General features: G+C 46.3%; 2 protein-coding genes and 1 pseudogene across 2 annotated transcripts; 1 reads left to right on the forward strand and 2 right to left on the reverse strand.

Annotated features, from left to right (window-relative positions):
* Nucleotides 1-18529: 18529 nt before the first annotated feature.
* LOC140516472 (adenosine deaminase domain-containing protein 1-like) lies at nucleotides 18530-29372 on the forward strand. The gene is made up of 5 exons (XM_072627447.1): nucleotides 18530-19032; nucleotides 20744-20931; nucleotides 23306-23482; nucleotides 28379-28545; nucleotides 29040-29372. Exons 1-4 carry the CDS (start codon nucleotides 19013-19015, stop codon nucleotides 28534-28536), a joined length of 543 nt encoding a protein of 180 aa, XP_072483548.1. The 5' UTR covers nucleotides 18530-19012; the 3' UTR covers nucleotides 28537-28545; nucleotides 29040-29372.
* A 3079-nt stretch (nucleotides 29373-32451) lies between these two features.
* On the reverse strand, nucleotides 32452-33030 carry LOC140515813 (ras-like protein; annotated as a pseudogene).
* Nucleotides 33031-43365: 10335 nt separating this feature from the next.
* Nucleotides 43366-54210, reverse strand: LOC140516452 (adenosine deaminase domain-containing protein 1-like). The gene is made up of 5 exons (XM_072627434.1): nucleotides 53708-54210; nucleotides 51809-51996; nucleotides 49258-49434; nucleotides 44193-44359; nucleotides 43366-43698 (listed from the first exon to the last, which is right to left on the reverse strand). Exons 1-4 carry the CDS (start codon nucleotides 53725-53727, stop codon nucleotides 44202-44204), a joined length of 543 nt encoding a protein of 180 aa, XP_072483535.1. The 5' UTR covers nucleotides 53728-54210; the 3' UTR covers nucleotides 43366-43698; nucleotides 44193-44201.
* Nucleotides 54211-71195: the final 16985 nt, after the last annotated feature.

Here is a 71195-nt window from a genome sequence, read left to right on the forward strand (position 1 = left end):
TAAAGAAAATCGCTTTGGTAGCGGTGTGGACAGGAACCGGGAGAGACCTCAGGCAGGGAAGCCAATTAAGAGGCTGTGGCAATAGCATTGGTGAAAGGAGATGAGGTCGCAGGCTTCCCACCTCTGACCCACAACCAGATTTGGCAACTGATCAGCTCTGTGGAGTGAGGAAGAGTGGGGTGACGCCAACGTGACTGCCCTAAGACACTGGAAGGATGGTGCAGCCTTCAGCAGAAACGGGAACATTGGAAAGGGGAAAGACAGGATGAGTGTTAGATGTCTCTGGAACATCCCATCAGAAATGAGCAATACGTGACTGGTCTGACACTCAGGAAGGAGCCTGGGCCTGGATCATATTGACTCGCCATCATCCTCTCTGTAGGGATCATTAAATTCAGGGCACTTGGTGACGTGAGCAGAAAAGAGAGGGAAGGTATAAGAAAAGAGAAACCCAGACCAGGTGTCCTTGGCCTTTCTAGATATGCAGCACCAGCACTGTACGTAGTCACTACCTGAGATCTGATCTGACCTGGGCAGAAGAGAGCACCTGACAACATAAATCTGACTGGTACAGCTACAGACAGAACTTGATATTCAAATTGAAATTGATAGTACGCAGCGTGTCCTGCATCCAACAACCCGTCTGCCAGAACAGGACACGTGCTGGAGAAGGTGAGGAGATGTCAGTGGGGAGCAAGATAGTGCTTAATCTCCTTCTTTCCTGCCTTCACACTTTAATCAAATGAAAGATGGGGAGGTGGGGGTAGCACAAATTTAAGTTTTATGTTTTAAACACAACTTAAATGTTACTGATTCTGATCTTTCAAATTTCTATACAATGGTGTGCAACATTTTATAGCAACTTGAATTCATGTAGCAATTTAAGTGGTTGTTGTGAATAGTCCCCTCCTTGGTTCTTTTAATAATTCCATTACTTCTGAAAAGGATTTGAATGAATGCGGTCAGCTTGATTTATCTTTACTTGTTAGAATGGATTGGATGATGTTGCACACAGGAACGCCATCCTCACCATCATGGGATTTGACTGTTCAGTTGTGGTCTTCAAACTTTTTTAAAAATTAATTTATTTTTAGTTTTCAACATTCACTTCCATAAGGTTTTGAGTTCTAAATTTTCTCCTCCTCTTCCTCCTCACCCGCTCCAAGACAGAGAGGAGTATACTTTGAGACTTTGATCTGTATTCAGAGGACATAGTTGTTTCTCCGAATATAGATAGCATTTCCCATCTGAGTCTTCTGTCTTAGATCATTGCATTGCTGAGAAAAGCTGAGTTTATAAAAGGTAGTCATTGTGCAATGCTGCTGTTGCTCAGTTCTTCTGATTCTTCTCACTTCACCCCGCATCATTTCATGTCTTTCCAGGTTTTTCTGAAATCCATCTGCTCATCATTTCTTATGGAAAAATGCTATTGCATTACATTCGTATATCACAAATTGTTCAGCCATTCCACAACTGGTGAGCATCCCCTTAGTTTCCGGCTCTTGGTTACCACAAAAAGAGCTGCTCTAAATATTTTTGCACATGTGGGACCATGTAATGCTCCAGTAGTGGTGCTGCTGGGTCAAAGGGTATGCACATTTTTATAGCCCTTTGGGCTTAGTTCCAAATTCCTCTCCAGAATGGTTGGATCACTTCAGTGCGTTAGTCTTCCAATTTTCCCACATTTCTTCACCACCCATCAATTTCCTGTTATGTCATGTTAGCCAATCTGATCCGTGTTGTGGTACCTTAGAATTGCTTTGATTTGCATTTCTCTAATCAACAGTGATGTACAGCTTTTTTTCCGTATGACTATATTTAGATTTGATTACTTCATCTGAAAACTGTTCATATCCTTTGACCATTTATCAACTGGGGAAAGATGTGGTCTTGAATCTTACTCAAGAAGGACTGAGAAAAGACCTTCAGATTTGACTGCTAAGAAATTGTTGAAAGAGAAATGTCTGTGGAGTGATGGGGTCAGAAGCCAGACCCCAAAGGTCCAAGAAATGAGTGAGAGGAAAAGAAGTGGGTAGTCCTTTTCCGAAACTGTGACTGTGAAGGATAGGGAAGATCTGGACCAAGACTGCTTCCCCTTATGTTGAAGCAAGGGTTTTCAAAGATGGTAGAAATGTCAGCATGTTTGTAAGCAAAAGGGAATGCTCCGGTAGGTGAAAAAAATCAACTGTGGAGGAATCAAAGGATGACCTTGTTGCAGAGAGGGCCAAGCAGAGGTGAAATAACATAAATCACACCATTCAATCATATCAAAGTGTAGTGCTTCAGCCAGGCGTTAGGTAACTTCCTTTAGTGGTATATGAGTGGTAGCAGACAAGAAAGCTGGAGACAATAATCCAAATTGGGGTTTGACGGTGTGGGTAATAAGAGAACAGGGGCCAAAGGAGTCAGGAGTGGAAAACATTAAACGGTGCCACATGACGCTGGTTAGTTAGTACTTCAGCTGCAGATTGTGAAGGAAGGAGAGAGCAGTTAGGTCAGGACTTTGGGCCTCTGAGAGTATGCTGTGCTGCAGTGACAGCTGGGAGCTGACCTCATGGGGAGCTAAGCCTCTGTGAGAGATGGAGTGACAGAAGATGAGGGTGAGCTAAGGAATTCCACCCTTGTTAATAATGAAAGTGGAATGCTGGTGGATTATCACCAGCTGGGGAGTGCGACCATCCCACTGTGTGTAGCTGAGATGTGAAGGGAGGGAATAGGCTGGGGCTGAATAGATGAAGACCTGAGAGGCTGGGGGATCTGAGGGAAGGTCAGTGTGTGCATTAAAACCTGAGAGCATAAGGGCAGGTGTTGGGGCAGGGAGAAAGGCTTTGAGCTGGATGCTAACCTCCTTCTGAAAGGGGAGGGGGGGAGGATGCCCCAGGAGCTCCAAGATGGTTGTCATCAGGTTCTGGATTAGAGGACATAGCTTGATATGATGAGCCTCAGAAAAGAGGTTGCCCAGTGAAGGTGGCAGAGAGAGAGTGTGGAGGTTGCAATGGGCAACAATGAGTATGCCAGCTCTTGTGGGATTGGGATGGGGTGGCATGAGAAAAGGTGTCACGCAGGAGTGGGGAAGCTGGAGCCTCGAGGCCACATGTGGCCCCAGTGGATGGGCATCCCCTTGATTTCCAGTTTTTGGCCACCACAAAGAGAGCTGCTATAAATATTTTTGTACGTGTGAGACCCTTTCCCATTTCTAGGACCTCTTTGGGATACAATCCCAGAAGTGATATTGCTGGGTCAAAGGGTACACACATTTTGGTAGCCCTTTGGGCATGATTCCAAATTGCTCTCCAGAATGGTTGGATCAACTCACAAGTTCTACCAGCAATGAACTGGTGCTCCAACTCTCCCATACCTTCTCCAACATTTATCGTCTTCCTGTTTTGTCATGTTAGCCAGTCTGGTAGGTGTGATGTGGTTACCTCAGAGCTATTTAGATTTGCATCTCTCTAATCAATACTGATTTAGAGCATTTTTTTCATAGGACTACAGATAGCTTTAATTTCTTCCTCTGAAAACTGCCTGCTCATATCCTTTGACCATTTATCAATTGGGGAATGACTTGTATTCTTGTACATTGGACACACTTCTCTATATATTTTAGAAATGAGGCCTTCATCACAGATACTAGTTGCAAAAATTCTTTCTCAGTTTTCTGCTTCCCTCCTAATCTTGGTTACATTGGGTTTGTTTGTGCAAAAGCTTTTCAATTGAGTGTTATCAAAATGATCCATTTTGCACTTCATAATGTTCTCCATCTCTTGTTTGTTCAAACATTTCTCCATTCTCCATCAATCTGACAAGTGCATGATTCCTTGCTGCCCTGATTTGGTCATAGTATCAATCTTTATACCTAGGTCATGTATCCATTTGGACTTTATTCTTGTGTACGATGTCAGGCATTGGTCTATGCCCCCAAAATGTTTTCAACTTTCTTGTTTTAAGATTCACTCTCAAGAACATCTCCTCCTTTTAATAAGTCCAGCAAAGCAGCCAACCAGCAAGGCATCTCCTAGGAGACCCTGGTTTTCTTAGCCAGCAACCTCAAACAATTTAATGTTCAAATGAACATGAGCAGTGTCGTGAGGAACAGAGCTTAAGTCAGTCATATGTTCAAGCATCTTTACTAAAAGCTTTTTGGTAAGACCAGACGTTAGGTGGCGCCATATGCATACAGCACTGACCTGGGAACCAGAAAGACACCTCCTGAGTTCAAATCTAGCCTCAGATCCTTAGTAGCTGTGGGGCTCTGGGCAAATCACTTAACCTTGTTTGCCTTAGTTTCCTCATCTGTAAAATGAACTGGAGAAGGAAATGGCAAACCACTCCAATATCCTTGCTAAGAACGCCCCAAATGGGGTCACAGAGAGTCAGACACAACCGAACAACAACAGCTTTTGTAGATTGGGAGTGGTATCAAAATGTTGCTTACTGCATCCCTTTCTATGAAGTTGGCTTGTCTGCTAAGGATTCCTATGATGCTTTAGGAGTACAACTCAACCAACAGATAAACTATGTAAAAAGTTTAATCCTGATCTGGGGGGTGCATCTGCTGATATCATAATTCAAGGCCAAAGGGGAGTGGGGGGTTGAGGAGAAGGGAGCAGGCATTGGCTAAAGCAGCTGGGAATGTTTAGCCCAGGCATGAGAAGACTCAAGGGGACAGGGCAGCCTTCTTCAAGGATGTGGAGAAGGGTGACACTTGCTCTTTTTCCCTCAGAAGGCAATTGCAAAAAAGCACCTTTAGGCTTGATAGGAGGGAAAGCTTCTGAAAATTGAGAACCCTCTCAGAATAGAAGGGGCTGCCTCAGAGGCAGGGGTCCTGTCCTCAGGACTCTTCAAGCAGAGGCTGATCAGTCCTCTGTACTATGGTAGTATGCATCCCTCTCAGTTTTCCATTGGATTAGCGGCTGCCCAAGTCCCTTCCTGCTTCCAGATTCTGGGACTGGTTGGACTTAGTGGCTGCTGGGGTCCAGTCCAATTCTCCACTTCATCCGTTCTGTAAATATTAAAAAATAGGATATTTACCATCAATGTTAGTATCCATAATTAATTATTGTATTTTATAGAACATATTTCTACATCAGTATATACTTATAATCACACAATTATATAAACATATTGCTTATATAATGCATTATGTTGTTAATAGAATATGTTTATATTATACATCAATATAAAATATACAACATAAATAATGTGTTGTGCTACAGCATTTCTATATTTATTGTATTTTACATAATCATTACTATTATTGCTATCAACGTGAACACTAAGGTAGGATGCCTTCTATCTGGATAGCAGAAAAGCTTCATTTTGTTGCTATAGCATCACAGCCTGTAGCTTGTAGTTGTTTTTTAAGGCACTGTGGCACACAGTTAACCTTGGCAAAGTTAATCTGCTTTAAACTTCCATTTTCATAATTCAAGACATCAAAAGGCATCCATTTCCATTAGGGACCATTTCCTTTTTCTTTTTCCAGATGGACCACCAGTGGTTTGGAAGGTCAGGGTTGTCTGTCAGGAGGAAGTGAAACATCGACTTCAGGCCACATTCGTTAAGCCTTTCCAAGGTTTTTGAAAGTCCTTTCCTAAAAAAAAAGTGTCAGTTTTGTTCATTAAAGAAGTAAAGAGTTAGATACATGTACCTGTGTAGATAAGATTTTTCATTCTACCTGAGCAAGAAATCTGAAAAGGAATTGGCTAAAAGTTTTTATTGTTTCAAAAAGAGATCCATAATCAAATATTTACACACCCCAGTTTGCACATTTTTAAATAGCTTTGTCATTTCTGTCACCATTTTTCTACACTGCCCTTTGATCATTGAGAAGCACCTCGTGGCACAGTGGATAGAGAGCTGGCCTGGGGTCTTAAGATTTGAGTTCAAATGTGACTTCAGACACTTACTGGCTGTGGGACCCTGGGCAAGTCACTTAACCCCCTTTGCCTCATTTCCCTCTTCTCTAAAGTAAGGATATGACAATTACCTCCCAGGTTTGTTGTGAAGATCAAAGGAGATAATAATTGTAAAGCACCTAGCAGTCCTTCAATGCGTGCTAGCCACTGTTATTGTCATTTTCATAATCATTTATTATCATTCTTACCATTTGACCCTTCAGTGAACTGATGGTGTCATCCGTTTGCTGTGGTCTCTACTGGTCCTGGGCACACAGCCGTCCCACGTTATTTCTGTCCCTATTCTTCCACATATACTCCATCGAGAATAGACTCAGTGAACTGGAGGCCTTCCGTAGGGCTGTCCTGGTGAAGTCCCAAGCATCTGTGATCCCATGAGCCTGCCATTCGTCAGGCTACCCACTTCTTGTGTGTGTGTGTGTGTGTGTGTGTGTGTGTGCGCACGCGCGCGCACGCGCATGTGTGTTGTATATGCACATCCTGGATGATGTTTTGTTGTGGTTTATTTTTCAGTACCTCTTCTTGTGTGCATATCACTCATGGTTATATGGTTGTATGTCTCCTTAGACCCCTGACTGTCCTTTGGGGCCCCCTTTGCAGTCAGGGTGCTTCATGATTCACAGCCATATCTCACCACTGGGAGAATATTGGCCTCAAAAGAATGAGTTTTTGCAGTGGTGAACAACTGGGAACCATTGAAAATACCGTGAAGTTTCCCAGTGGCAACCCAGCCTCAATCAGTGCTATCAGAACTGTGTGTCCATCTCTGGTAGGTGAATAAAGGATGGCATTGCCATCTGCCTTTCTCCAAAGCCCTCTTCTCCCTTTGCTTGCACCTGTTTCCTAGACCTCATGACTTGGCATCTTTTGCCCTAAACACCTGCTGGCAGTGGAGGGTGGCAGTCGAGCTTCCCACGTACCCCACCATGTTCAGTTTCAGCTAGACACTGAGCAGCAGTCTTGCTGCTGCTGCTGCTCCATCTCTATGAAATGATGCTCAGAGGAGAGGGTGCTTCTGAGTTAATGGCTAGTCATTCTCTGGCAGTACCAAAGACTGCTCATCACTGCCACTGGTCGGGAGTTTTGAAGGTTCCATCAGGATGCTACATATCCTGATTTCAGGTTCCGTTCCTAGAAGATGGAATGCGATTTGGAGGCTCTATGAGCCTACATGGAAATCGGATGACACTCGCTTGTTTCTTTTCTTTTCTAGGTAAACAACTAAAATGTATTTTAAAAATCACTTCAACAAAGCAGCAGGGTTAATACACACAAAGTATCAGCAATTTTCTATATTACAAATGTTACTTATCACGATTTCAAAAGAAGGTAAATTAAAGTGAAGAGTAAAAGATACCTTCTAGGATGTGAACCTGGGTGTGTGGAAGAATGGTGGCGTTCTCTACAGAAATGGCAAGTTAGGAAGAAGGGTGAGTTTAGGAGGAAAAATAATGAGTTTTGGTTTAGACATATTTCATTTAAGATTTTTGAGCCATCTGAGGCAGCTAGAGATGCAGGACTGGAGCTCAGGAGGCACATGAAACTTGGATATATACATCGACATATACACTCATACGCTTATATGTGTATGTGTACATATACATGCATACACACGCTGCTACTCTCATCAGGTATGTGTATGTATATATGTACACATATATGTGCATATAACCCCTAGTTTTTTCAAACGTTCTCATGAACAGACTTTAAGCACTGTTACTGTATTTTCAAGTGGCAATGAAATCTTGGATGGGGCTGTCATTCTTTTCTGTGTGGAGACTGAGAATTTGTCACTGAAGAGAGTGAGTGGCTAAAAAAGTCAAACAAAAAGAACTAAGGGAACTTATTTCCTGAGAGAATTGCATTTAACCTATATCTTGCACAGAAATGGGAAGAGAATTACTTGAGAATTTAATGAACATTAGGAGGGAAGTGTTGCCCAAATGGAGAAATCAGCAGGTCTGAGAAAAGGACCTGGGGTCTCTCTTGTTCTGTATGTGCATATACATATATACAAATGTGTGTGTACAGAAGGTGTCTCAAGGTGCAGGGGATGACCTTGGCATCTTGGGTGGCTAGCCAAGCTCTAAGCACTCCACAGCACTTGCTTGAGCTGCCTTCATGTCCAGAGGAAAAAATTGTTCTCATCCTCCCATTCCACCAGGGGAAGTCTTCATGTGAGTGGGGTAGACACCCCCCTAAATCACCAATGGGTTTGAGACCCCTCGGTTTATCTTCAACCCAGTCTAGCCTGTCTGCCGAAATAGATTAATGAGGTGTGGCAGTGATTAGTATAATTAATAACCTTATCAATATAAGTACTTATTAATAGTGATAATAAAATGATAATTAATTCCTCAGTTCCTGATCCCAAGTAACTGAGTGATTTCCTTAGTGATTATTCAATTAAAGTTAGTGACATAAAATAATAAATATAATTGAGTGAAAATTTATCAAGAAACTAATATTAATCATTAAATTAACAACTGAAATAGGGAAAGCACTGGAATTAAGACGGCTTAGGGTAGACTAAACAAAAATAACAGCCACTCTTCTAAAATGGCCAATCATGTAAACAAGTTGCTCTCCTTGACCTGGTGATTTTGAAATTGGGCTACAACATTCCTTGGCCTTTTCGGTTTGGGATCTCTTTCAGAAGGTGAGGGGTGGATTTTTTCAATGACTATTTGACCCTCTGCTTCAAGGACCTCAGGGCAGTTTTCTTTGATGATTTCTTGAAAGATACTGTCCAGGTGGTTTTTGTCTGCTCGTGACTTTCAGGTAGACCAGTACATCTTAAATTATCTCTCCTGGATCTGTTTTCCAGCTTAGCAGGTTTACTCATTCTTTTTTCTATTATTTCATTCTCTTGATTTTCTTTGACTGATTCTTGATGCTTCATAGAGTCATTAGCTTCCATTAGTCCAATTCTAATTTATAACTCATTGTTTTCTCCAGCTAGCTTTTGTACCTCCTGTGGCCAACTGTGGCCAATTCTCCTTCTCCAGGACTTGTTTTCTGCAGTGTACTTCCCCACCCCACCCCCATTTCCTCAACTGTATTTTTAAAGGAATTGTACAATTTCTCTTCTACCTCTCTAATTTGACTTTTAAAATACTCTTTGAGGTCTTCCAAGAAGGCTTTTTGGGCTTGAGACCAGTTCCTATTCCCTTTTCAGGTTTCATATGTGGATATATTAACAATGCTGTCCTCTTCTGAATTTGGACTTTGATCTTCCCTGTCCCCATAGTAAGACTCTATGGTCTTTGTTTTTCTATGCTGCTTCTTGCTCATGGTGTTTGCCATTTTCCTGGCTTTTAAAGCTGATCTCTGCTTCTGGGGCACATGGGGCATTGTCCCTTTTCCTAGGGCAGTATTTTCTGGGTTTTTCAAGGTCAATAAGGGAGGGTGAGAGTGATTTACTGTTTACTCCATCGTCTTGATTCCCTGAAGGAAACAAGCAGCGCAGAAAGGAAGAAACCCAAGCTATCAGTAGACCTATGGGAGAAAAAAGTGCTTCAAAATACAAATAATTTAAGAAATACAAGTTGATGCAAATCAAATGCTCTTCTTAGAGCCATCAGTTTGGTAAGAATGACAAGAAATGAAAATTACAATTGTTAGAAGAACTTCAGGGAAAAGCATTCTAATGCACTGCTGGTGTAGGTGTGAATTACCCCAGTCATTCCAAAAAGCAGATTAAAGCTGTCCCTCAAAAGTTACTAAACTAGGTACAGCTAAGTGGTATAATGGAGACAGCAGCAGCTCTGCTGAGTCAGGAGCACCTCAGTCAAAATCCAGCCTCAGACCTTTGGTAGTTGTGTGATCCTGGACAAGGCATCTAACCCCAATTGTTTCCAGAAAAGTTACCAACATGCATCCCCTTTGACCCAGCAATATCTCTTCTAGGACTGTATCCCCAAAAGATCATAAAAATGGGAAAGGGTCCCACGTGTACAAAAATATTTATGGCCGCACTCTTTGTGGTGGCCAAAAACTGGAAATCAAGGGGATGCCCACGCATTGGGGATTGACTGAAGAAATTATGGTATGTGAATGTCATGGAATACTATTGTGCTATGAGAACTGATGAACAAGAAGACTTCAGAGAGGCCTGGAAAGACTTGTATGATCTGATGCTGAGTGAAAGGAGCAGAACCAGGAGAACTTTGTGCACAGCAACTACCACAGTGTGTGAGAGTTTTTTCTGGTGGACTTGGAACTTCATTGCAATGCAGGGACTTAAAAAAATTGCCAATGATCTTTTAAGGCAAAATGCCTTCCACCATCCAAAGAAAGAACTATGGAATTCAGCTGCAGAATGCAGCAGATCATTTGTGTGTGTGTGTGTGTGTGTGTGTGTGTGTGTGTGTATTATCTTTTGATTTGTTATATGATTTCTGCCGTTCATTTTAATTCTTCTACACAGCATGACTATAGTGAAAATGTATTTAATAAGAATGTATGTGAAGAACCTATATAAAATTATATGCTGTCTCCGGGAGAGAGGGGGGAGGGAGGGGAAAAAAATCTAAGTTATATGGTAGTGATTGTAGAACACTGAAAATAAATAAAATTAATTTAAAAAAAGAAAAGAAGTTACTAACTATAAATATCCTACGAACTACCATTACCATTTGCAGGCCTATTTTACAAAAAAAACGTGGAACAAAGAAGGGACAAGACCTGTGTGTACCATCGTATGTACAGAGGTCTGTTTTTTGTTTTTTGTCTTTTCCTTTTGGAGAGTCAGAAAACCAAAAAGTAAGTAATGCCCATCAGTTGGGGAATGGCTGAACAAATTACGGTTCAGGGACATAATGGAGTCTTATTGAACCAAAAGAAATGGTGAAAAGAAAACTTTCCCAGAGTGCTCCCAGAGCATTTGTGTGAACTGCTGCATAGTGAAGGGAGCAGTGCCCAGAGAACAATTTACATCATAAGAGCACTATGCTAAAGAAAAACACGACTCTGAAAGACTTAAGAACTTTGATGAAGTCAAGGAGCATTCAGGGTGCCACAATTCCAGAGGTCCAGCAATAAAATGTTCAATCCACCCCCAACAGCAGATGAGTTGAAAGACCTCAGAAATTTTTCATTTGGAAGATTTCGAATAGATTGGAACATTGCCTCTAAGTTTTCTAAGAGTGCAGAAATGAAAGTTTTTCATTACACCATCTCTGACAAAAAAGTCACCTAATGTTGGAAAGATTTTCAAAGTGCATTAGGGAAGGTGACGACAGGTGAATAAAGTGGTGGGGTTGTATTGGAGGCAAGCCCCATGATTGGACAAATTTAGGAGAATGGGATGTGTCCTGCGGCGGGCTGATCGGTGCATAATAACCAGCTCTGTGGGAGAAAATGTACCCAGGACACACTTCTAAGTTTTAATTTGCATTATAGCCTTTTGGTTTGTTTGGTTTTTTGGTGTTTTTATGAGGCATTTGCAGGTAAATGGCTTGCCCAGAGTCCCACCTAGTAAGTGTTAAGTGTCTGAAGCCAGATTTCAACTCAGGTCTTGCTGACTCCAAGGCCAGCACTCTATCCACTGTGCCTCCTAGCTGCTCCAGCATTTATTCCAACACTTTCATAAATCGAAATGTCAATAACACAGCACACCAAGCTCTGATCAGGTTGATTTCTGAAGTGTAATGGTCACACTTAAAATTTGACAATGGGCTCTCTCAAGCCAGGATAGGCTCACTCCAGCATACCACTGGATATGACCCACAGTCCCACCCACCCACAGTCCATCGCATGAACCATAGGATTATTGCCTCCCTCCTTCCTCTGGTGACCATGAGTTAAGGTGATACTTTTTCATTGTGTTCTCTAGTGGGAATTCCCTCTGGAAGGACCTGTTCCATTTTGGAAGGTTAGTCGTTCCCAGGTTACTAGAGCTTTATCCTAGGGCAACTAGGTGGCACAGTGGAGAGAGCACCAGGCCTGGACTCAGGAATTCTCATCTTCCTGAGTTCAAATATGGCCTCAGATATTTCCTGGCTGTGTGGCATTGGTCACATCACTGAACCCTGTTTACCTCACTTTCCTCATCTGTAAAAATGAGCTAGGGAAGGAAATAGCAAACCACTCCAGCATCTCTGCTAAGAAAACCCCAAATGGGGTCAAGAAGAGAATAACAACAAATGCTTTATCCTAATTTGCAATGCTGAGTAGCCTTTTAACAGAACTAGATACTTACAACTGGAAGGATTAGCCTCCATCAAGTGACAGAATGATGTAGGTAGATTAAGTTGGCCCCCTTTTCTCTAGAGGGATGGAGGATAGGGCAAATAGGACAGAGACAGGTAGAATGACTCTCTTGGGACATGCCCTGGCACCCAAAGCTTGAAAATGAAATTTAGATTATATCATATGATATTGTATATTTGGGGCCAAACAGGGATGGGGATAGACATTTGCTGGTGATAAGATCTTTGGTTTTTCTTGAACAACATCAGGTACGGAAGAATTGGAAGGAGGAATTGATATTTCAGAGCAGCATTCAGGTTTTGCCAAAGCTTAGGAGTACATTGCTCACTTCATTTTTCCTATAGGAAAGAGCCCGTTCAATTTCCATGCGAATTTTAAGTCATCCTCTCCGGTCACTTGAAGTTGGAAAGGAGATTGGGATCCTTTGGAAATAGGAGTATGAGTAAAATTGGTGATGATTTGTGCTGGGATGAAACCAATTCCTCGCAGCGTTAGCCCTGGAAAACATGAGGAAAAACTCACAAAAACTGGCATTTCGCATGGGCAAGATGGCTCAACCACTGAGTGCCATCTATTGGCTCAGTTGGACATAGCAACCCAGTGGGATCACGCTTTCATTTCCACAAATGTGCAGAGTGAGCCAGAAAAACCTGAGCCGAAAAAGGTCATCATGAGCTTTTGACGTGCCCAGATGTGGCTCTGCGAAGTCCACCCTGAGCCCCAGCTCTTCCTCTTCTGACTAGATGCACTGGTCCTGCCTGTGTCAAAATGAAGCAAGGTGTTTTTCTTTGAAAGAGTTCAATCTGGGGTGGGTTGGGGGTGGGGGGGAACAAGCGCAAGATCAAGAACAAGAAAGAGAATGTTGATTGTCCAGACAATGACTTGCAGTTTGTCAGGCCATGGAGTTGCCCACTGATGCACAGACATCATAGGTTGGATGGACAGCATGCATGGACAATGAGCTCGGTCCAGAAAACAGGGGGAGGGGAGGGGCTAGATTACCTTTGGGAAGTTGTCTAGTGCTTTCACCCGTCCCAAGTTTCTCCTGAAAGCAAAGACGGTATTCTTCCAGTGTTGCTCTATGATTGCTAAGTCACATAATGCCACAGTCTCTGAAAGACATTCTTCTTCATCTGGACCTCATGCCCTGCAGAAACTCATCAATCTGCAAGATGAAATCCACTCTGCAACTCCCTGCTCCTCTGCAGCCCCTGCTCCTGGGGCCCTTCCCTTCTTCTGTGTGGAGAGAGTATGGAGTGGACATCTGGGAGCTAGTCCCTGATCCTCCACCACTGAAAGAGAACACCCAGGGAATTCACCATATCATTCACCGTGGGTGCTGTCTTGGACTTTATCATGTCTAGAAATTCATTATTCTGCAAGATGAAATGAACTTTGAAACTTTTACCTCCTCAGATCATTTCCCACACTTTGCCATGCTGCTGTCTTGTTCCCTCATCAGATTAGGAACTCCTTGAAAGGAGAGGCTGCCTTATGCTTTTCTTTCTATCCCTAGGGCTGTGTGCAATGTTGGCACACAGTAGTTGCTTAATAAATGTTTTGTTGTTGTTGTTGTCGTTGTTGTTGTTGGCTATAGTTCAGTGTGAGGATTGGAAGTTCAATTCCGTGTGGACGGTCTCGGGCGGGTAAAAGTGGGACTTCTAAATCTTAGAGTCTTACGAGGCCCTCCATGAACAGTGGGGATTCGAGAAGGTCAGACTGAGCTAGCTCGGCTAGCTCGGGTATTTCCGCCTCTCCCCGGGAGATACGTGATGGGTGGAGTCTCCCTGCCCTCGAGGTCGTCCCGGATTGGGCCAACTGTTGTCTCCTAACAGGCTCGATATTGATATGTAAACTACGGGCAAAGGGCTTAAGTAGGTTCAGGAAAGCCTGAAAAAGCCTCTTGGGCGAAGGACCACGTGTGAGCTTACTAGGCTCCTCACTTTCCTCTCTCTTTCTCCCCCCTCCCCCTCTCTCCCCACTTACACTTTTATTCCTAAGCCCTTATTGTAGATCTTTGCCTCTTTGGGAGATATCTCTCTCCTTCCCCCTATCCCCTGCACTTGTAACTGAATCCCTGAAATAAAGCTCAACCCTTGTTCGACTCTGGAACGTCCTTTCTCTCATATGAGCATCCGGTTTTGGCCAGCCGAAGACCTCGGGAGCTGAGGTAAGAAGACTCGGGTAGCCCACAGGCCGCTAGGCTTGGCAGTTCAGTAGCGTCAGTCATGTCGGACTCTCCATGACCCCATTTGGGGTTTTCCTGGCAAAGATACTGGACCGGTTTGCCATTTCCTTCCCCAGCTCATTTTATAGATGAGGAAACTGAGGCAAACAGGGGGAAGTGACTTGCCCAAGGTCACACAGCTGGTAAGTGTCTGAGGCCAGATTTTAACTCAGGAAAATGAGTCTTCCTGACTCCAGGGCTGGCCCTACCATGTGCCAAGTGAATTGTCCAATCCTGTAAGTGGGGGAGGGGGGGTGTATGAATGAGAAGCCGCGTTTCCAAAGATAGAAATGAGGATGTAGAGCAGAGATGTCCAGTTTACGCAATCTGACCTTAATCCAGGTTACACGTGTCCACCTGCAGAAGCAGCGTATGTTGAATAGAGAGCTTCACCTTGGGGATTAGAAGGTCTAATAGGTTCAGTCCTGCCTCTGACTGAATGACTGCTGGGCTCTAGGCAGATCTCTGTAGCAGTAAGCACCCTGGAGTACACAGGTTCTTAGATCTGCTTTTCTAAAAGGAAAGAAACTTTTCAGGAGGTCAGCAATCTCCTTTCCTTACATTCACCAAAAGAGAAAATACAAGCAGAGAAATAAAGACCAACAGACATGGTTTCCCACTGTCTGACCATAGGCAATACATACGTCACAGATCAACAGACGGATCCAACTGTCTGACCGTTACATACGTGTACAGTTACCAGAGAGACAATCACTGGGTTGTCAAAGCGGGGGGGGGGGGGGGAGGTGGGGAATTGCAGGGGGGAACCCTTAGCAGCTATCCAGAGTCTTCTCTGGCCAAACACACCCCAATGGGTAAGCCACAAAGCAAACCCTCACCTCAGTAGAAATTAACAAAAGGTATTGAGGCCTACTAACGTGGGGGTAAGATCCTTACCTCTTCCACCCACCCACCACGAACCTTAGATTAACATTACAATCTCTTTCCCTCTCAGTGTCTTAGGAAAATATCTGAGACTGTAAATTGCAGAAAAGTGTCAACTTGGCTTTGGTAGGGTTTCTTCATTTGGGAGTTTCCTATTCTAATGCAGTAATAGGTTCAGTTCCTCCCCTGATCTTATGATTGGGATACCCCAAATCCTAGTATATTCCCTGTGTCAGACACCACCCCCAACAGAAAGGTACATCTTGGGGACCTCTTATGCTGACTACCCCCTCCCACATGACCTGGGAAGTCAGCGTCTGACACTCCTCAACAGTAGGTACCTTGTGAGCTCACAAAGATCAAAAGTTTTCTTTATAACAAATGGACATAGGAAGAACTCACATTCCACTTCCCAGAGTCAAGAACATGCTCACATCTACCCCAGAGTGGGTATCCCTCTTCCGAGAAAGAGAAACAATCTCCACTGGGGATGGACGGTAGGGCGTGTTTATGGTACTTCTTGGGCAGGGTCCCACTGAAAGGCAAGATCAAGGGTTTCTTCTCATCTCCCTTTGTCTGTGGTGTGATTCCCTTCCTGGCAGGTCTCACTTTGCGCCAATGGTTACTCTTCGCCATTACCCTTTTCTCTCTGGCCCCAGTAGCTCTCTTCAGCTCCCAGGACCTGGTCATCCCCACACGTTGTCTTCTGTCATTTGGCCTCTTGGAACTTGGCTCTTAGTTCCAAAGACTTTCATAACTCAGTCTCCTATCCATCACTTAGCTCTGTTCCTTGGGTTATTTAGCAGGACATGGAGGTTGTCACCTTGCAAAGGGACCAGTCACATGACCTTTCCAGAAACTCTGTATCGCTCACTACCACACCTCTCTATCAGAATGCTTGTGTTCTTTGGAGACCTTTTGTGCCCCCAAATTTTACAGACCCTCCTCTCTCCTACCAGGGAGCTCACAGCATCAGATAGCAACTTTCCTTCTTGGACCACTCAGACAAGTTTCCGTTTTCAACTCCATTCCTGCTTCTCAGGTCAGTCTATCCCCATCACCCAGATGAGTTCCCTCTGGTTTGTATCAGCACCTGCTACTGAGTCCTGGGTTTGGAGGGAGCCCTCTTGTTATTCCCCTCTTTGTCTTTTCATCTCCCATCTTCCTTTGGTACCGTTGGTCCAGGTTATCCAATTACACGGGGGCTGCTTTGAGAAAGAAAGGGAAGAAGGGAAGGGCAGTGTAGAACTGGATGCTTTGGGTATGGGTACCTGTACCATGAGAAGAGACTGGAAAGTAATGATTCCATAAAGGACTGAAGAATTCCGAGAACGACAGGAATGCTGAAGCAAAAGCATTTAATTGAGAGTGAGGAATGATGATTCTTGGAGCTCCTGAAGCGAAATCATAGACGGTTAGCTGTTGATACACCATGGCTACGGTTTGAAAAGCCCTTTCCCTCAGGAATAACAACAGTGAGAAACGGATTACTTGCAGACCGTGCATATGAGAGTTAGCAGTTTAGCAGGAGGGGATGCTGGAAAGCCAGAGCCCAGAACATAGAGACTTCATGGGCAATTCCAATATGCAGGAAGGAGGGGTGCTGTCTGTGTTTGTTACAGGTTGTGTGGGTGCTAGTGATGCACAGTTTCCAGACCCATGGCAGCCCAGTCTGGCTCTCATCCCCATTTTCTGCAGTCTAGAGTGCCCTGGCTGTTCTTTGCGCATGATGCTCCATCTCTGACCTACAGGCATTTTCCCTGGCTGTGCTCCCTGCCTGGCACACTCTCCCTCCTCATCTCTGCCCCCTGGATTCCCTGGCTCCTTTCAAGTCTCACTTAAAACCTCACTTTCTGCAAGAAGACTTTCCCAATTTCCATGAATCTTAGTGCCTTTCCTGTCTCCAGGTTATGCTCTATATAGCTTGTTTGTACCAACACTAACTGTTTTCATGTGGCCTCCATTAGGTGTCAGCTCTCAGAGGTCCAGGGAGTGCTTGCACAGTCGCAGCTGCAGAACAGACCTTGACCCACTGCTCACGCCCAAATCCTCCCTCTGGAAAAGTCCTCCCTCTGGATGCTGACGCTTGGCTTGGGGCTTTGCAGAGGATCTCAGTCCCCTTCATTCTGGCGGGTTCCTTCCGTTGATGACCTCCAATGTGTTCTGCATCTGGTTTGTTCTCTATATGGCTTGCGTGTGGGGATCTCATTAGCGTGTTGTTTCACGTCTCCATCCCCACCCAGACTGGGAGCCCCCTGCAGGCAGGGGCTGTCTTCTTCCTTTCTTTGTAGACCCAGTTGATGAGGGCTGGAAGGAGGGTGTGAGACCCCCCACAGGAACCACGGTACCAGGGGCAGAGGCACCTGGAGAAGAATTCACGAACTCAAGCATTGTTGAGGTCAAGGTAAAGATTTATTACGCTTTTCGGGGGGCAAGAGTTCTTAGGGAACCTGCTACCTTAGAAGGGTACAGGTAAAGTTGACATGGGATGTTCCATGGTGAAATACGGGCCAAATATGCTAAGGAGGTGTTTTGGGGTGAAATTGGGGAGTGGCTAAGGAGTGGTTAGTTCTTAAAGGAAAATGCACTTTTGGCATCTGTTGCACAGGTATTTTACCCAGAGTTCTTTGGGAAATAGCCCAGAGGGGCTAGCTGGAAGTGTGGTTTTAGGCCTGAAACGTCACTACGTCAACCAAAGGTCAGGGCTGGCTCAGAAATACCAGGCTGCTCTCATCAATGTCTTGTTAGACAAGATACGTGTAAGGGAGCGTACGTAAGTCTAAGTCTAGGATACGCATGGCGGGTCAGCGAGTAGCAAGTGTCTGTGATGACCCAGTGCACAGCCCATAAAGCCAGTATGCAGCTGGCTAAGCCTAATGAGTTCTATAGGTGCAGCTGGCTACTGTAGCAGGAAGGAGATGACGGTTGTTGCTGGGGCAGGCTGTGTCCTTGGGCTGCCTGAGATAGTATTCTGAGGCTAGGGAGAAATGTGATTTTTAAAGAGAAAAGGGATTTTAGAATTGGGGCCCAAGTACATGTGCCCAAGGACCCCATCACAGTGTCTTCATAACTATCGATTGATCGTCTCCTCCAACAGACGGGGAGCTGGGGGAGAGCAGGGTTTTGCCTCTTTCTTTAGTACGACTAGCCACTGGCACAGAGTAGGCGTTTAATCCACGTTTAAGAGGCACCTTCTGTCCCAAGCAAGAGCTTTGCCTGGAGCCCAGTGGGAAGCCCAGGGCGCTCCCCCCCCCCAGACACGTGAGCGTGCTCCCCCCAGACACGTGAGCATGCTCCCCCCAGGGACCTGTGCACGCCCCTGGAGGGACGTGAACATGCTCCTCCCCCAGACACGTGTGTGCCCCCCCCGACACGTGAGCGTGCTCCCCCCCAGGGACCTGTGCATGCCCCTGGAGGGACATGAGCATGCTTCTCCCCCAGACGTGTGTGTGCCCCCCCCAGGCACGTGAGCGTGCTCCCCTCAGGGACCTGTGCATGCCCCTGGAGGGACGTGAGCGTGCTCCTCCCAGGCACGTGAGTGTGCTTCCCCCGCCCACCTGGGCCCCTTCCCAGCCCTCTTGGGCCGTCTGCACTGGGGGGAGGGCGGCCCGTGCTGCAGAGCTTGAAGCCTGATTGGCTGGAAGCCAGGCACCTGACGGTTAGTGATTGGCTGAGCCCGAGGCCCAGCCTCTTTGAAAGACTGCGCATCGCCACGGGAGCTTCCTTCCTCTCACCTAGCATCGTGGTCCTAGGACCTGTGGTGGCAGCCATGGGGAAGCAAGCTCGCAGGCAAGTAGAGGCTGCCTGGCAGGGCCTGGGGGTCGGGGGAGGCCCGGGAAGCGGGGGTCAGGGTGGAGTTGGGGCCGGGGAGTGGGGGGAGTGGGGTGGAGGGCCGGGGGGCGGGGGCAGTGGTGTGGAGGGCCGGGGGGCCGGGGATGGGGGAGGGGCGGCCGCCAGGCTGTGGGCTGCGGGGCGTCACCGGTCTCCGTGGGAAAAGCCCGGTTCCAGGTGCGGCTGGACCAAACCGGGACCTCCCAGGAGAGGAAACTCCCTCCCCCCATGCAAGTGGCCGCGACTCCTGGCCTTTGGGGAGTGGAAGGGAGAGCATTTACGAAGCGTCCGCTGTGTGCTGAGAGACTTCGGGAGGGGAAGGCCCCGGTCTGGGGTCACTGAGTGGGGACGCAGAGTTGGAGGTCAGACTTTCAGCTTTTTAGCTAAAAGCTTTTTAGCTTTTTTTTTTTTCAGCTTTTTAGCGCTGGCTCTCTCCTTTTCCGCTTCAGGGCTCCCAAATGCAAGGTCAGAGGTCGGGACCAGACCCCAGGTTTCAGGGACAGAGCGAGACCCTCCCCTCCCCCCTCGGGATTCGAAGTTTTAGGTAGAGAAAACATTAATGAAGCGCTTTGCCTGCTGGGCACTCAGAAACCCGACTTGAACTCAGGTCCGAAGCCCCGGTCTTTGTCCCCCCACCGTGCCCTCTCCTGCACGAGGGCCCCCATCAGTGTGAAAAGGGTGGCGGAGCAGCACAGCGGGGAGACAGGTACAACCGGGAAGACCCAGCTTTGGGGCAGATTCCCTGCGTGTTCCTGCACAAATGGCTCGACTTCTCTCAATGGGCAGTTTCCCTCCTCTAGAAAAGGCCTAGTTAAGAGGATTTGGGTGAGAGCCAGCAGGAAGGAGCGGTCGCGACTGAGTTGCAATCAGGACTGGTGGGTGCACTGGGTAGAGCATGGGAGTGATGATGGCTGCAGGGATATCGGTGTCTTTGTAAAGCCCGTTGTAGGACCTGGAATGCCCCAGGCTGGGGACTTCCGCACCTTCCCAAGGGCTGAAGTCCCTGTGCCCTGGGGTATTCTTGGCTTCCTCCGTCTGGGCAGTTGGTTTGACTGATGAGAAGAAGTAGTAGCTTAATCAGTGGGATGACTTACACCAAAGGGGGGGGGGGGGTCTGGAGCGGCTCCCAGAGGAGAACAGCCCCAGTAGTGGATCGATTCCCACCAGAGACCCAGGAAAGCCCAGGGGTCATTGCAGAAATCAGACCAAGGGAGGAGGGCATCGCTACTGATTGGGGGATGTTTCGGGTTTCTGCTTGGTAATGAGCTGGTTTCTGAGCTTGGACATTGAGCCAATGTCCTTGGGTAAAATAGCCAAACACAGACCAGCCACTGTGTCCTGTTAGGGATGTGTCCTGGTCGCATTATCTGAGTCTGAGTGAGGATTTTGATAGGTCACCGTGTCTGGGCTTCCACCCTTCACAGAGTTGAAGTTAGAGCTTTCACTTCTTACTGTGTTTTATGGCTTTTGCCCAACAGGGACCCCATCCCACACCCGCAAACTTTCAGGTGCTCTTTAAATGTTACCGACTTTTAAGTCTGTGGTTTTGTAAGGCATAGTGCCTGCTGCCTAGTCAGAGCTTAATAGATGCTTGTTGAGTTGTTCTTGTCTAGTTGGTAATTTTTTTTCCTTTTTCTTTTTTTAATTCTAATTTTCTCATGACTTGTAGGCCCAGGAAAAGGTCTGATAACACACCTGGCCTTCGGAAGTCTGGGGCTCGTCGCTCTGCCCGGAAGACAAACGAGAACATGCCAGTTCAGCCTTCTTCAGCCGCAGAGGATCCTTTTCTACAATGTTTATTAGCATTGGACCACATGGTGACCAGGAGTTTAGTTTCTAAGATCACACAGATCACAGGTACATGCTTTCTGTGATGCCTGGTTCAGGGGAACCTTCGGGCCTTGAGGCTACACGTGGCCTTTGGGGTCCTTGGGTTCAGCCATTTGACCGAGTCCAAGTTGTCCAGAACAGGTCTTTTCATTGAGGGGATTTGTTCTGTGAAGTTTGGATTCAGTCCAAGGGCGGCACTTGAGGACCTCGAAGGCCCCAAGTAGCCTGGAGGCCTCAGGTTCCCCACCCCTGACCTGGTTCTTTCAGATTTGCTAATAATGTTTGTTATATTCCTTTGAAAGGGCTTCTCTTCCTCTGCACCCTGCTGCCACCCCCATGGTCCAGGCCCTTCTCTCTTCTCTTAGACCTGTGGGTCCAGAATGATGAGTAATGAAACAGAAATTTACCTTGCCCTAACATAGTAAGCCCCAGCTGGCTTCTGTGGCCAAATGCCAGCCACATGGTTGCAGCCCCGCCCCCTCCTGAATTTTCTGTCACAAACTGATTCTTGGTGCCTTCATTCTTCTCCCCTTCCTTTCCATGGTGTGTAGACACTGCACTCAGCTGCCTAATGGAGCTTCCTTTTTAAAAGCTCCACTCTCACCTGGTCATTTCCTTGTTCAAAAGGCTTCAGTGACTACCTATGGCCTCTGGGTTTCTGGAAACCTGAAGTCTTCTGCTGGCTTGGAAGGCCCTTCCCAGTCAGGTCAGACCCCGGGATGGCTCACTCACCAGCGTGAAACCTTGGCTCCCCTTAGGCGGTCTTGCTGGGCAAACTCCAGCCATAGCATGGCATGGCAGAAAGAGCCCTAGCTTCAGAGGACCTGGATTCCCATCCCGCCCCAGATGCTTCCTACTTGTGTGAGCTTGAGCAAATCGCTTAACCTCCTGGGCCTCAGTTTCCTCATTTGTGAAATGAGTTTAGGCTAGGTAACCTTCCAGTCCTAGCTCTGTGATCCTATGATATGATACTCCTAGGACTTAGAAAAAGAAGCTGCTGTCACTGAAAGCCAGCATCGCTTCATCCAGAAGAGGTGTGTCAGGGGCACTTGACTTCCTCTTTTCACCAGAGCAGGACTTTGGCCACCCTCTACCCACTCCCTTCCCTGACCACAGGATCGTGCACCCCTGGGAGAGTCACACATCCCATCTTGTGGCTCCCCTAGGCTGTGCTAGTATCTCAAGCGACCCTGGTATGGAGGACGGATCCCAGGCATCCCCACATCAAACTGGAACGATCACCTGTCTGTCAGACTGCTGAGGCACAGTGGGCTTGCAGTCCACTAAGATGGACTAGGATTCTTCATGACAATGAATTTTTGATAACCACAACTCCCCCGACTTGTACTTGTCTTAAACAAAAAAAACCCAACCAAACAAACAAAATAAAACACCCAGGGATAGGAATATAAGTGTGTGTATGTACATAAACACATACGTATAAAAATTTCATCTTGTTAGACTCAGCCCAACCTTCTAACCTGTTGAGAATTTTCCAGATACTGAATCTGTCATCCAGGCTAGAGGTGTCAGACTCACAGCTTTCAAAAGAGTCTGTGGTCTGAAGCCGTTTAAAAGTCAGAGGGGCCACCTTTCATGTGGCAGATGTGGTCTTGAAGCAGAGGCTGGGTCAGGAGTGGTTGGTGCAGTTGTAGAAGAGGTCCTTGGTCACTTCCAGGCTGGAGTGCAGGCCCTAGGACTGTAGAAATTGAGTTGGAAGGGACCAAGCCCATACATTTACAGATGAGTAAACTGAGGCTTAGGGATGTGAAGTGACCTCCCCAAGTTTGTGCCAGGTCCAAGGCCTCTTAACTCCCGAGCCAGGGCTACCCACTGGAATGCAGAGCTCACGAGACTCTGGACCGCCTGAGATTCTCTGATTCCCTCACATACCCAGAGGATGGAATCGGGGCAAAGGAGAGAGAGATGAAAGTTTGCAGAGGGGGTAGAAGTGATACTTGTATTGTATTTTAAAGTACGTGCCTTGAAGTAGAAGTACCATTTCCATTTTGTGGGTGAAATCGCTGAGCTCCAGTTTCCACATCTGGAAAATGTGGTACGTGGACCAGAGCCCCAGATCTCTTCCAGCCCTCAAATTCTGTAAGGCTGTTAATTGAATGAGGTAATTATTTATCATTACCTTTCTTGCAATTCAATGCTTTCATAGATTGTGCTGAGCGTGCCAGAACAGTTTACCAGCAGGCACCCCCTTGCCTAAATTGGCAGAGCATATGTGATGATATGAATTGTATGTATCTAGATCTCATGCCAGCATTGGTTTCCGGACTGGATGAAAAGAAATCTTGAGGGGAGGGCATTAGACTTTTTATTCTGCTTCTTCATCTTTTTGAGACTGACTTGAAACTGTTGTTTGTTTGGGGTTTATTTGGTAACTTTCCAGAATCGCTGTTCTCCAGACTGGGCTGGCCTTATCCAAAACCTTCACGTAGTTCAAAGAATATTCCCAAGAAGTTCATCATGAAGTACAAATGTGGAGAGATAGATCCGGTGTCAGCCCTCTATCAATATGCACAAATAGAGCGTGTGCAGCTTCACTTTCAGGAGACTGTAGCAACAGGCAAGTGTTTGCGAAAGTTACCTTTACTTGTCCCAGAAAGTAAAATGAATGAATGAGGTAGCATTTAGGAGCTGTTTTCCTAGTGCTGAGCACTGTGCTAGGCACAGGAAGTGGAGCCAGACAAGCTGCTCCTCTTGTAATGGGGAGATGGGGAAACGTGAACCATAGGGGAGTTTTTCGCTGCAAGGTGGAGGGAAAGGCCCCAGGGTTCTTGGGGATGGGCAGAGGAAAGCCTCTTCTTAGGGTCCTTTCCACCGATGGACCCATTGACAGGGCCGAGGACTTTGGGGACCAGATCTCTCTTTGTTGAGACATCAGGAGCTGTGGTGACTGGGAGTAGGCTGAGGGCTAGCTTACAGCACCTTCCAAGGCAGCTGCCAAGTAGCAATTTCTTGGGTTCCTTCCCTGGGTAATGGCTTTAAAGGCAAGACTCCCATTGACCCTAAATTGAATGCAATGGCCCTGTTGCTGTGCCTACCCCATAGCTAGGGTTAGGCAGAAAGTTTGGCTACATTACATTAAACAGCTTTGACATCGTTTTTTAAGAGGATTGCCATTCTTTTAAAAAATATTTTATTTCTTCCAATTCCGTGTAAAAACAGATTTTAACATTCATTTTTTAAAATTGTGAGTTTGCATTTCTCTCCTTCTCTCCTCCTACTCCTCCCCCCCCCCCTTTGTGAAGGCAAGCAGTTAGGTATAGGCTATACATGTGCAGTCCAGCAAAACATATTTCCATGTTAGTTATGTTGTGGAAGAAAACACGACCTAACAAAAAATAAACCCAGGAAAAATAAAGTCAAAACAAAACAAAACAACACAAAACGCGATGCTTCTATCTGCAGTCAGACTCCATCGGTTTTTATTTTTTATTTTTCCCCCTGGGGATGCGGATAGCACTTTTCATCATGAGTCCTTTGGAAGTGTCTTGGATCATGGTGTTGCTCTCAGAGCTGCTAAGTTTGACATCTTTGGTTTCAGTTCTGGTTTTAAGCCTTCTCAGTTTCTGAAGGGGAATCTGGTGTTAAATTCCACAATTTGTGGACAGCTCGACCAAAGTGCTTGTTTTCTGGGTACAAAGTCTCTGTACTTGTACAGGAGAAGTCTGTGCGTCTTAGATAGTCTAAGATACTATCCTTAGTATCTGGACCATTATTGTAGTGCAGGAAACATCACATGAAAACAGGTATAGGTTTGGCATGGAGCTAAATTATGGTCACTTGCTTCATCAACATCTGGGAACTTCATTAAAAAGCAGCATTGGAGTTATCTGTACCTTCTAAGGAAGGCACATGGCACGGTAACGCTTGTCAGTTCTTTAATTTCATTTTCCCTTTGTCATTCATCCAACGAGTTTTTCTTAAGCACCCACTGTCTTCCTGTTATATGCACTGGGCATATAACAAAGGGGAAACCCAGCAAAGCCCCTTCCCACAAGGCGCTTATATTCAACTGGAGAAAACAATATATATGCCTTGTTAACCTGAAAGTTTGGTTAAAGGAAAGGCAACAGGCTAAATGCATGCGTTTTTATTATTCTTATTCTAAATTCCCTCTAAAGGAACGGTACGTGGATTCCATGGAGCCAGTCATTATGATCTGGCTAACGCCATACAGGAATGGTGAGACTTAAAATATATTTTACCATGAGAAAGGAACTCTCTTAGTTGAACAAATTGTAGATTTAGTGAGACAAGACAATTAATAAAGTCGCATCAGTTGGAATTTATGATTCCAGGCTGTGTGAATAGCATATGTCTCTGTGGCACAAGATAAAGAGAAAATCCCACCACTCTGGTTGCAGGCATCCTGTCATAAACAGGTCCTTGAAATTGCTGGCACAGGAAAGGGACAACAGAGTTGGGAAAGTTTCCACTGAAATTACGACCCAGGATATCTGTGTTTTCTTTACCATTAACATGCCGTAACATGGTATATGTCCATAAAATATTAAGATATGGCAAACGTCCCATTATTCAGAAAACGTGTCTTAGGTTAAAGGTCTCTTAAGGAATGTGAAGTCAGCCCTATCTGGCTTTTGTTGACACAGGAAGAGGCATTCTCTGAGTTTGCTTCAGAGAGAACAGAGAGACTGTTAGTTAGCTCCAGGCTCTTCTTAATTCGAGCTTTGGCTCTTCTTAAAGTCCAAAATTTATTAAATGATTATTAGCTTATAAGGAAATAGAAAGTAATTTGGGCGTCAGGGAGGGCAGAAATAATTGGAGGGGTGGGTAGGTTGAATTTACAAAGCCAGGGACAGAGAGGGCTGGCCCCTGGGGTCAGCTTCTCCTGTACCACAGAAAAGCCATGAAGATGGCCCTCAGCCAAGGTGAGCAAGTGGGCGGCAGAAGGTTGCAAGGGCCCTTCAGCAGCCGGACCACCTTAAGTGGTGCTGGGCCAAGGAGTGCTTTATTGCACCAGACCTGAAAGAGCCATCTGCTCTGGGGGGTCCAAAGGCCCTGAGGTTTGGTGGGATGCTAGGGAAAAGAAAGACATCCCTTGAATTGTGGATTCTGTTGGGGAAATCCCAGTCGTGGGACCAGGAAGCATGTCCTATTGAGACCGAAGATGTAACCAAGTCATGCAAGAAAGAATGCCTTACTCTTCAGATATCTGGATCTGTGATTGACGATTATCACAGAGATTCTCACATAATGAGGAGGGCTCTCAGTGAAGATTGGTATGAGCCCCCACCTCTTGGTAGGGGTTCTCCTCTCCCACCCTGTCTCAGAAAAGTGCCCCTGGGTGACAGCGGGGAGAAGGATCCTGTCTATGTGGCCTTCTGCTTGTGTGCCCCAGTTCTGTGAGAGATGTTCCTTTCTTTTACCTTCCTAGTGTGTTTATTCCCCCTCTCTTTCTTTACTTTTAATATCATCAAAACCCAACAAAACCGCTCCCCAAATCCCTCACTAGGATTTAGGTATCTGAGGAGTGGCTTCTTCTTTCTTGAAGCCTCCCATCTTTCCCTGCTTCTTTGTTAGCTTCTTTAGCTCTCTTTTTCTCCCAGGTGATGACCCTATGACATTAGGATTCAGAAGGCTGTCTTGTACCGATTCCCCCGTTAGAATAGAAGCCCTTCACCTTTGTTGAGGCCTCGCCTTAGAGTAGTGCCTAGGATGTCATGAGTGATTCCCCACAGAGGCTTTTGGACTTACTTAACCCTTTTCTTTCTGGCTGCTTGGGGTTTTTTGAGGAGACAGATGGATTCCCTCTTCATTTTGCCTTCTGATAGATTTGGGTACTTTTCTTTACATGATTTCTTCCAATATGTGCAGGCTTTTTTTCCTCCCTTTCTTTTCATCATGGCTTTCAGGGAGCCCAATGATTCTTTAATCATCTTTCCTTGATTTTTTTTTTTCAAGTCACTTGGTTTTGATATGACATCTGACATTTTCTTCTGTTTTTTTTTTTTCAGTTTTAAAATAATTTTTTTTGAGTAAGAAAGGGGCTAGATGGTAGGGGTGACTCTGGCCTTGACAAAACACAAGCAGTAATAATACAAGGCACCTGTATTTTGAAAGTAGAGGAACCTGTATCCAGTTGAGTGATCTCATCTCTCTCTCCCCGCTGCCCAGACACCCAATTCACCTCTCTATTGAACTTTCCTATTTCTGTTGATATCGTCTAGTCACCCAGTGTGACAGGGAAAAGGGGAAACGACTGAGGAAACAGGGACTCGCTCTTCTGAGCATATTGATTTATTTAAGCAATGCGTGGCAATTATTGCCCAACCAACCAGGACCAGATCTCCTTAGCTTAGGCCTGGACCACAAATACAGAAGGAGACAGATTTTTATATACTCAAAGCAATGAAATGAGACCAATTGATTAAAAGGAAAAAATACAGCATTTGGTAATCTGATTTTTAATTGGATGAAAGATTAGGCTCTTTCCAAGTTGGGAGAGTGGAGTGAACAGGTACATGTCCCTGAAGTCAGAAGAAGAGGGGTCCTACTGTCCTCCAGTGTCTGTGACCGATCAAAGGAACATGGAAATAATAACTGATCGTAGGGGGGCAGCTGTTAGACAAAGGAGTTGTTTGAGATGGACAGTTGTGAGAAAGCTCCTGGTGTAAGTCTTTGGATCTGACTGGGTCCTGGTCAGCATAACTAAGGTCCTCTGTTAAGGGGCTCCAGCAGCGGGTAGAGCTGGTCCAGCTTCCCAACCATGCAGGGCTTGGTTCAAACAATACAGGAGGGTTTCGTCTCAATCCCCACAAGCGAATAAAGTTTTCTCACAAGGTAGAAGTTGAACTAGACCCCTAATTGAGTAGAAAGGGAACGAAGCTAGCTCCAGAATTAAGTCACGAGATGGAGTCAGTGTGGGTCACTCAATTCCCACAATCAACCATTTGTTCCCTCACCAGGTTTGTAACCTTGATGTTACGCTTGACTTTTCCCTCCCTCACCCCACATATTAAATCATTTGCTAGACTGATGGATGTATCCAGACATCAACAGACTTTCTGTGTGACTTTAATCGTGAACGTATTCGGAAGGGGAAGGGCAGATGGTGTTGGTCATGTCCAGTGATGCCGCATCCAAGGAACCAAAACCAGGGTTGGAGATGTATGGGAAGTATCTTTTGAAATCTGAACACCCAGACTTTTACCTTTTGGCCGACACAGTAACGCACTCTGAGAGTCTAGGATTCCCAGTAAAGGAAGATAAAATGATCCCTCCAGTGTTACTGACGTAGCTATTTCAATTATTTTAAAAGAGCCATGTTGACTTAATGCTGTACTTCTTTTAGAAGAATTTTCCTAAACAGGGGAAATAAATTGCTGATTATTTTCATGTCAATTTTCATGTTTCTTTCTTTTGACCCATTTGACCAGATTCCGATAATTGTAGTCACAGTGAAATTCATACCGGTGTCCCTGGATGTTTCTTTCAGGTAATGTTACGGCTCCTCCTTTTGCCATTTGTGCTGTGGTGGATGGCACTCAATATAAAACCGGCCTGGGACAAACTATACCAGAGTCTCAATACAATGCAGCCAAGCTTGCCCTGGATGAGATTTTCCAGTTGGATGATCCTGAAGGAGAAGTGTAGGAACCTCAGGTGAGTGCTCGGGTCATGTCTGCCTCCCTCCCTTCCTCCCTCTCTCCTCCCCTCTTTCCCATTCTTTCTTCCTTCCTCTCTCCTCCCTCCATACCTCCTCTCCTCCAACTTCCCATAGATAAATATATAAATAGGAACTGGGCCTGTTAGTTTCATTAGCCTCTAGTGAGGAACTTTTTGACCAAGACTATGCCTAGTCTGTCGTTGGTTCAGGGTACTCTTTTGTATGCAGGCTTGGTTAAAGCTCCTTTGCTTTTTGCATGTAAGAAAATATTTGAGCTAATCATAGAGTTTCCTGTATAGCTCTGTTGGTTTCTTCAGAGGACGCTTTGGGATTGTAAAGTCAGGGTTTCTTCCTTCCCTCTCCCTGCTTTAAGAAATTAATCTTCTGGCCAGGCATCCCTTGAGCGTATATATGTGAGATTATATTGTAGGTCAGAGTAGCAGGTACTGTATTACCCTGGTTACTTCCTCTCTCTTTCTTTTAATTGTAGCTCTCTAGGCTTGACCACCCCAATGAAGCCTCCTAGACAGACCTCCTCAAATGGCTAATTTTCTTCTGCACGAATGATTCCCTGTGGTGGCCCATATTGATCTGATTCTCCAAAATGGTGACGTCAAGAGCTGTGAGGAACAACAGTGGACAACTAGAAATTATAGAGAAGCTTTGGCTGTAAGATGCACCAGAAACCGTGAAAAAAAAAGTTTTAGTTAGTTGCAATGCAGGCCCAACTGTTGTCTCACGAAAGACTTGTTGTAATAGATGAATATACACTTGCACTACTACTTCTGCATGTGGTTAATAAACTGCAAATTAGAAAAAAAAACATCTTTGGTTGTCTGTTCTTGGTCAAATACTATTTCTCTCATAGAAAATGCTTTTTGCTGTGATAGTATATACACTACCACATTTCAAAAAACATGAAGCGGGCGCCTTTGAAATTTTACGGGCCTTCTATTTCCTGACTGCTTTGTTTCCTCTCATCCCTGCTGAGTCTGTCATTTCAGCTTAATTGAATTATTTTTCCAAGGCGCATTACCTTAGGAAAGTCCTTATATTCTTTGTTTGGTACCAGCTGTGCCACCTAAAGTAATAATAAATGTACAAATTGGCTTCAGAGATATGTGTTTTTGTTGAGTCAAGGATCTGCTGAGAAAGATGTTCTTGCTCTGATTTGGTAGATGGAAGACCTTTCCAAGGTTTGATGTGACCAAAATTTCTTCTCCTTGTGGCCAACCAGATGATGAACCATCTCACCCTTAGTGAGTCGGTCCTTGAACGGCAGCCATGGTAGTCTATTAGTGGACCAGGCTAGAAGGCTTTCCTGCCCGAGAGAAGATTCCAAAACTTGGTCTCTACTGGCATTGCCTTGGGGTTCTTTAAGGATGCTCTTTGGAAGTATACTATTTTCTAACTCATTGTTTTTCCAAGGTGAATTTAGTTGTATGCCATCTCAATTCATTGATCTGCCTTCTCTGTCTGTCCCAGAGGGTCTGAGGGAAGCTTCCTGGGATGGAAGGGGGTGGGGTGCCGCCCCAGGACTGATCTTCACCTGGCCTCTCCATCCTGTGTGGAGTCCAGAAGGGGTCCTTTGTTTGGGACAGGGCGAGCCTGACTCGGGCTACTCAGGAGGGTCCCAGTAGATCAGGACCCCGAGGAACCCCGCCCAACAGCTGACAACCCAAACTCCGGCTCCCCCCATTTCTGAGCCACCTACATCCAGTTCCCCTGTCCCCTTCGGTGGGCACCTGCCCCTCCCGACCCTATCTCCAGCGTTGGTGTATTCCGAGACTCCTAGACTTAGGCGGCTTCAAGCCTTCAAACCCGTCCCACCGACTGAGGAAAAGGACCCGGGGCCCCGACCCCTCATCCCTTAGGAGCCACGCCCACACAGCCTAAGCCAGACTCGGCAGCCGCCCCACCCAGGTCTGCTCGAACCCCCGCCCAGGTAAGTGAGGTCAGACTCTTCTCGGGCGCCCTGATTTCTGGTCCAGGCCAGAGGGGGTGGGGGAGGGAAGAGGGGACTCCCCCCTCTCTTCACATCTTCCCCCAGGACTTTGCCTTCAAAGGCTTCCATGATTAAGGAGCAGACCTCAGAATGGAAAGGCAGGGGGCCTTTCCAAAAAGCAGCCATCCATTGGGAATCCCTGCTCATCAACTGCTTAGGATGCAAGAATGCCCATGTTTGAAACTTGGATTCTTTGAAAGAAGAAATGAGGCTTGTTCACCTTGCACACTTCTATAACAGATTCTAGATGGAATGGGCTAGCTGGGTGCTACAGTGTATAATGCAATAGGCCTGAAGCAAGATCTGACTTGAAATCCACTCTGACACTTACTAGCTGTGTGACCCTGGTCAAGTCACTTCACCCTGTTTGCCCCAGTTTCCTCATCTATAAAGAGTTGAAGGAATGGTTTCCCAGAACTCTGGCCTGTCCCCGATCCTTCCCTCCTTTGAAGATGCTGGATTTAACCAGGCCTATGGGGTTTACACTGAGCTGGCTCTAGATTCAGATGTGGACCGTCTTCCCTGTCGTCAGGGCAGAGGACTTGTCCCCTCTTCCTGGCCTGCTGTTGGCTGTTCTCACGGGATGTCTGGGGAGAAGCTGGAGAGGAAAGGAGCAGGTACCACAGGTTACAGTGAGGCAGACACAGGTGAGTTAGGACAGGGCATCCAGAGGCACTTTCCAAGGACGTGCCCCTTCAGGAGGCAGCGGTCTCCCTCTTACTCCGGTAAGATCAATGGATGGTCCTGGGTTTACACGGTGTGCGTGTTGGGGGTGGGGGGTGAGAGTCACAGGGAAATGTGCCAGAGGTAGCTCAGGCTTGGGAGAAGATTCAGGTGCCCGGAGCCCCTACTGACTCTGAGCTGGGAGAGATCGAAAGATCTCTCTAGGCCACCTCCCCCCACCAAATATTACTGATGAGGAAACTGAGACCCAGGGGTACACAGCTAAAACAACTGTGCCCTCCTAAATCCCACGCCCCATTCTCCAGCAGGACACACCACAGTGAGGATCCTGCTGCCCCTAGTAAACCAGCAACACACACTTCAAAACAAACCAACAATATTTATTTGTAACAAATCCTAGAACTCAAGAAAAATAGTCAACTTTGAATATGAGGGTAGCTTTAGCTTGCTTAGTCCTCTCAGCTGAAACAGGAACGTGGCCCACCTGCCTTCTGTGCCTGCTCCCAGGGTGACACAGAGATGCCAGGTCAGACCCCTCCTAAGCAGACAGACCCCACCTGACCTGCAGCTGTGGGGTCTCTGCTGAGAACACCCCTCCCCACCCACCCCTCCTACATGTCACTTCTCCTGGAAGCAACAAGACCCTGTAGCTCACGGCGAGATCTAATGGTAAGGATTTAGCTGATGCCAAGATGTAACAATTAGGGGAACCTGAATTCAGACCTGGCCACAGATAACTTGTCTGCAGTGTGGTCTTGGGCAAGTCACTTAATCCCATTGCCCCCCCCCCTCCCAAATTCAACTCAATTGAAGCATGATAATCAGAGTAACACTGATGGCATTTTCCACCCAAGGCCTCCTCCTGGTAGGAGACAGGCCCATTCTACCCCCCCTCACCCCCCCCCCACACACAGAGGGCAAGGGGAGGCTGCCCACAGGAGGAGGGAGGGAGTAATTCCACCTCAAAGGGAAAAACAAAGCAAAAATCCATAAAGCCTGAGTGTAGAAACACGGAGGAGTCTCTCAAGAGGTTCCTGGAGAAATCCTGGTGAGGCCCAGCTGGGCAGAACATGGCCCACAGGAGTCCGGGGAAGGGCAGGGGCAAGGAGGATGGGTCCTGATGGGGGCCTGGAGGCTGGGGAGGGGAGTGGGAAGCTGGGGTGTTCCTGAAGGAGATTTAGGGGGCAAGACCAGGGAGAGCAGGGACAACTGCTCACAGGACTGTGCAGCACGTAAACTTGCAGCCAGAACAATGGTTCTGCTCAGCATCAGGGAGGTGGCTTTTGAGCCCCTTGGTGTGGGACAGCCAGATCTCCTGGACCAGCTCATGGAAGGCGTGCTCTACGCCCTTTGGAGTCTTGGCTGAGGTCTCCACAAAAGGGACCCCAAAGCTCTTCGCCATGTCCTGGCCCACTGTGCAGTCCACCTGCCAGTTGACCTGATTGGTCTTGTTGGCCACCAGCACCATGGGTATATGTTTGGTGTGCTTGATCCTCTGCAACTGATCCCAGAAGTCATGCATGTCCTCAAAAGAGTGCAAGTCATCCACTGTGTGGACGCAGAGGAAGCCCTCCCCCCACTGTATAGACTGGTCCCTCAGAGATTTATACACTTCAATGCTTGTGATATCCATGATGTCCAGCTGGCATAGCTCCCCATCCACCACTGTTTGCCAGCAATAGGAATCTATAATGGTGGCATCATACTCACTCACAAATCAATTATGAATCAGCTGCATGGTCAGCGCACTCTTGCCCACAAAACAGGCACCCATCACCACCAACTTATACATCTTGGCTCTGTGCCTGTGTGGATCATCTATGGAGGTAGGGACACCAGAGTCAGTAGACACAAGCACTGGCAGGGATCTGGCTCGTGTCTCTGACTCTAGGAAGGGGTTTCACTATCGTCAGCCCATTCCACTGGAGGGCAGCTCTTATCAGCATTTTACCCAGCATCCAACCTCAATTGACTTCTTTGTCAATCCCTTTCCCTCCTTTCTGCTCTCGGGCCCAGTTGCACAAAGCTCAACCCTCCTCCCAAGGACAGACCTTCAGATATATCTTCCATGGGCCCCCTGGCTTTTGCTGACCAACCCCAAATAGTCCTCAGAGGCCATGGGCTCCTGGCCCTTTCATTCTGGCTGGCCTTAAGACCCTCTCCAGCTTACGGGTGGCCTTCTCAAACCCTGGGATCCAGAACCGACCCCAGGGGTCAGCTCAGAAGGGGTCTGAAGAGGGCAGAGGACAGTGGGATGCTGATAACCCTATTCCTGCAGGACATGCTGCTCTGCATTAATGCAGCCCAAGAGTGCATGGTATGGTTGGCTGCAGAGCTAGCACCTGCCCCAAGAACCTCCCAAGAAGGTATGAGCTCAGTAGGCTGCAGGACCAGCACCTCTTGCGTTAAGGCAGCCCAAGATGGCCCCTTTCTGAATTGTAAAAACATCCAGTCAGAACTTACTCAGATCTATTCTGAAACTGGGGGACAACTTGAGCCCCCCCAGAAGTCCAAGGATTAGGAGGACCACCTCTTATGCACTATAGGGGCTTCTGGGAGCCCCCCAAAGAAGATTTGAGGAGCCCCTCCTGCAAGGAACAAAGGGACCTGGGAACCCCGTCTCATTTTGGAAGCTCCACTCACAAAAAATGATTTGGGGAGCCTGGGAACCCTACCTCCACCACTTGGGTTTGGGGGAGACCTGCTTGCCATACTGGGAGCTTTACCCCCAAGGAGATTTGGGGAGCTCCATCCCCACATACTCTAAGGGTTTGGGGCCCCATCTTTGGGAGCTGGGGTCGTTAGCCCCCAGGGAATCTAGCCTGAGGGAGGGCAGGCTCAGAACGGGTGCTTCACTCCTGAAGAGAGTCCTCAAGGCCCCAGGGGAAAAAGCCAAGGCTTGTCCCTTCCAGTTTTGCCCCAATCCCTAGCTTAAACACCATGTCCTACTCCTTGTCCTCTTCCTCATTCTCCTCCTCCTCCTCTTCCACCCCCAAATTCTGTTCCTCTTTATTCCCTTCCATCATTCCCCAAATTCACTCTGAGCCTCCTCTCCTTCTTCCTTCGGTTTGCAGCCCTGGTTTCTCTGCTTCTCCATTCTTCTTCCAAACTCCAGGCTTGGTTTTTCCATGTTGCTTCTTAGCCCGACCCGAGCCTCCATGGTTCTTTCTTCCTCTGAACTCCAGGGATATGACTTGTTTGGTCGTTGCTTTGGGCGCTAAGTAAACGTCCTGTGGTAGCGTCAGTTTTTTTGATTTAGCTCCTATCAGCCCAAGTCAAGGACCAGGTGTTTTGAAAATCCAGACTCAAGCCCAGAGTCCTAAACTCAAGGTGTGTTTTCTTGGGAGTTTTGTTTTCTTTAAATACACCTTTCTAAAACCCTTTGGACCTCCATCCCATTCCTTTCACTCTACTCCCCAATACAATGGTCTCCAAGGCCAAAACTTACCCAAATGACCCCGCCACCCATGACTGACAGGCCATGGACCCGCCAGCCCTGCAGACCCCCCAGGTTCTATACCCAAAGGATGAAGTTGTGGGCTCCATTGCCCCAGGCAAGAGTGACAGGTTCAGTCACACAGAGTGTGACTCAATGGTCCTTGCCTTATTGCTGTCAGAGTCCAATTGCTTCCTTGTCTGCTTCTGCTCTACATCAGTCCAACCAGGCTTCCTGCCTCTTTCAGAATTCCTCATGAGTGGAATAGGTTTAGTGAAGACTTCTCAGATTGTAATTCTTCTCCCAGGGGTGAGGTAAGACCGAGAGGCTCAAGGTTACAATATTTTTAGAGTGGAATAATTCCATATAAGGATATAAAACTGTGTAGTACATTAGGGTCTCAATGATTGGATAAAACTTACATAATTCTTCAATGTCTTCATTTCAAAAAGGATTGGTAAGATTTCGTGTCTAGAATGTAAGATCATATTCTCAGCTAATGAGGATAATGGTCAGTGGGGGGGGGGGGGGAGGGACTTGCATTAGGGTCTATATAAATCACTGCCTTTTCTTTGTCTTCAGCTTTCCTACTCCAGGTGAACTGGTATAGGATTGTCCCACTTCTCAAGAACTGAATAAATAAACTTTCTGTCATCACTTTGAGAGGCCTCTGAGTATTTGATTTAAGTAGGGATCTGAGCCTTCCCATACACTCAGAAACCCTGATTTTGATGATATAATAGTATTCCATCCTATCCTTTGACCATAATTGGTTCAAACATTTCCCCAATGATGGGTATCCACTTTGCTTCCAGTTTTTGGCTACTCTAAGTGTTGCTCTGATTATTTTGTAGCATAGGGGACCCTTTTATTCTCTCACTAAGTTAACATCCGCTTCTGCCACCATCTCAGCTGGGAACTTCATCTTTGTACCTCACCCGGAAAACTGAAAACATTTGCTATGAACTCCCTGTTGAGGTGTGCGGTGCTGTGGCACCCCAAAATACCAACACGTCTGGTCCTGCTTAAATGAATACGACACAAGGCTTCTTAAAGCCAAAGAAAAACAAAGTTTATTAAAGATTTGCCATACTGGGCTGATTCTTAAGGAGCCTGAGCCTTTGTAACGCTTGTATTCACAAGTGGGCCAGATAGAATCTCAGGTAGACAGAGTCTGAGCTGGATGGAATCTGAGCGCCTTCATGTAGGCAAGATGGAATTTAAATACAGAAACAGACTGAGGGAACAATGTCACCAAGGTGTCTGGGGTTCTGGGGATGGTCTTGATAGGGGAGGTCAGCCTAGAACGTAGATCAAATCCTTGGAGGATCCTGATGGGACTGGCCTGTAGTCCAGACAATCCACAATCCAGGCTACGGGACTAGGACTTCAAGAGAATGCTAAGTAGTGGGTGGTAGTCCTGACAATAGGATTTTGACAAGATAGGCTCAAGGGTTGGAAACAGCTGGAGGCAATTAGGAGATAATGGGGGGCTTGGGTGAGAAGCAGGTGAGATCATCCAGAGCTAGCAAACAATGGAGAGCCAGACTAGGTTAAGTGTAACAGATTTGAGTATGAAAGGGCAGATTAAGTGGCACAATTCAAGGGGAGTTCAAAGAGGTTCCCAGAGTCTGTACCCCATCACCGGCAGTCCCCCCTCCATCTTCCTCCCTCTCTCCTCATCTCACAACTTCTTGACATTATCCACATCTCTGTCATCCTAGATTCCCTTCTCAAAAGCAGAAGTACCCCATCCCCTTTCCTAGGCCTCCCCTTCTCTATGCAACCTCCATGCTATCCCCTCCTGTCTTTTTCTTAGATTGTCCTCTCTCTCTACCTATTCTCTCTCTCCCTAATTACTAACTGCTTCCCTACTGTCTACAAACATGCCCAATTCTTCCCAATTTTTAACAAATTCTCATTAGAAAAGAGGGAGATGAAACTGAAGAAAATGGGATTAAGGGAAATACACAGTGATCATAATTGTGAATGTGAAAGGGATGAGCTCCCCCATAAAATAGGAGTCATAAATCTATGGAAAAGTAGATTACAAACCAGAATCCAACAATATGTTGTTTACAAGAGACACACTTAGGACAGTCACACAGAGTTAAAATAAAGGACTAGAGTAGAATGTAATATGCTTCAGCTGAAGTAAAAAAGGCAAGGTTAGCAATTATGATCTCAGACAAAGCAAAAGCAAAAATAGACATAATTAAAAGAGATAATGCCAGAAATGACATTTTGCTAAAAGGTACCATAGACAACGAAGCAATATCAAAATCTTTTTATGGCAACTTTCTCAAACAAAAGCCTCATATCTGAGATATGTATTGAGTACAGAATTGAGTCAAATTTAGAAGAAAAAAAAACATTCCCCAGTTGATAAATGGTCAAAGAATATAAACAGGCAGCTGTCAGAAGGAGAAATTAAAACTATTTATAGTTATATAAAAATGTTTTAAATCACTAATGATGAGAGAAATGAAAATTAAAACAACTCTGAAGTACTGATGGGGGCTGGAAGGGGGAGAGGGGTATACACTGAGGGAAGAATGTCGCCAAGGTATGTGGGATCCTGGGGATGGAATCGATAGGGGAAGTCAGCCTGGAACATAAATCAAATCCAGGGAGGATCCTGATGGAACTGACCAGTAGTCCCTACAATCCACAATCCAGGCTGGGCACACATTTAAGTACAGATATCCATTCATTACCTTTAGAGACATAGGGGTGGGGTTTTGTACAGAGGAGAGGCTGCTGCTGTCTGAAAGACCCGGCTCCCAGGGCCTGAGGATGTGAAGTTCCACCTCCACCCCAAGTCAGCCAGCCTGCTGCTCACTTTCTTGGGAGGGCTTCGGCATAGCACCAAAGAGAAGCCAAGCCTAGGCCTGCCAGCCACCATCTATCTGGTCAAAAAAGATTATCCCCCAGACCCTCCTTCTATCCATTTCATTCTAAGCAGCTGGCCCTTGGTCCCCCTCCCTGTGACTTACACGGACATGCCAAGGCCTAGACTGGGCTCAAAGAATAGTACTGGGACGCACAGGAGAAGAGAAAGGAGAGAAGCCCCTTTGGGGAAGTAATTTATTAACTAATACCCCCAATCCCTTCCTTCTTCACCAGGCAGGCAGGCAGAGAGAGGGGAGAGGGAAAGGAGGAAAGAGCAAGGAAAGGAGAGAGGGAATGGACACGGAGATGAGAAAGAAGGAAACCAAGTTAGAGAAGTCTTTTCCCCCCACCAGACAGCATTGCTGGCCTCAGAAATACCCCCCCACACACACTCACAGACACACCCAGGCCTGGAAAGCAGAGGGCCAGAGCAGATAATGGAACTGCCTTGTTGCTGCTGGTGACCTTTGGATGGAGATACAAGAGAGAGAAGCTCTAGAGGCAAGGGATGGATGGACCTTGGCTGGGCAGGCTGTTCCCCAGGTTAAAAAATCCATCTCTGCAGGGATTCATCCAGACTTATGGACCCAGGTAGCCAATCACACATCCCTGACATCCTTGGCAGGTCTAGTGGGGGGTGGTGCAGAAGTCCTAGGGACAGAAAAGAAAGGAGATTGTTGAATGTCTGGAGAAGGGGCAGAGGGGGAATTCCCACTGCCCATAGGGAAACTTTTCCCTGCTTTTGATGACCTGAAAGGAGAGGTGGACAGTCAGCCAGTCAGTCAGACAGACTGGGGCTAAGAAGGGGCCAGGTAGCCAAGCCAGCTAGGTGCCAGGGCTGGCCGACCTGGCAGCTCCCAGACTGAGGAAGAAAACTCTCGCCACCCTGTTGAGGATAGCCATCATCAACATCATGTGAAAAAAGAAAAACAGAAGCCAAAAAACCCTGAATGAGCTAGTGAATATCGGAGCCCACCTACCTGATAAGGTCTTGGGCTGGTCAGTCACCCAAATCTCAGGTCTCTTGTCTTCCTTCAGTCACAGGTAAAGTGGTGGAGGATGAACCGTGTTGAAGAAAAAAGACAGGAAAGGAAATGGTGCAGAAAGCAATAAACACACACAGTCACAGCCATAGACACAGATACAAACACAAACACTTGCTCACTCACTCACTCCTGCAAGAAAGCAAACACGGGGCGGAGCCAAGATGGCGGAGTAGAAAGACGCACATACACATAGCTCCGAACCCACAACCCACAGAACATCTGTAAAAAGGAACTTACGGCGAATTCTGGAGCAGTAGAGGCCACAGAACAGTGGAGCGAAGGAGATTTCTGTTCCAGAGGGACCTGCAAACTCGCAAAAGGTCCTTCGCGCTGCGGACTGGGTGCCGGGACTGGGAGCCGAGTACAGCGCAGCACCGAGAGGAGCAGATCCGGGCTTCAGGGACTGGATCTCCAGCGGCTGCGTGGGTCCCTCCACCCACAGGTGACGGGGTCAGTGAGAGGGTCTCTTTGGCGGGTCAAGAGGGGAGTGGGGTGCCCCCATAACTCAGGCCCCCTCGGGAGGCAGCAGCTGAGGCAGTGGCAGACCAGGGATCCCCAAGCAGGCAGGAGCCTGGATCCATTGTTGAAGGTCTCCCCATAAACCCCCTGAGGGAACTGAGCCCGTGAGGCGGCCCTGCCCCGACCTGAGCACCTAAACTTAATCTCACACTGAATAGCAGCCCTGCCCCCGCACAAAGCCCTGAGGCTGGGAAGCAGCATTTGAATCTCAGACCCCAAGCGCTGGCTGGCAGGATCAGGAGGCGAGGTGGGTGTGAGGAGAATATTCAGAAGTCAAGTCACTGGCTGGGAAAATGCCCAGAAAAGGGAAAAGAAATAAGACTATAGAAGGTTACTTTCTTGGTGAACAGGAATTTCCTCCCTTCCTTTCTGATGAGGAAGAACAATGCTTACCATCAGGCAAAGACACAGAAATCAAGGCTTCTGTATCCCAGTCCACTCAATGGGCTCAGGCCATGGAAGAGCTCAAAAAGAATTTTGAAAATCAAGTTAGAGAGGTGGAGGAAAAGCTGGGAAGAGAAATAAGAGACATGCAGTCAAAGCATGAACAGCAGGTCAGCACCCTGCTAAAGGAGATCCCAAAAAAATGCTGAAGAAAATAACACCTTGAAAAATAGGCTAACTCAACTGGCAAAAGAGGTTCAAAAAGCCAATGAGGAGCAAAATGCTTTCAAAAGCAGAATTAGCCAAATGGAAAAGGAGATTCAAAAGCTCACTGAAGAAAATAGTTCTTTCAAAATTAGAATGGAACAGATGGAGGCTAATGACTTTATGAGAAACCGAGAAATCACAAAACAAAACCAAAAGAATGAAACAATGGAAGATAATGTGAAATATCTCATTGGAAAAACAACTGACCTGGAAAATAGATACAGGAGAGACACTTTAAAAATTATGGGACTACCTGAAAGCCATGATCAAAAAAAGAGCCTAGACATCATCTTTCATGAAATGATCAAGGAAAACTGACCTGAGATTCTAGAACCAGAGGGCAAAATAAGTATTCAAGGAATCCACAGAACACCGCCTGAAAGAGATCCAAAAAGAGAAACTCCTAGGAACATTGTGGCCAAATTCCAGAGTTCCCAGGTCAAGGAGAAAATATTGCAAGCAGCTAGAAAGAAACAATTCAACTATTGTGGAAATACAATCAGGATAACACAAGATCTAGCAGCTTCTACATTAAGGGATCGAAGGGCATGGAATAGGATATTCCAGAAGTCAAAGGAACTAGGACTAAAACCAAGAATCACCTACCCAGCAAAACTGAGTATAATACTTCAGGGGAAAAATTGGTCTTTCAATGAAATAGAGGACTTTCAAGCATTCTTGATGAAAAGACCAGAGCTGAAAAGAAAATTTGACTTTCAAACACAAGAATGAAGAGAAGCATGAAAAGGTGAACAGCAAAGAGAAGTCATAAGGGACTTACTAAAGTTGAACTGTTTACATTCCTACATGGAAAGACAATATTTGTAACTCTTGAAACTTTTCAGTATCTGGGTACTGGGTGGGATTACACACACACACACATGCAGACACGCACACACACATAGAGACAGAGTGCACAGAGTGAATTGAAGAGGATGGGCTCATATGTTAAAAAAAATGAAATCAAGCAGTGAGAGAGAAATATATTGGGAGGAGAAAGGGAGAAATGGAATGGGGCAAATTACCTCTCATAAAAGAGGCAAGCAAAAGACTTATTAGTGGAGGGATAAAGAGGGGAGGTGAGAGAAAAACATGAAGTTTACTCCCATCACATTCGGCTAAAGGAAGGAATAAAATGCACACTCATTTTGGTATGAAAACCTATCTTACAATACAGGAAAGTGGGGGATAAGGGGATAAGCAGGGTGGGGGGGATGATGGAAGGGAGGGCATGGGGAGGAGGGAGCAATTTGAGGTCGACACTCATGGGGAGGGACGGGATCCAAAGAGAACAGAAGTAATGGGGGACAGGATAGGATGGAGGGAAATGTAGTTAGTCTTATACAACACAACTATTATGGAAGTCATTTGCAAAACTACACAGATTTGGCCTATATTGAATTGCTTGCCTTCCAAAGGGAAGGGGTGGGGAGGGTGGGAGGTAAAGAAGTTGGAATTCAAAGTGTTAGGAACAACTGTCGAGTAATGTTCTTGCCACTAGGAAATAAGAAATACAGGTAAAGGGGTATAGAAAGTTATCTGGCCCTGCAGGACAAAAGAGAAGATGGAGACAAGGGCAGAGAGGGATGATAGAAGAGAGAGCAGATTGGTCATAGGCGCAATTAGAATGCTTGGTGTTTGGGGGAGGGGGGGAATAAAAGAGGAGAAAATTTGGAACCCAAAATTTTCTTAAAATGAATGTCAAGTAAATAAAAAAAAAGAAAAGAAAGCAAACACGGCCCACCCACAACCCCCAATTTTCTTCCGGAAAGGGACTCTTGCACCGCTGCCACCCACTCGTGTGGTTGTCAGGTGGGAGTCTAAGAGAGGGCTCAGCTCTCGCAGAGTGGGGGGAGCGACCACACCTCGGGCCTGGCCTGGCCGTCAGAGGGCCGATGGGGGTGGGGGAGGGGGAGGTGCTCAGCCTCTAGCGCCAAAGTGGCTAGCCCCCAAATCTCCGGGAACAGAAGGGGTGGGGGCTGCAGATAGGGGAGCAGAGGAAGAGACCTTGGGGACCATCCCAGCTGGAGCAAGGGGCGAGTGGGTGGGAAGGGCTAGTGAAAGGGGTGGGAGTGGGGGGCGTCTCAGAGGCGGAGTCCGAGGCATTTAGCTTACCGTGAGTGAGGGGGGGGGGTTGGGGGGGTTCAGTTGGAGGCGCAATCACGTTTAGAGTTTAGAGTTCAGCGTAGGGTCCGAGTCGGAGTTTTAGGCTTGTGGTTCCCCAGCAGGACTTACCCGTTCCCAAGCACCAGCACACCGTTCCGTGACATTGGGCGGGGGGGCGAAGGGGGGGGAGAGGAGGGGGTCATCCTTGATAAAGCACTTGCAATCTGGGTGCCGGTACCCCGAAGCCAGGGGGTGCGTTATTAGAGGACCTCAGAGCGGTTCCCTCTTCCCTCCCCCACCCCCTCTGGCCTGGACCAGAAATCAGGGCGCCCGAGAAGAGTCTGACCTCACTTACCTGGGCGGGGGTTCGAGCAGACCTGGGTGGGGCGGCTGCCGAGTCTGGCTTAGGCTGTGTGGGCGTGGCTCCTAAGGGATGAGGGGTCGGGGCCCCGGGTCCTTTTCCTCAGTCGGTGGGACGGGTTTGAAGGCTTGAAGCCGCCTAAGTCTAGGAGTCTCGGAATACACCAACGCTGGAGATAGGGTCGGGAGGGGCAGGTGCCCACCGAAGGGGACAGGGGAACTGGATGTAGGTGGCTCAGAAATGGGGGGAGCCGGAGTTTGGGTTGTCAGCTGTTGGGCGGGGTTCCTCGGGGTCCTGATCTACTGGGACCCTCCTGAGTAGCCCGAGTCAGGCTCGCCCTGTCCCAAACAAAGGACCCCTTCTGGACTCCACACAGGATGGAGAGGCCAGGTGAAGATCAGTCCTGGGGCGGCACCCCACCCCCTTCCATCCCAGGAAGCTTCCCTCAGACCCTCTGGGACAGACAGAGAAGGCAGATCAATGAATTGAGATGGCATACAACTAAATTCACCTTGGAAAAACAATGAGTTAGAAAATAGTATACTTCCAAAGAGCATCCTTAAAGAACCCCAAGGCAATGCCAGTAGAGACCAAGTTTTGGAATCTTCTCTCGGGCAGGAAAGCCTTCTAGCCTGGTCCACTAATAGACTACCATGGCTGCCGTTCAAGGACCGACTCACTAAGGGTGAGATGGTTCATCATCTGGTTGGCCACAAGGAGAAGAAATTTTGGTCACATCAAACCTTGGAAAGGTCTTCCATCTACCAAATCAGAGCAAGAACATCTTTCTCAGCAGATCCTTGACTCAACAAAAACACATATCTCTGAAGCCAATTTGTACATTTATTATTACTTTAGGTGGCACAGCTGGTACCAAACAAAGAATATAAGGACTTTCCTAAGGTAATGCGCCTTGGAAAAATAATTCAATTAAGCTGAAATGACAGACTCAGCAGGGATGAGAGGAAACAAAGCAGTCAGGAAATAGAAGGCCCGTAAAATTTCAAAGGCGCCCGCTTCATGTTTTTTGAAATGTGGTAGTGTATATACTATCACAGCAAAAAGCATTTTCTATGAGAGAAATAGTATTTGACCAAGAACAGACAACCAAAGATGTTTTTTTTTCTAATTTGCAGTTTATTAACCACATGCAGAAGTAGTAGTGCAAGTGTATATTCATCTATTACAACAAGTCTTTCGTGAGACAACAGTTGGGCCTGCATTGCAACTAACTAAAACTTTTTTTTTCACGGTTTCTGGTGCATCTTACAGCCAAAGCTTCTCTATAATTTCTAGTTGTCCACTGTTGTTCCTCACAGCTCTTGACGTCACCATTTTGGAGAATCAGATCAATATGGGCCACCACAGGGAATCATTCGTGCAGAAGAAAATTAGCCATTTGAGGAGGTCTGTCTAGGAGGCTTCATTGGGGTGGTCAAGCCTAGAGAGCTACAATTAAAAGAAAGAGAGAGGAAGTAACCAGGGTAATACAGTACCTGCTACTCTGACCTACAATATAATCTCACATATATACGCTCAAGGGATGCCTGGCCAGAAGATTAATTTCTTAAAGCAGGGAGAGGGAAGGAAGAAACCCTGACTTTACAATCCCAAAGCGTCCTCTGAAGAAACCAACAGAGCTATACAGGAAACTCTATGATTAGCTCAAATATTTTCTTACATGCAAAAAGCAAAGGAGCTTTAACCAAGCCTGCATACAAAAGAGTACCCTGAACCAACGACAGACTAGGCATAGTCTTGGTCAAAAAGTTCCTCACTAGAGGCTAATGAAACTAACAGGCCCAGTTCCTATTTATATATTTATCTATGGGAAGTTGGAGGAGAGGAGGTATGGAGGGAGGAGAGAGGAAGGAAGAAAGAATGGGAAAGAGGGGAGGAGAGAGGGAGGAAGGGAGGGAGGCAGACATGACCCGAGCACTCACCTGAGGTTCCTACACTTCTCCTTCAGGATCATCCAACTGGAAAATCTCATCCAGGGCAAGCTTGGCTGCATTGTATTGAGACTCTGGTATAGTTTGTCCCAGGCCGGTTTTATATTGAGTGCCATCCACCACAGCACAAATGGCAAAAGGAGGAGCCGTAACATTACCTGAAAGAAACATCCAGGGACACCGGTATGAATTTCACTGTGACTACAATTATCGGAATCTGGTCAAATGGGTCAAAAGAAAGAAACATGAAAATTGACATGAAAATAATCAGCAATTTATTTCCCCTGTTTAGGAAAATTCTTCTAAAAGAAGTACAGCATTAAGTCAACATGGCTCTTTTAAAATAATTGAAATAGCTACGTCAGTAACACTGGAGGGATCATTTTATCTTCCTTTACTGGGAATCCTAGACTCTCAGAGTGCGTTACTGTGTCGGCCAAAAGGTAAAAGTCTGGGTGTTCAGATTTCAAAAGATACTTCCCATACATCTCCAACCCTGGTTTTGGTTCCTTGGATGCGGCATCACTGGACATGACCAACACCATCTGCCCTTCCCCTTCCGAATACGTTCACGATTAAAGTCACACAGAAAGTCTGTTGATGTCTGGATACATCCATCAGTCTAGCAAATGATTTAATATGTGGGGTGAGGGAGGGAAAAGTCAAGCGTAACATCAAGGTTACAAACCTGGTGAGGGAACAAATGGTTGATTGTGGGAATTGAGTGACCCACACTGACTCCATCTCGTGACTTAATTCTGGAGCTAGCTTCGTTCCCTTTCTACTCAATTAGGGGTCTAGTTCAACTTCTACCTTGTGAGAAAACTTTATTCGCTTGTGGGGATTGAGACGAAACCCTCCTGTATTGTTTGAACCAAGCCCTGCATGGTTGGGAAGCTGGACCAGCTCTACCCGCTGCTGGAGCCCCTTAACAGAGGACCTTAGTTATGCTGACCAGGACCCAGTCAGATCCAAAGACTTACACCAGGAGCTTTCTCACAACTGTCCATCTCAAACAACTCCTTTGTCTAACAGCTGCCCCCCTACGATCAGTTATTATTTCCATGTTCCTTTGATCGGTCACAGACACTGGAGGACAGTAGGACCCCTCTTCTTCTGACTTCAGGGACATGTACCTGTTCACTCCACTCTCCCAACTTGGAAAGAGCCTAATCTTTCATCCAATTAAAAATCAGATTACCAAATGCTGTATTTTTTCCTTTTAATCAATTGGTCTCATTTCATTGCTTTGAGTATATAAAAATCTGTCTCCTTCTGTATTTGTGGTCCAGGCCTAAGCTAAGGAGATCTGGTCCTGGTTGGTTGGGCAATAATTGCCACGCATTGCTTAAATAAATCAATATGCTCAGAAGAGCGAGTCCCTGTTTCCTCAGTCGTTTCCCCTTTTCCCTGTCACACTGGGTGACTAGACGATATCAACAGAAATAGGAAAGTTCAATAGAGAGGTGAATTGGGTGTCTGGGCAGCGGGGAGAGAGAGATGAGATCACTCAACTGGATACAGGTTCCTCTACTTTCAAAATACAGGTGCCTTGTATTATTACTGCTTGTGTTTTGTCAAGGCCAGAGTCACCCCTACCATCTAGCCCCTTTCTTACTCAAAAAAAATTATTTTAAAACTGAAAAAAAAAAAACAGAAGAAAATGTCAGATGTCATATCAAAACCAAGTGACTTGAAAAAAAAAAATCAAGGAAAGATGATTAAAGAATCATTGGGCTCCCTGAAAGCCATGATGAAAAGAAAGGGAGGAAAAAAAGCCTGCACATATTGGAAGAAATCATGTAAAGAAAAGTACCCAAATCTATCAGAAGGCAAAATGAAGAGGGAATCCATCTGTCTCCTCAAAAAACCCCAAGCAGCCAGAAAGAAAAGGGTTAAGTAAGTCCAAAAGCCTCTGTGGGGAATCACTCATGACATCCTAGGCACTACTCTAAGGCGAGGCCTCAACAAAGGTGAAGGGCTTCTATTCTAACGGGGGAATCGGTACAAGACAGCCTTCTGAATCCTAATGTCATAGGGTCATCACCTGGGAGAAAAAGAGAGCTAAAGAAGCTAACAAAGAAGCAGGGAAAGATGGGAGGCTTCAAGAAAGAAGAAGCCACTCCTCAGATACCTAAATCCTAGTGAGGGATTTGGGGAGCGGTTTTGTTGGGTTTTGATGATATTAAAAGTAAAGAAAGAGAGGGGGAATAAACACACTAGGAAGGTAAAAGAAAGGAACATCTCTCACAGAACTGGGGCACACAAGCAGAAGGCCACATAGACAGGATCCTTCTCCCCGCTGTCACCCAGGGGCACTTTTCTGAGACAGGGTGGGAGAGGAGAACCCCTACCAAGAGGTGGGAGCTCATACCAATCTTCACTGAGAGCCCTCCTCATTATGTGAGAATCTCTGTGATAATCGTCAATCACAGATCCAGATATCTGAAGAGTAAGGCATTCTTTCTTGCATGACTTGGTTACATCTTCGGTCTCAATAGGACATGCTTCCTGGTCCCACGACTGGGATTTCCCCAACAGAATCCACAATTCAAGGGATGTCTTTCTTTTCCCTAGCATCCCACCAAACCTCAGGGCCTTTGGACCCCCCAGAGCAGATGGCTCTTTCAGGTCTGGTGCAATAAAGCACTCCTTGGCCCAGCACCACTTAAGGTGGTCCGGCTGCTGAAGGGCCCTTGCAACCTTCTGCCGCCCACTTGCTCACCTTGGCTGAGGGCCATCTTCATGGCTTTTCTGTGGTACAGGAGAAGCTGACCCCAGGGGCCAGCCCTCTCTGTCCCTGGCTTTGTAAATTCAACCTACCCACCCCTCCAATTATTTCTGCCCTCCCTGACGCCCAAATTACTTTCTATTTCCTTATAAGCTAATAATCATTTAATAAATTTTGGACTTTAAGAAGAGCCAAAGCTCGAATTAAGAAGAGCCTGGAGCTAACTAACAGTCTCTCTGTTCTCTCTGAAGCAAACTCAGAGAATGCCTCTTCCTGTGTCAACAAAAGCCAGATAGGGCTGACTTCACATTCCTTAAGAGACCTTTAACCTAAGACACGTTTTCTGAATAATGGGACGTTTGCCATATCTTAATATTTTATGGACATATACCATGTTACGGCATGTTAATGGTAAAGAAAACACAGATATCCTGGGTCGTAATTTCAGTGGAAACTTTCCCAACTCTGTTGTCCCTTTCCTGTGCCAGCAATTTCAAGGACCTGTTTATGACAGGATGCCTGCAACCAGAGTGGTGGGATTTTCTCTTTATCTTGTGCCACAGAGACATATGCTATTCACACAGCCTGGAATCATAAATTCCAACTGATGCGACTTTATTAATTGTCTTGTCTCACTAAATCTACAATTTGTTCAACTAAGAGAGTTCCTTTCTCATGGTAAAATATATTTTAAGTCTCACCATTCCTGTATGGCGTTAGCCAGATCATAATGACTGGCTCCATGGAATCCACGTACCGTTCCTTTAGAGGGAATTTAGAATAAGAATAATAAAAACGCATGCATTTAGCCTGTTGCCTTTCCTTTAACCAAACTTTCAGGTTAACAAGGCATATATATTGTTTTCTCCAGTTGAATATAAGCGCCTTGTGGGAAGGGGCTTTGCTGGGTTTCCCCTTTGTTATATGCCCAGTGCATATAACAGGAAGACAGTGGGTGCTTAAGAAAAACTCGTTGGATGAATGACAAAGGGAAAATGAAATTAAAGAACTGACAAGCGTTACCGTGCCATGTGCCTTCCTTAGAAGGTACAGATAACTCCAATGCTGCTTTTTAATGAAGTTCCCAGATGTTGATGAAGCAAGTGACCATAATTTAGCTCCATGCCAAACCTATACCTGTTTTCATGTGATGTTTCCTGCACTACAATAATGGTCCAGATACTAAGGATAGTATCTTAGACTATCTAAGACGCACAGACTTCTCCTGTACAAGTACAGAGACTTTGTACCCAGAAAACAAGCACTTTGGTCGAGCTGTCCACAAATTGTGGAATTTAACACCAGATTCCCCTTCAGAAACTGAGAAGGCTTAAAACCAGAACTGAAACCAAAGATGTCAAACTTAGCAGCTCTGAGAGCAACACCATGATCCAAGACACTTCCAAAGGACTCATGATGAAAAGTGCTATCCGCATCCCCAGGGGGAAAAATAAAAAATAAAAACCGATGGAGTCTGACTGCAGATAGAAGCATCGCGTTTTGTGTTGTTTTGTTTTGTTTTGACTTTATTTTTCCTGGGTTTATTTTTTGTTAGGTCGTGTTTTCTTCCACAACATAACTAACATGGAAATATGTTTTGCTGGACTGCACATGTATAGCCTATACCTAACTGCTTGCCTTCACAAAGGGGGGGGGGGGGAGGAGTAGGAGGAGAGAAGGAGAGAAATGCAAACTCAAAATTTTAAAAAATGAATGTTAAAATCTGTTTTTACACGGAATTGGAAGAAATAAAATATTTTTTAAAAGAATGGCAATCCTCTTAAAAAACGATGTCAAAGCTGTTTAATGTAATGTAGCCAAACTTTCTGCCTAACCCTAGCTATGGGGTAGGCACAGCAACAGGGCCATTGCATTCAATTTAGGGTCAATGGGAGTCTTGCCTTTAAAGCCATTACCCAGGGAAGGAACCCAAGAAATTGCTACTTGGCAGCTGCCTTGGAAGGTGCTGTAAGCTAGCCCTCAGCCTACTCCCAGTCACCACAGCTCCTGATGTCTCAACAAAGAGAGATCTGGTCCCCAAAGTCCTCGGCCCTGTCAATGGGTCCATCGGTGGAAAGGACCCTAAGAAGAGGCTTTCCTCTGCCCATCCCCAAGAACCCTGGGGCCTTTCCCTCCACCTTGCAGCGAAAAACTCCCCTATGGTTCACGTTTCCCCATCTCCCCATTACAAGAGGAGCAGCTTGTCTGGCTCCACTTCCTGTGCCTAGCACAGTGCTCAGCACTAGGAAAACAGCTCCTAAATGCTACCTCATTCATTCATTTTACTTTCTGGGACAAGTAAAGGTAACTTTCGCAAACACTTGCCTGTTGCTACAGTCTCCTGAAAGTGAAGCTGCACACGCTCTATTTGTGCATATTGATAGAGGGCTGACACCGGATCTATCTCTCCACATTTGTACTTCATGATGAACTTCTTGGGAATATTCTTTGAACTACGTGAAGGTTTTGGATAAGGCCAGCCCAGTCTGGAGAACAGCGATTCTGGAAAGTTACCAAATAAACCCCAAACAAACAACAGTTTCAAGTCAGTCTCAAAAAGATGAAGAAGCAGAATAAAAAGTCTAATGCCCTCCCCTCAAGATTTCTTTTCATCCAGTCCGGAAACCAATGCTGGCATGAGATCTAGATACATACAATTCATATCATCACATATGCTCTGCCAATTTAGGCAAGGGGGTGCCTGCTGGTAAACTGTTCTGGCACGCTCAGCACAATCTATGAAAGCATTGAATTGCAAGAAAGGTAATGATAAATAATTACCTCATTCAATTAACAGCCTTACAGAATTTGAGGGCTGGAAGAGATCTGGGGCTCTGGTCCACGTACCACATTTTCCAGATGTGGAAACTGGAGCTCAGCGATTTCACCCACAAAATGGAAATGGTACTTCTACTTCAAGGCACGTACTTTAAAATACAATACAAGTATCACTTCTACCCCCTCTGCAAACTTTCATCTCTCTCTCCTTTGCCCCGATTCCATCCTCTGGGTATGTGAGGGAATCAGAGAATCTCAGGCGGTCCAGAGTCTCGTGAGCTCTGCATTCCAGTGGGTAGCCCTGGCTCGGGAGTTAAGAGGCCTTGGACCTGGCACAAACTTGGGGAGGTCACTTCACATCCCTAAGCCTCAGTTTACTCATCTGTAAATGTATGGGCTTGGTCCCTTCCAACTCAATTTCTACAGTCCTAGGGCCTGCACTCCAGCCTGGAAGTGACCAAGGACCTCTTCTACAACTGCACCAACCACTCCTGACCCAGCCTCTGCTTCAAGACCACATCTGCCACATGAAAGGTGGCCCCTCTGACTTTTAAACGGCTTCAGACCACAGACTCTTTTGAAAGCTGTGAGTCTGACACCTCTAGCCTGGATGACAGATTCAGTATCTGGAAAATTCTCAACAGGTTAGAAGGTTGGGCTGAGTCTAACAAGATGAAATTTTTATACGTATGTGTTTATGTACATACACACACTTATATTCCTATCCCTGGGTGTTTTATTTTGTTTGTTTGGTTGGGTTTTTTTTGTTTAAGACAAGTACAAGTCGGGGGAGTTGTGGTTATCAAAAATTCATTGTCATGAAGAATCCTAGTCCATCTTAGTGGACTGCAAGCCCACTGTGCCTCAGCAGTCTGACAGACAGGTGATCGTTCCAGTTTGATGTGGGGATGCCTGGGATCCGTCCTCCATACCAGGGTCGCTTGAGATACTAGCACAGCCTAGGGGAGCCACAAGATGGGATGTGTGACTCTCCCAGGGGTGCACGATCCTGTGGTCAGGGAAGGGAGTGGGTAGAGGGTGGCCAAAGTCCTGCTCTGGTGAAAAGAGGAAGTCAAGTGCCCCTGACACACCTCTTCTGGATGAAGCGATGCTGGCTTTCAGTGACAGCAGCTTCTTTTTCTAAGTCCTAGGAGTATCATATCATAGGATCACAGAGCTAGGACTGGAAGGTTACCTAGCCTAAACTCATTTCACAAATGAGGAAACTGAGGCCCAGGAGGTTAAGCGATTTGCTCAAGCTCACACAAGTAGGAAGCATCTGGGGCGGGATGGGAATCCAGGTCCTCTGAAGCTAGGGCTCTTTCTGCCATGCCATGCTATGGCTGGAGTTTGCCCAGCAAGACCGCCTAAGGGGAGCCAAGGTTTCACGCTGGTGAGTGAGCCATCCCGGGGTCTGACCTGACTGGGAAGGGCCTTCCAAGCCAGCAGAAGACTTCAGGTTTCCAGAAACCCAGAGGCCATAGGTAGTCACTGAAGCCTTTTGAACAAGGAAATGACCAGGTGAGAGTGGAGCTTTTAAAAAGGAAGCTCCATTAGGCAGCTGAGTGCAGTGTCTACACACCATGGAAAGGAAGGGGAGAAGAATGAAGGCACCAAGAATCAGTTTGTGACAGAAAATTCAGGAGGGGGCGGGGCTGCAACCATGTGGCTGGCATTTGGCCACAGAAGCCAGCTGGGGCTTACTATGTTAGGGCAAGGTAAATTTCTGTTTCATTACTCATCATTCTGGACCCACAGGTCTAAGAGAAGAGAGAAGGGCCTGGACCATGGGGGTGGCAGCAGGGTGCAGAGGAAGAGAAGCCCTTTCAAAGGAATATAACAAACATTATTAGCAAATCTGAAAGAACCAGGTCAGGGGTGGGGAACCTGAGGCCTCCAGGCTACTTGGGGCCTTCGAGGTCCTCAAGTGCCGCCCTTGGACTGAATCCAAACTTCACAGAACAAATCCCCTCAATGAAAAGACCTGTTCTGGACAACTTGGACTCGGTCAAATGGCTGAACCCAAGGACCCCAAAGGCCACGTGTAGCCTCAAGGCCCGAAGGTTCCCCTGAACCAGGCATCACAGAAAGCATGTACCTGTGATCTGTGTGATCTTAGAAACTAAACTCCTGGTCACCATGTGGTCCAATGCTAATAAACATTGTAGAAAAGGATCCTCTGCGGCTGAAGAAGGCTGAACTGGCATGTTCTCGTTTGTCTTCCGGGCAGAGCGACGAGCCCCAGACTTCCGAAGGCCAGGTGTGTTATCAGACCTTTTCCTGGGCCTACAAGTCATGAGAAAATTAGAATTAAAAAAAGAAAAAGGAAAAAAAATTACCAACTAGACAAGAACAACTCAACAAGCATCTATTAAGCTCTGACTAGGCAGCAGGCACTATGCCTTACAAAACCACAGACTTAAAAGTCGGTAACATTTAAAGAGCACCTGAAAGTTTGCGGGTGTGGGATGGGGTCCCTGTTGGGCAAAAGCCATAAAACACAGTAAGAAGTGAAAGCTCTAACTTCAACTCTGTGAAGGGTGGAAGCCCAGACACGGTGACCTATCAAAATCCTCACTCAGACTCAGATAATGCGACCAGGACACATCCCTAACAGGACACAGTGGCTGGTCTGTGTTTGGCTATTTTACCCAAGGACATTGGCTCAATGTCCAAGCTCAGAAACCAGCTCATTACCAAGCAGAAACCCGAAACATCCCCCAATCAGTAGCGATGCCCTCCTCCCTTGGTCTGATTTCTGCAATGACCCCTGGGCTTTCCTGGGTCTCTGGTGGGAATCGATCCACTACTGGGGCTGTTCTCCTCTGGGAGCCGCTCCAGACCCCCCCCCCCCCTTTGGTGTAAGTCATCCCACTGATTAAGCTACTACTTCTTCTCATCAGTCAAACCAACTGCCCAGACGGAGGAAGCCAAGAATACCCCAGGGCACAGGGACTTCAGCCCTTGGGAAGGTGCGGAAGTCCCCAGCCTGGGGCATTCCAGGTCCTACAACGGGCTTTACAAAGACACCGATATCCCTGCAGCCATCATCACTCCCATGCTCTACCCAGTGCACCCACCAGTCCTGATTGCAACTCAGTCGCGACCGCTCCTTCCTGCTGGCTCTCACCCAAATCCTCTTAACTAGGCCTTTTCTAGAGGAGGGAAACTGCCCATTGAGAGAAGTCGAGCCATTTGTGCAGGAACACGCAGGGAATCTGCCCCAAAGCTGGGTCTTCCCGGTTGTACCTGTCTCCCCGCTGTGCTGCTCCGCCACCCTTTTCACACTGATGGGGGCCCTCGTGCAGGAGAGGGCACGGTGGGGGGACAAAGACCGGGGCTTCGGACCTGAGTTCAAGTCGGGTTTCTGAGTGCCCAGCAGGCAAAGCGCTTCATTAATGTTTTCTCTACCTAAAACTTCGAATCCCGAGGGGGGAGGGGAGGGTCTCGCTCTGTCCCTGAAACCTGGGGTCTGGTCCCGACCTCTGACCTTGCATTTGGGAGCCCTGAAGCGGAAAAGGAGAGAGCCAGCGCTAAAAAGCTGAAAAAAAAAAAAGCTAAAAAGCTTTTAGCTAAAAAGCTGAAAGTCTGACCTCCAACTCTGCGTCCCCACTCAGTGACCCCAGACCGGGGCCTTCCCCTCCCGAAGTCTCTCAGCACACAGCGGACGCTTCGTAAATGCTCTCCCTTCCACTCCCCAAAGGCCAGGAGTCGCGGCCACTTGCATGGGGGGAGGGAGTTTCCTCTCCTGGGAGGTCCCGGTTTGGTCCAGCCGCACCTGGAACCGGGCTTTTCCCACGGAGACCGGTGACGCCCCGCAGCCCACAGCCTGGCGGCCGCCCCTCCCCCATCCCCGGCCCCCCGGCCCTCCACACCACTGCCCCCGCCCCCCGGCCCTCCACCCCACTCCCCCCACTCCCCGGCCCCAACTCCACCCTGACCCCCGCTTCCCGGGCCTCCCCCGACCCCCAGGCCCTGCCAGGCAGCCTCTACTTGCCTGCGAGCTTGCTTCCCCATGGCTGCCACCACAGGTCCTAGGACCACGATGCTAGGTGAGAGGAAGGAAGCTCCCGTGGCGATGCGCAGTCTTTCAAAGAGGCTGGGCCTCGGGCTCAGCCAATCACTAACCGTCAGGTGCCTGGCTTCCAGCCAATCAGGCTTCAAGCTCTGCAGCACGGGCCGCCCTCCCCCCAGTGCAGACGGCCCAAGAGGGCTGGGAAGGGGCCCAGGTGGGCGGGGGAAGCACACTCACGTGCCTGGGAGGAGCACGCTCACGTCCCTCCAGGGGCATGCACAGGTCCCTGAGGGGAGCACGCTCACGTGCCTGGGGGGGGCACACACACGTCTGGGGGAGAAGCATGCTCATGTCCCTCCAGGGGCATGCACAGGTCCCTGGGGGGGAGCACGCTCACGTGTCGGGGGGGGCACACACGTGTCTGGGGGAGGAGCATGTTCACGTCCCTCCAGGGGCGTGCACAGGTCCCTGGGGGGAGCATGCTCACGTGTCTGGGGGGAGCACGCTCACGTGTCTGGGGGGGGGGAGCGCCCTGGGCTTCCCACTGGGCTCCAGGCAAAGCTCTTGCTTGGGACAGAAGGTGCCTCTTAAACGTGGATTAAACGCCTACTCTGTGCCAGTGGCTAGTCGTACTAAAGAAAGAGGCAAAACCCTGCTCTCCCCCAGCTCCCCGTCTGTTGGAGGAGACGATCAATCGATAGTTATGAAGACACTGTGATGGGGTCCTTGGGCACATGTACTTGGGCCCCAATTCTAAAATCCCTTTTCTCTTTAAAAATCACATTTCTCCCTAGCCTCAGAATACTATCTCAGGCAGCCCAAGGACACAGCCTGCCCCAGCAACAACCGTCATCTCCTTCCTGCTACAGTAGCCAGCTGCACCTATAGAACTCATTAGGCTTAGCCAGCTGCATACTGGCTTTATGGGCTGTGCACTGGGTCATCACAGACACTTGCTACTCGCTGACCCGCCATGCGTATCCTAGACTTAGACTTACGTACGCTCCCTTACACGTATCTTGTCTAACAAGACATTGATGAGAGCAGCCTGGTATTTCTGAGCCAGCCCTGACCTTTGGTTGACGTAGTGACGTTTCAGGCCTAAAACCACACTTCCAGCTAGCCCCTCTGGGCTATTTCCCAAAGAACTCTGGGTAAAATACCTGTGCAACAGATGCCAAAAGTGCATTTTCCTTTAAGAACTAACCACTCCTTAGCCACTCCCCAATTTCACCCCAAAACACCTCCTTAGCATATTTGGCCCGTATTTCACCATGGAACATCCCATGTCAACTTTACCTGTACCCTTCTAAGGTAGCAGGTTCCCTAAGAACTCTTGCCCCCCGAAAAGCGTAATAAATCTTTACCTTGACCTCAACAATGCTTGAGTTCGTGAATTCTTCTCCAGGTGCCTCTGCCCCTGGTACCGTGGTTCCTGTGGGGGGTCTCACACCCTCCTTCCAGCCCTCATCAACTGGGTCTACAAAGAAAGGAAGAAGACAGCCCCTGCCTGCAGGGGGCTCCCAGTCTGGGTGGGGATGGAGACGTGAAACAACACGCTAATGAGATCCCCACACGCAAGCCATATAGAGAACAAACCAGATGCAGAACACATTGGAGGTCATCAACGGAAGGAACCCGCCAGAATGAAGGGGACTGAGATCCTCTGCAAAGCCCCAAGCCAAGCGTCAGCATCCAGAGGGAGGACTTTTCCAGAGGGAGGATTTGGGCGTGAGCAGTGGGTCAAGGTCTGTTCTGCAGCTGCGACTGTGCAAGCACTCCCTGGACCTCTGAGAGCTGACACCTAATGGAGGCCACATGAAAACAGTTAGTGTTGGTACAAACAAGCTATATAGAGCATAACCTGGAGACAGGAAAGGCACTAAGATTCATGGAAATTGGGAAAGTCTTCTTGCAGAAAGTGAGGTTTTAAGTGAGACTTGAAAGGAGCCAGGGAATCCAGGGGGCAGAGATGAGGAGGGAGAGTGTGCCAGGCAGGGAGCACAGCCAGGGAAAATGCCTGTAGGTCAGAGATGGAGCATCATGCGCAAAGAACAGCCAGGGCACTCTAGACTGCAGAAAATGGGGATGAGAGCCAGACTGGGCTGCCATGGGTCTGGAAACTGTGCATCACTAGCACCCACACAACCTGTAACAAACACAGACAGCACCCCTCCTTCCTGCATATTGGAATTGCCCATGAAGTCTCTATGTTCTGGGCTCTGGCTTTCCAGCATCCCCTCCTGCTAAACTGCTAACTCTCATATGCACGGTCTGCAAGTAATCCGTTTCTCACTGTTGTTATTCCTGAGGGAAAGGGCTTTTCAAACCGTAGCCATGGTGTATCAACAGCTAACCGTCTATGATTTCGCTTCAGGAGCTCCAAGAATCATCATTCCTCACTCTCAATTAAATGCTTTTGCTTCAGCATTCCTGTCGTTCTCGGAATTCTTCAGTCCTTTATGGAATCATTACTTTCCAGTCTCTTCTCATGGTACAGGTACCCATACCCAAAGCATCCAGTTCTACACTGCCCTTCCCTTCTTCCCTTTCTTTCTCAAAGCAGCCCCCGTGTAATTGGATAACCTGGACCAACGGTACCAAAGGAAGATGGGAGATGAAAAGACAAAGAGGGGAATAACAAGAGGGCTCCCTCCAAACCCAGGACTCAGTAGCAGGTGCTGATACAAACCAGAGGGAACTCATCTGGGTGATGGGGATAGACTGACCTGAGAAGCAGGAATGGAGTTGAAAACGGAAACTTGTCTGAGTGGTCCAAGAAGGAAAGTTGCTATCTGATGCTGTGAGCTCCCTGGTAGGAGAGAGGAGGGTCTGTAAAATTTGGGGGCACAAAAGGTCTCCAAAGAACACAAGCATTCTGATAGAGAGGTGTGGTAGTGAGCGATACAGAGTTTCTGGAAAGGTCATGTGACTGGTCCCTTTGCAAGGTGACAACCTCCATGTCCTGCTAAATAACCCAAGGAACAGAGCTAAGTGATGGATAGGAGACTGAGTTATGAAAGTCTTTGGAACTAAGAGCCAAGTTCCAAGAGGCCAAATGACAGAAGACAACGTGTGGGGATGACCAGGTCCTGGGAGCTGAAGAGAGCTACTGGGGCCAGAGAGAAAAGGGTAATGGCGAAGAGTAACCATTGGCGCAAAGTGAGACCTGCCAGGAAGGGAATCACACCACAGACAAAGGGAGATGAGAAGAAACCCTTGATCTTGCCTTTCAGTGGGACCCTGCCCAAGAAGTACCATAAACACGCCCTACCGTCCATCCCCAGTGGAGATTGTTTCTCTTTCTCGGAAGAGGGATACCCACTCTGGGGTAGATGTGAGCATGTTCTTGACTCTGGGAAGTGGAATGTGAGTTCTTCCTATGTCCATTTGTTATAAAGAAAACTTTTGATCTTTGTGAGCTCACAAGGTACCTACTGTTGAGGAGTGTCAGACGCTGACTTCCCAGGTCATGTGGGAGGGGGTAGTCAGCATAAGAGGTCCCCAAGATGTACCTTTCTGTTGGGGGTGGTGTCTGACACAGGGAATATACTAGGATTTGGGGTATCCCAATCATAAGATCAGGGGAGGAACTGAACCTATTACTGCATTAGAATAGGAAACTCCCAAATGAAGAAACCCTACCAAAGCCAAGTTGACACTTTTCTGCAATTTACAGTCTCAGATATTTTCCTAAGACACTGAGAGGGAAAGAGATTGTAATGTTAATCTAAGGTTCGTGGTGGGTGGGTGGAAGAGGTAAGGATCTTACCCCCACGTTAGTAGGCCTCAATACCTTTTGTTAATTTCTACTGAGGTGAGGGTTTGCTTTGTGGCTTACCCATTGGGGTGTGTTTGGCCAGAGAAGACTCTGGATAGCTGCTAAGGGTTCCCCCCTGCAATTCCCCACCTCCCCCCCCCCCCCCCGCTTTGACAACCCAGTGATTGTCTCTCTGGTAACTGTACACGTATGTAACGGTCAGACAGTTGGATCCGTCTGTTGATCTGTGACGTATGTATTGCCTATGGTCAGACAGTGGGAAACCATGTCTGTTGGTCTTTATTTCTCTGCTTGTATTTTCTCTTTTGGTGAATGTAAGGAAAGGAGATTGCTGACCTCCTGAAAAGTTTCTTTCCTTTTAGAAAAGCAGATCTAAGAACCTGTGTACTCCAGGGTGCTTACTGCTACAGAGATCTGCCTAGAGCCCAGCAGTCATTCAGTCAGAGGCAGGACTGAACCTATTAGACCTTCTAATCCCCAAGGTGAAGCTCTCTATTCAACATACGCTGCTTCTGCAGGTGGACACGTGTAACCTGGATTAAGGTCAGATTGCGTAAACTGGACATCTCTGCTCTACATCCTCATTTCTATCTTTGGAAACGCGGCTTCTCATTCATACACCCCCCCTCCCCCACTTACAGGATTGGACAATTCACTTGGCACATGGTAGGGCCAGCCCTGGAGTCAGGAAGACTCATTTTCCTGAGTTAAAATCTGGCCTCAGACACTTACCAGCTGTGTGACCTTGGGCAAGTCACTTCCCCCTGTTTGCCTCAGTTTCCTCATCTATAAAATGAGCTGGGGAAGGAAATGGCAAACCGGTCCAGTATCTTTGCCAGGAAAACCCCAAATGGGGTCATGGAGAGTCCGACATGACTGACGCTACTGAACTGCCAAGCCTAGCGGCCTGTGGGCTACCCGAGTCTTCTTACCTCAGCTCCCGAGGTCTTCGGCTGGCCAAAACCGGATGCTCATATGAGAGAAAGGACGTTCCAGAGTCGAACAAGGGTTGAGCTTTATTTCAGGGATTCAGTTACAAGTGCAGGGGATAGGGGGAAGGAGAGAGATATCTCCCAAAGAGGCAAAGATCTACAATAAGGGCTTAGGAATAAAAGTGTAAGTGGGGAGAGAGGGGGAGGGGGGAGAAAGAGAGAGGAAAGTGAGGAGCCTAGTAAGCTCACACGTGGTCCTTCGCCCAAGAGGCTTTTTCAGGCTTTCCTGAACCTACTTAAGCCCTTTGCCCGTAGTTTACATATCAATATCGAGCCTGTTAGGAGACAACAGTTGGCCCAATCCGGGACGACCTCGAGGGCAGGGAGACTCCACCCATCACGTATCTCCCGGGGAGAGGCGGAAATACCCGAGCTAGCCGAGCTAGCTCAGTCTGACCTTCTCGAATCCCCACTGTTCATGGAGGGCCTCGTAAGACTCTAAGATTTAGAAGTCCCACTTTTACCCGCCCGAGACCGTCCACACGGAATTGAACTTCCAATCCTCACACTGAACTATAGCCAACAACAACAACGACAACAACAACAACAAAACATTTATTAAGCAACTACTGTGTGCCAACATTGCACACAGCCCTAGGGATAGAAAGAAAAGCATAAGGCAGCCTCTCCTTTCAAGGAGTTCCTAATCTGATGAGGGAACAAGACAGCAGCATGGCAAAGTGTGGGAAATGATCTGAGGAGGTAAAAGTTTCAAAGTTCATTTCATCTTGCAGAATAATGAATTTCTAGACATGATAAAGTCCAAGACAGCACCCACGGTGAATGATATGGTGAATTCCCTGGGTGTTCTCTTTCAGTGGTGGAGGATCAGGGACTAGCTCCCAGATGTCCACTCCATACTCTCTCCACACAGAAGAAGGGAAGGGCCCCAGGAGCAGGGGCTGCAGAGGAGCAGGGAGTTGCAGAGTGGATTTCATCTTGCAGATTGATGAGTTTCTGCAGGGCATGAGGTCCAGATGAAGAAGAATGTCTTTCAGAGACTGTGGCATTATGTGACTTAGCAATCATAGAGCAACACTGGAAGAATACCGTCTTTGCTTTCAGGAGAAACTTGGGACGGGTGAAAGCACTAGACAACTTCCCAAAGGTAATCTAGCCCCTCCCCTCCCCCTGTTTTCTGGACCGAGCTCATTGTCCATGCATGCTGTCCATCCAACCTATGATGTCTGTGCATCAGTGGGCAACTCCATGGCCTGACAAACTGCAAGTCATTGTCTGGACAATCAACATTCTCTTTCTTGTTCTTGATCTTGCGCTTGTTCCCCCCCACCCCCAACCCACCCCAGATTGAACTCTTTCAAAGAAAAACACCTTGCTTCATTTTGACACAGGCAGGACCAGTGCATCTAGTCAGAAGAGGAAGAGCTGGGGCTCAGGGTGGACTTCGCAGAGCCACATCTGGGCACGTCAAAAGCTCATGATGACCTTTTTCGGCTCAGGTTTTTCTGGCTCACTCTGCACATTTGTGGAAATGAAAGCGTGATCCCACTGGGTTGCTATGTCCAACTGAGCCAATAGATGGCACTCAGTGGTTGAGCCATCTTGCCCATGCGAAATGCCAGTTTTTGTGAGTTTTTCCTCATGTTTTCCAGGGCTAACGCTGCGAGGAATTGGTTTCATCCCAGCACAAATCATCACCAATTTTACTCATACTCCTATTTCCAAAGGATCCCAATCTCCTTTCCAACTTCAAGTGACCGGAGAGGATGACTTAAAATTCGCATGGAAATTGAACGGGCTCTTTCCTATAGGAAAAATGAAGTGAGCAATGTACTCCTAAGCTTTGGCAAAACCTGAATGCTGCTCTGAAATATCAATTCCTCCTTCCAATTCTTCCGTACCTGATGTTGTTCAAGAAAAACCAAAGATCTTATCACCAGCAAATGTCTATCCCCATCCCTGTTTGGCCCCAAATATACAATATCATATGATATAATCTAAATTTCATTTTCAAGCTTTGGGTGCCAGGGCATGTCCCAAGAGAGTCATTCTACCTGTCTCTGTCCTATTTGCCCTATCCTCCATCCCTCTAGAGAAAAGGGGGCCAACTTAATCTACCTACATCATTCTGTCACTTGATGGAGGCTAATCCTTCCAGTTGTAAGTATCTAGTTCTGTTAAAAGGCTACTCAGCATTGCAAATTAGGATAAAGCATTTGTTGTTATTCTCTTCTTGACCCCATTTGGGGTTTTCTTAGCAGAGATGCTGGAGTGGTTTGCTATTTCCTTCCCTAGCTCACTTTTACAGATGAGGAAAGTGAGGTAAACAGGGTTCAGTGATGTGACCAATGCCACACAGCCAGGAAATATCTGAGGCCATATTTGAACTCAGGAAGATGAGAATTCCTGAGTCCAGGCCTGGTGCTCTCTCCACTGTGCCACCTAGTTGCCCTAGGATAAAGCTCTAGTAACCTGGGAACGACTAACCTTCCAAAATGGAACAGGTCCTTCCAGAGGGAATTCCCACTAGAGAACACAATGAAAAAGTATCACCTTAACTCATGGTCACCAGAGGAAGGAGGGAGGCAATAATCCTATGGTTCATGCGATGGACTGTGGGTGGGTGGGACTGTGGGTCATATCCAGTGGTATGCTGGAGTGAGCCTATCCTGGCTTGAGAGAGCCCATTGTCAAATTTTAAGTGTGACCATTACACTTCAGAAATCAACCTGATCAGAGCTTGGTGTGCTGTGTTATTGACATTTCGATTTATGAAAGTGTTGGAATAAATGCTGGAGCAGCTAGGAGGCACAGTGGATAGAGTGCTGGCCTTGGAGTCAGCAAGACCTGAGTTGAAATCTGGCTTCAGACACTTAACACTTACTAGGTGGGACTCTGGGCAAGCCATTTACCTGCAAATGCCTCATAAAAACACCAAAAAACCAAACAAACCAAAAGGCTATAATGCAAATTAAAACTTAGAAGTGTGTCCTGGGTACATTTTCTCCCACAGAGCTGGTTATTATGCACCGATCAGCCCGCCGCAGGACACATCCCATTCTCCTAAATTTGTCCAATCATGGGGCTTGCCTCCAATACAACCCCACCACTTTATTCACCTGTCGTCACCTTCCCTAATGCACTTTGAAAATCTTTCCAACATTAGGTGACTTTTTTGTCAGAGATGGTGTAATGAAAAACTTTCATTTCTGCACTCTTAGAAAACTTAGAGGCAATGTTCCAATCTATTCGAAATCTTCCAAATGAAAAATTTCTGAGGTCTTTCAACTCATCTGCTGTTGGGGGTGGATTGAACATTTTATTGCTGGACCTCTGGAATTGTGGCACCCTGAATGCTCCTTGACTTCATCAAAGTTCTTAAGTCTTTCAGAGTCGTGTTTTTCTTTAGCATAGTGCTCTTATGATGTAAATTGTTCTCTGGGCACTGCTCCCTTCACTATGCAGCAGTTCACACAAATGCTCTGGGAGCACTCTGGGAAAGTTTTCTTTTCACCATTTCTTTTGGTTCAATAAGACTCCATTATGTCCCTGAACCGTAATTTGTTCAGCCATTCCCCAACTGATGGGCATTACTTACTTTTTGGTTTTCTGACTCTCCAAAAGGAAAAGACAAAAAACAAAAAACAGACCTCTGTACATACGATGGTACACACAGGTCTTGTCCCTTCTTTGTTCCACGTTTTTTTTGTAAAATAGGCCTGCAAATGGTAATGGTAGTTCGTAGGATATTTATAGTTAGTAACTTCTTTTCTTTTTTTAAATTAATTTTATTTATTTTCAGTGTTCTACAATCACTACCATATAACTTAGATTTTTTTCCCCTCCCTCCCCCCTCTCTCCCGGAGACAGCATATAATTTTATATAGGTTCTTCACATACATTCTTATTAAATACATTTTCACTATAGTCATGCTGTGTAGAAGAATTAAAATGAACGGCAGAAATCATATAACAAATCAAAAGATAATACACACACACACACACACACACACACACACACACACACAAATGATCTGCTGCATTCTGCAGCTGAATTCCATAGTTCTTTCTTTGGATGGTGGAAGGCATTTTGCCTTAAAAGATCATTGGCAATTTTTTTAAGTCCCTGCATTGCAATGAAGTTCCAAGTCCACCAGAAAAAACTCTCACACACTGTGGTAGTTGCTGTGCACAAAGTTCTCCTGGTTCTGCTCCTTTCACTCAGCATCAGATCATACAAGTCTTTCCAGGCCTCTCTGAAGTCTTCTTGTTCATCAGTTCTCATAGCACAATAGTATTCCATGACATTCACATACCATAATTTCTTCAGTCAATCCCCAATGCGTGGGCATCCCCTTGATTTCCAGTTTTTGGCCACCACAAAGAGTGCGGCCATAAATATTTTTGTACACGTGGGACCCTTTCCCATTTTTATGATCTTTTGGGGATACAGTCCTAGAAGAGATATTGCTGGGTCAAAGGGGATGCATGTTGGTAACTTTTCTGGAAACAATTGGGGTTAGATGCCTTGTCCAGGATCACACAACTACCAAAGGTCTGAGGCTGGATTTTGACTGAGGTGCTCCTGACTCAGCAGAGCTGCTGCTGTCTCCATTATACCACTTAGCTGTACCTAGTTTAGTAACTTTTGAGGGACAGCTTTAATCTGCTTTTTGGAATGACTGGGGTAATTCACACCTACACCAGCAGTGCATTAGAATGCTTTTCCCTGAAGTTCTTCTAACAATTGTAATTTTCATTTCTTGTCATTCTTACCAAACTGATGGCTCTAAGAAGAGCATTTGATTTGCATCAACTTGTATTTCTTAAATTATTTGTATTTTGAAGCACTTTTTTCTCCCATAGGTCTACTGATAGCTTGGGTTTCTTCCTTTCTGCGCTGCTTGTTTCCTTCAGGGAATCAAGACGATGGAGTAAACAGTAAATCACTCTCACCCTCCCTTATTGACCTTGAAAAACCCAGAAAATACTGCCCTAGGAAAAGGGACAATGCCCCATGTGCCCCAGAAGCAGAGATCAGCTTTAAAAGCCAGGAAAATGGCAAACACCATGAGCAAGAAGCAGCATAGAAAAACAAAGACCATAGAGTCTTACTATGGGGACAGGGAAGATCAAAGTCCAAATTCAGAAGAGGACAGCATTGTTAATATATCCACATATGAAACCTGAAAAGGGAATAGGAACTGGTCTCAAGCCCAAAAAGCCTTCTTGGAAGACCTCAAAGAGTATTTTAAAAGTCAAATTAGAGAGGTAGAAGAGAAATTGTACAATTCCTTTAAAAATACAGTTGAGGAAATGGGGGTGGGGTGGGGAAGTACACTGCAGAAAACAAGTCCTGGAGAAGGAGAATTGGCCACAGTTGGCCACAGGAGGTACAAAAGCTAGCTGGAGAAAACAATGAGTTATAAATTAGAATTGGACTAATGGAAGCTAATGACTCTATGAAGCATCAAGAATCAGTCAAAGAAAATCAAGAGAATGAAATAATAGAAAAAAGAATGAGTAAACCTGCTAAGCTGGAAAACAGATCCAGGAGAGATAATTTAAGATGTACTGGTCTACCTGAAAGTCACGAGCAGACAAAAACCACCTGGACAGTATCTTTCAAGAAATCATCAAAGAAAACTGCCCTGAGGTCCTTGAAGCAGAGGGTCAAATAGTCATTGAAAAAATCCACCCCTCACCTTCTGAAAGAGATCCCAAACCGAAAAGGCCAAGGAATGTTGTAGCCCAATTTCAAAATCACCAGGTCAAGGAGAGCAACTTGTTTACATGATTGGCCATTTTAGAAGAGTGGCTGTTATTTTTGTTTAGTCTACCCTAAGCCGTCTTAATTCCAGTGCTTTCCCTATTTCAGTTGTTAATTTAATGATTAATATTAGTTTCTTGATAAATTTTCACTCAATTATATTTATTATTTTATGTCACTAACTTTAATTGAATAATCACTAAGGAAATCACTCAGTTACTTGGGATCAGGAACTGAGGAATTAATTATCATTTTATTATCACTATTAATAAGTACTTATATTGATAAGGTTATTAATTATACTAATCACTGCCACACCTCATTAATCTATTTCGGCAGACAGGCTAGACTGGGTTGAAGATAAACCGAGGGGTCTCAAACCCATTGGTGATTTAGGGGGGTGTCTACCCCACTCACATGAAGACTTCCCCTGGTGGAATGGGAGGATGAGAACAATTTTTTCCTCTGGACATGAAGGCAGCTCAAGCAAGTGCTGTGGAGTGCTTAGAGCTTGGCTAGCCACCCAAGATGCCAAGGTCATCCCCTGCACCTTGAGACACCTTCTGTACACACACATTTGTATATATGTATATGCACATACAGAACAAGAGAGACCCCAGGTCCTTTTCTCAGACCTGCTGATTTCTCCATTTGGGCAACACTTCCCTCCTAATGTTCATTAAATTCTCAAGTAATTCTCTTCCCATTTCTGTGCAAGATATAGGTTAAATGCAATTCTCTCAGGAAATAAGTTCCCTTAGTTCTTTTTGTTTGACTTTTTTAGCCACTCACTCTCTTCAGTGACAAATTCTCAGTCTCCACACAGAAAAGAATGACAGCCCCATCCAAGATTTCATTGCCACTTGAAAATACAGTAACAGTGCTTAAAGTCTGTTCATGAGAACGTTTGAAAAAACTAGGGGTTATATGCACATATATGTGTACATATATACATACACATACCTGATGAGAGTAGCAGCGTGTGTATGCATGTATATGTACACATACACATATAAGCGTATGAGTGTATATGTCGATGTATATATCCAAGTTTCATGTGCCTCCTGAGCTCCAGTCCTGCATCTCTAGCTGCCTCAGATGGCTCAAAAATCTTAAATGAAATATGTCTAAACCAAAACTCATTATTTTTCCTCCTAAACTCACCCTTCTTCCTAACTTGCCATTTCTGTAGAGAACGCCACCATTCTTCCACACACCCAGGTTCACATCCTAGAAGGTATCTTTTACTCTTCACTTTAATTTACCTTCTTTTGAAATCGTGATAAGTAACATTTGTAATATAGAAAATTGCTGATACTTTGTGTGTATTAACCCTGCTGCTTTGTTGAAGTGATTTTTAAAATACATTTTAGTTGTTTACCTAGAAAAGAAAAGAAACAAGCGAGTGTCATCCGATTTCCATGTAGGCTCATAGAGCCTCCAAATCGCATTCCATCTTCTAGGAACGGAACCTGAAATCAGGATATGTAGCATCCTGATGGAACCTTCAAAACTCCCGACCAGTGGCAGTGATGAGCAGTCTTTGGTACTGCCAGAGAATGACTAGCCATTAACTCAGAAGCACCCTCTCCTCTGAGCATCATTTCATAGAGATGGAGCAGCAGCAGCAGCAAGACTGCTGCTCAGTGTCTAGCTGAAACTGAACATGGTGGGGTACGTGGGAAGCTCGACTGCCACCCTCCACTGCCAGCAGGTGTTTAGGGCAAAAGATGCCAAGTCATGAGGTCTAGGAAACAGGTGCAAGCAAAGGGAGAAGAGGGCTTTGGAGAAAGGCAGATGGCAATGCCATCCTTTATTCACCTACCAGAGATGGACACACAGTTCTGATAGCACTGATTGAGGCTGGGTTGCCACTGGGAAACTTCACGGTATTTTCAATGGTTCCCAGTTGTTCACCACTGCAAAAACTCATTCTTTTGAGGCCAATATTCTCCCAGTGGTGAGATATGGCTGTGAATCATGAAGCACCCTGACTGCAAAGGGGGCCCCAAAGGACAGTCAGGGGTCTAAGGAGACATACAACCATATAACCATGAGTGATATGCACACAAGAAGAGGTACTGAAAAATAAACCACAACAAAACATCATCCAGGATGTGCATATACAACACACATGCGCGTGCGCGCGCGTGCGCACACACACACACACACACACACACACACACAAGAAGTGGGTAGCCTGACGAATGGCAGGCTCATGGGATCACAGATGCTTGGGACTTCACCAGGACAGCCCTACGGAAGGCCTCCAGTTCACTGAGTCTATTCTCGATGGAGTATATGTGGAAGAATAGGGACAGAAATAACGTGGGACGGCTGTGTGCCCAGGACCAGTAGAGACCACAGCAAACGGATGACACCATCAGTTCACTGAAGGGTCAAATGGTAAGAATGATAATAAATGATTATGAAAATGACAATAACAGTGGCTAGCACGCATTGAAGGACTGCTAGGTGCTTTACAATTATTATCTCCTTTGATCTTCACAACAAACCTGGGAGGTAATTGTCATATCCTTACTTTAGAGAAGAGGGAAATGAGGCAAAGGGGGTTAAGTGACTTGCCCAGGGTCCCACAGCCAGTAAGTGTCTGAAGTCACATTTGAACTCAAATCTTAAGACCCCAGGCCAGCTCTCTATCCACTGTGCCACGAGGTGCTTCTCAATGATCAAAGGGCAGTGTAGAAAAATGGTGACAGAAATGACAAAGCTATTTAAAAATGTGCAAACTGGGGTGTGTAAATATTTGATTATGGATCTCTTTTTGAAACAATAAAAACTTTTAGCCAATTCCTTTTCAGATTTCTTGCTCAGGTAGAATGAAAAATCTTATCTACACAGGTACATGTATCTAACTCTTTACTTCTTTAATGAACAAAACTGACACTTTTTTTTTAGGAAAGGACTTTCAAAAACCTTGGAAAGGCTTAACGAATGTGGCCTGAAGTCGATGTTTCACTTCCTCCTGACAGACAACCCTGACCTTCCAAACCACTGGTGGTCCATCTGGAAAAAGAAAAAGGAAATGGTCCCTAATGGAAATGGATGCCTTTTGATGTCTTGAATTATGAAAATGGAAGTTTAAAGCAGATTAACTTTGCCAAGGTTAACTGTGTGCCACAGTGCCTTAAAAAACAACTACAAGCTACAGGCTGTGATGCTATAGCAACAAAATGAAGCTTTTCTGCTATCCAGATAGAAGGCATCCTACCTTAGTGTTCACGTTGATAGCAATAATAGTAATGATTATGTAAAATACAATAAATATAGAAATGCTGTAGCACAACACATTATTTATGTTGTATATTTTATATTGATGTATAATATAAACATATTCTATTAACAACATAATGCATTATATAAGCAATATGTTTATATAATTGTGTGATTATAAGTATATACTGATGTAGAAATATGTTCTATAAAATACAATAATTAATTATGGATACTAACATTGATGGTAAATATCCTATTTTTTAATATTTACAGAACGGATGAAGTGGAGAATTGGACTGGACCCCAGCAGCCACTAAGTCCAACCAGTCCCAGAATCTGGAAGCAGGAAGGGACTTGGGCAGCCGCTAATCCAATGGAAAACTGAGAGGGATGCATACTACCATAGTACAGAGGACTGATCAGCCTCTGCTTGAAGAGTCCTGAGGACAGGACCCCTGCCTCTGAGGCAGCCCCTTCTATTCTGAGAGGGTTCTCAATTTTCAGAAGCTTTCCCTCCTATCAAGCCTAAAGGTGCTTTTTTGCAATTGCCTTCTGAGGGAAAAAGAGCAAGTGTCACCCTTCTCCACATCCTTGAAGAAGGCTGCCCTGTCCCCTTGAGTCTTCTCATGCCTGGGCTAAACATTCCCAGCTGCTTTAGCCAATGCCTGCTCCCTTCTCCTCAACCCCCCACTCCCCTTTGGCCTTGAATTATGATATCAGCAGATGCACCCCCCAGATCAGGATTAAACTTTTTACATAGTTTATCTGTTGGTTGAGTTGTACTCCTAAAGCATCATAGGAATCCTTAGCAGACAAGCCAACTTCATAGAAAGGGATGCAGTAAGCAACATTTTGATACCACTCCCAATCTACAAAAGCTGTTGTTGTTCGGTTGTGTCTGACTCTCTGTGACCCCATTTGGGGCGTTCTTAGCAAGGATATTGGAGTGGTTTGCCATTTCCTTCTCCAGTTCATTTTACAGATGAGGAAACTAAGGCAAACAAGGTTAAGTGATTTGCCCAGAGCCCCACAGCTACTAAGGATCTGAGGCTAGATTTGAACTCAGGAGGTGTCTTTCTGGTTCCCAGGTCAGTGCTGTATGCATATGGCGCCACCTAACGTCTGGTCTTACCAAAAAGCTTTTAGTAAAGATGCTTGAACATATGACTGACTTAAGCTCTGTTCCTCACGACACTGCTCATGTTCATTTGAACATTAAATTGTTTGAGGTTGCTGGCTAAGAAAACCAGGGTCTCCTAGGAGATGCCTTGCTGGTTGGCTGCTTTGCTGGACTTATTAAAAGGAGGAGATGTTCTTGAGAGTGAATCTTAAAACAAGAAAGTTGAAAACATTTTGGGGGCATAGACCAATGCCTGACATCGTACACAAGAATAAAGTCCAAATGGATACATGACCTAGGTATAAAGATTGATACTATGACCAAATCAGGGCAGCAAGGAATCATGCACTTGTCAGATTGATGGAGAATGGAGAAATGTTTGAACAAACAAGAGATGGAGAACATTATGAAGTGCAAAATGGATCATTTTGATAACACTCAATTGAAAAGCTTTTGCACAAACAAACCCAATGTAACCAAGATTAGGAGGGAAGCAGAAAACTGAGAAAGAATTTTTGCAACTAGTATCTGTGATGAAGGCCTCATTTCTAAAATATATAGAGAAGTGTGTCCAATGTACAAGAATACAAGTCATTCCCCAATTGATAAATGGTCAAAGGATATGAGCAGGCAGTTTTCAGAGGAAGAAATTAAAGCTATCTGTAGTCCTATGAAAAAAATGCTCTAAATCAGTATTGATTAGAGAGATGCAAATCTAAATAGCTCTGAGGTAACCACATCACACCTACCAGACTGGCTAACATGACAAAACAGGAAGACGATAAATGTTGGAGAAGGTATGGGAGAGTTGGAGCACCAGTTCATTGCTGGTAGAACTTGTGAGTTGATCCAACCATTCTGGAGAGCAATTTGGAATCATGCCCAAAGGGCTACCAAAATGTGTGTACCCTTTGACCCAGCAATATCACTTCTGGGATTGTATCCCAAAGAGGTCCTAGAAATGGGAAAGGGTCTCACACATACAAAAATATTTATAGCAGCTCTCTTTGTGGTGGCCAAAAACTGGAAATCAAGGGGATGCCCATCCACTGGGGCCACATGTGGCCTCGAGGCTCCAGCTTCCCCACTCCTGCGTGACACCTTTTCTCATGCCACCCCATCCCAATCCCACAAGAGCTGGCATACTCATTGTTGCCCATTGCAACCTCCACACTCTCTCTCTGCCACCTTCACTGGGCAACCTCTTTTCTGAGGCTCATCATATCAAGCTATGTCCTCTAATCCAGAACCTGATGACAACCATCTTGGAGCTCCTGGGGCATCCTCCCCCCCTCCCCTTTCAGAAGGAGGTTAGCATCCAGCTCAAAGCCTTTCTCCCTGCCCCAACACCTGCCCTTATGCTCTCAGGTTTTAATGCACACACTGACCTTCCCTCAGATCCCCCAGCCTCTCAGGTCTTCATCTATTCAGCCCCAGCCTATTCCCTCCCTTCACATCTCAGCTACACACAGTGGGATGGTCGCACTCCCCAGCTGGTGATAATCCACCAGCATTCCACTTTCATTATTAACAAGGGTGGAATTCCTTAGCTCACCCTCATCTTCTGTCACTCCATCTCTCACAGAGGCTTAGCTCCCCATGAGGTCAGCTCCCAGCTGTCACTGCAGCACAGCATACTCTCAGAGGCCCAAAGTCCTGACCTAACTGCTCTCTCCTTCCTTCACAATCTGCAGCTGAAGTACTAACTAACCAGCGTCATGTGGCACCGTTTAATGTTTTCCACTCCTGACTCCTTTGGCCCCTGTTCTCTTATTACCCACACCGTCAAACCCCAATTTGGATTATTGTCTCCAGCTTTCTTGTCTGCTACCACTCATATACCACTAAAGGAAGTTACCTAACGCCTGGCTGAAGCACTACACTTTGATATGATTGAATGGTGTGATTTATGTTATTTCACCTCTGCTTGGCCCTCTCTGCAACAAGGTCATCCTTTGATTCCTCCACAGTTGATTTTTTTCACCTACCGGAGCATTCCCTTTTGCTTACAAACATGCTGACATTTCTACCATCTTTGAAAACCCTTGCTTCAACATAAGGGGAAGCAGTCTTGGTCCAGATCTTCCCTATCCTTCACAGTCACAGTTTCGGAAAAGGACTACCCACTTCTTTTCCTCTCACTCATTTCTTGGACCTTTGGGGTCTGGCTTCTGACCCCATCACTCCACAGACATTTCTCTTTCAACAATTTCTTAGCAGTCAAATCTGAAGGTCTTTTCTCAGTCCTTCTTGAGTAAGATTCAAGACCACATCTTTCCCCAGTTGATAAATGGTCAAAGGATATGAACAGTTTTCAGATGAAGTAATCAAATCTAAATATAGTCATACGGAAAAAAAGCTGTACATCACTGTTGATTAGAGAAATGCAAATCAAAGCAATTCTAAGGTACCACAACACGGATCAGATTGGCTAACATGACATAACAGGAAATTGATGGGTGGTGAAGAAATGTGGGAAAATTGGAAGACTAACGCACTGAAGTGATCCAACCATTCTGGAGAGGAATTTGGAACTAAGCCCAAAGGGCTATAAAAATGTGCATACCCTTTGACCCAGCAGCACCACTACTGGAGCATTACATGGTCCC

Source organism: Notamacropus eugenii, chromosome X (assembly GCF_028372415.1).
Source record: "Notamacropus eugenii isolate mMacEug1 chromosome X, mMacEug1.pri_v2, whole genome shotgun sequence".
NCBI lineage: Eukaryota > Metazoa > Chordata > Mammalia > Diprotodontia > Macropodidae > Notamacropus > Notamacropus eugenii.

What these genes read in the sequence shown, in the direction of transcription:
- LOC140516472 (XM_072627447.1), top strand. Translation starts at nt 19,013, where the DNA reads ATGGGGAAGCAAGCTCGCAG. An exon ending in ATGGGGAAGCAAGCTCGCAG is followed by an intron (nt 19,033 to 20,743) that starts GCAAGTAGAGGC and finishes CATGACTTGTAG; the next exon opens with GCCCAGGAAAAGGTCTGATA. An exon ending in TCAGGAGACTGTAGCAACAG is followed by an intron (nt 23,483 to 28,378) that starts GCAAGTGTTTGC and finishes TGTTTCTTTCAG; the next exon opens with GTAATGTTACGGCTCCTCCT.
- LOC140516452 (XM_072627434.1), bottom strand. Translation starts at nt 53,727, where the DNA reads ATGGGGAAGCAAGCTCGCAG. An exon ending in ATGGGGAAGCAAGCTCGCAG is followed by an intron (nt 51,997 to 53,707) that starts GCAAGTAGAGGC and finishes CATGACTTGTAG; the next exon opens with GCCCAGGAAAAGGTCTGATA. An exon ending in TAAGATCACACAGATCACAG is followed by an intron (nt 49,435 to 51,808) that starts GTACATGCTTTC and finishes GTAACTTTCCAG; the next exon opens with AATCGCTGTTCTCCAGACTG.